The sequence below is a fragment of the Thermobia domestica genome, chromosome 4 (genome assembly GCF_964235325.1).
Source record: "Thermobia domestica chromosome 4, izTheDome1.hap1.1, whole genome shotgun sequence".
Lineage (NCBI taxonomy): Eukaryota > Metazoa > Arthropoda > Insecta > Zygentoma > Lepismatidae > Thermobia > Thermobia domestica.
Window position 1 is genome coordinate 57,411,922 of NC_137457.1, and position 72,089 is coordinate 57,484,010.

Sequence of the window (72,089 nt, forward strand, 5' to 3'; positions counted from 1 at the left end):
CAAGGAGTATCTGCTTCTACTCGGGGTTCGAATTCTGACGCTCTATTTTCGGTACTTTCTACTCTCTGGGTGAGCTCTACTATATCACGCCTAATTTCTTTTTTGTTCTTATCTATTGCCCGTATTTCGGCGCGACATTCTGCGTTAGATTCATTTTTTACTTTCATATTGTAATCTATCAATTTCGCTTCTTCATATACCATTTTAATGTCTTTACCTTGCCTTTTTACGCGTTCAGAAATTTAATCAATACGGTCATGCATCTCATCTAATTTATCGATTATATCTATATGTAAGCTAACGCAGCGTTCCTTATTAGCCTGACACACATCTCGGGCTGATTCCAACTGGGATTGGAGGATTGTGTGTGTTTGTGCAATCCTCCTAAATGATTCTGAATTTTAGGGACTTTTGTTTCTATTTGTTTTACACGATGACATGTTTCTTCACTCTGTTGCCTTACTTCGACGCTGGTCTGTGTGCCTGTTTAGTACTATGACTGACTTCGTGAAGCTGGTCATGAATCTTAAGTGTCATGGCATCGTATTTTTGTTCGAGGATTTCGTTCCTTCGTTTACTTTCGGCTTCTACAGTTATAATACTCTCCTCTAATCTTTCGTTATTTTTGCGACATTCTTTTTGAACGGCGTCTAACTTCTGACCTAATTCGACAAAATTTTCTTTATTCTTATCTACTTTTCGTTCTAATCTAGCTAGGTTTTCTTTATTTTCATTCCTTAATCTGTCAAAATTCTCTTGATTCTTTTTTTCTTCAACCTCCAATTTTTGAAAAAATGAGTCTAATCTAGTAGCCAAATCTATTTCCTGACAAGAATAAAGTTAAAACGTATGATTAGAGTAAAATGAACTATCAGAGAAATATATGATTAAAATCACCTGAAAGATAATTTTTTTCGGATTACTGGTTCTAAGCTGAAAAATAAGAGATATGTTAAAATATTTATCTTATAAGTGTTCGAGCACCAACGGTCTCGATTCGGGTCGGTAGTTCGGGCGTCATTTATTTGTAACCATCCTTGATTTCGAGTCCCCGTTCGGGCGCCATTTATTTCTAATCGCCCAGTGTTCGAGTCGCTGTTCGGGCGGCCATTTATTTGTAATCGCCCTGAGTTCTGGTCGCTATTCGATCTTCCATTTATTTGTAACCAGTCCGTGTAATCTGGTCGCAGTCCGTGGCTCGTGGTACTACCAATAAGTATCTTCCTGATACTTTAACTTACCTGGACAGGATAATGAAGGACCTCTCCAAAAAAGGTTACAAACTGTTTCCAAATCGCTCGTCGGTCTCAATAATGAGATGAGCATTAGGCGCCGAGAGGTTCGGGTGTCTCGTCTCGGAAACCTCACGGACGATCAGACGGTCATCCAGACCATAACGCACACAAACATCACTCATACAAACAACGAAAACACACTGGATTAAATAACACTATACTTATTTATTAGAACACTATTTTAAAAAAAATAGCGAAGAGGAATGGACACAACACTGAACACTAGATAAATATAATAATTTTCGTCGCTGAAATCACGCTTTGCCCTTTTCGGGCAATAGAGCCCTTTATATATATATGATTATGATTCAAATATCACTACAAATGCTCCTCTCACATCATTGACACACTTGGGGGATTAGCACGGGGGAAAAGCTGTCTGGATCGTCCCACGATGAATCCAGTTGTTACGCTGAACAGTCCTGCAGCGTAAAGGTGAATCTTCAGCAAATAAACAAAAAGAAGTTCTCCACAGTGGAATACTGATATTGGAGGGCGCGTGTATAACTTTTTAGCGCACTAGGTTTGTGAACCTGGGACTTAACTCGTTGGGGCTAGCCGTAAGAAAACGTCCTTCACCGGCTAATAACTTGTGCCCCTTAACAAAACTTAATGATTCATTCCCAACGCATCGTGCGTGGTTGCTGCTTACCACACCGGAGTCGAACTCCTCGAGCACCCAAGCTCAAGGTACGGGTTGTGATGATCAACTAAAAAAGGTTGGCAGTTCATTTTTAAAATCACTCAGTTAACTCACCTGTACGCACATACAAAAATTATACGGAAAATAATTTATGATAATTTTAGCCAACTGCCTATAATGCACTAGACACGGCGATAACACTGGCGTGATAAAGTACAGATAAGGAACTGTCAGGCTGGTGCCACTTTGGCTACTGGGACATCTGGTCAGCCCGTATTTCTCTGATCTATTGTAATGTTTCCATAAGTAATTAAAGAAAGCACTTAATTCAGTTCCCAATAATTATAGAATATATACTGTGCATAAAATGAGTCAAGGAGAAACACTGAAATGGTTCGTCACTAACTGAAATGTTCTCACCAAAAGAAACGTTTTAAATATATATATGAAAAAACGATGAAAGACTCCTTTGTCCAATTGTGTGTGAAAGAAGCAATTCCCACTAAATAAGGAATTTATGTGTGTTGCAAAATAAAGTAAAAATCGAAAATAATAATCACTGTCTTCACGAAATATACAGAGTGTTCACATAAAATCCTTCTATAACCTGGTAGCGGTTATAACATTTTCACGATTTCCCGTAAATGAAAGGAACGCGGAAACACTTTTGTCACTCACTCGCTCTAACTACCCTTCTCAGAGGCCATATAATTTAAATATGACATATATGCCGCATCATACAGTCGATCTTCATGGAAAAATCCGTGGTCAAGGAGCTCTATAATGTCCGGTTCTGAGCGATCATTATTCAGTATGATATATTGATTATTTTTAAAATATAGATAGAAAAGCGATAGTAGATCACTTACAATTTCAGACGATCCAATATACCCTGCTGCTTGCAGGTCCACTACTTGATGCCACGTATGTAAAACACGATCAGCACTATCCAAGCCTCGCAGTCTTCCCTGGAAAATGGTTTCATCAATGACGTTAAATTCTTCGAAGTATAACTTCATTTTTTTCTGTAATATACAAGACAAAAAAGCGTAATCAATATATGTATGCAATGAGTAAAAAACCTGAAAACAAACAAAATTTAGAAAATAATAATAATAATAATAATAATAATAATAATAATAATAATAATAATAATAATAATACTTACCGAATACTAGTTTATCTCTTTTTAAGTAATGATCCAATTAAAATCCACGTCTTTCGTCGCTGTCTGTTTTCCCTCGCCTCTATCACTTATTATTTGCTTCAGCACCTAAAACAGAAAAGAAAAAATGCAATTAGTTACCGTATTACAACTTTTCAAATTACAAAAATATGATATTCAACGTAGCCCTAACGTTATCAACCATATTGGCTTTGCATGTAAGAGAGCCATGGTTCGATTCACGGTGCAGATTTTGTTAACTACCTATCCAATATAAGTTTGTTTATACACAGTAAAAATACACCATTTATAACTTAGAAAAGTCTACAATGCAAGCAAGCGTGCGGTTCTCCACGTGGGACAACCCTGGTTCGAGTTCCGGCAGTGTCATGGCTCCCTACTCAATAAAAACTTAGTTCTTACAATATACTTTCTAAACACCAGTTATACGTCTTACACAATTCATAGCTACATACAAGTAACAATACCTGCTAAGCAAAAGGTTTATAGTAGGGTTTTTCACGTGGAAAAGCCTTGGTTCGATTCCCGATGCCGATTCTGTTGACTTCCTGTTATGTCATACACAATTCATAGCTACATATAAGTAATAAATTCACACTGCAAGCATAAAATTTAGCGTAGCATAAAATTCAGGTTCTCCACCTGAAAGAATAGCCATTCGATTCCCGGTGCAATCATTAATGTGGATTCCCTCTACCCTCCATATTACATTATACTATATTTTAGTCAAGTTATAATTCCATAAAAGTACACCGAGTCATATCATTTTCAATGCCGGAAAATCCGCAATCAATTTCCGATAAAACCAAACAGTTCCATCCCCTTATACTCCCAACAATTACAAAATTTATCTTTCCCATATAAAAGTAAACAAGTATAATACAAGAAAACTACAACGTTAGTACTTACCAATCTTCCAGTCTATCCTAGTAGTAAAATATATTCTTCGCAATCTTAACACTTGATGTTCCTGCTGTCTTCTTTGTAAATGTACACATCATGCAAATGCATCAGTATTTATATGCCCTTCAATCTTTCCAGAAGTTTCGAGTTTGTTCTTTCCCCTATTCCAACAACAATAAATTTTAAAAAGATCTCGAAGTTTCCACTGCTTTCTTTCACTCATTCCAACGATCACAATTCCAGAATATTCTCCAACAGCTGCCGTGTTACATGTGCTGAATATTAATGAATCCAACAATCTGTTAAATTGTTCTACGTGTGTGATCTGCATATTTTATTTCCCAAAGGTCTTTCTGTATTCTGCTTGTCCAATTAACATTTCTTTTCACCGGAAAACATTTATTATGTGTCACGTTCTCTATACAACCTCCGGCCGCACTTGCATACATTATGTGTTATTAATATGCGGGAAAAAGGTGTATCCATTCTTCAAACTGTCAACCGCCCGTGTATTACGAAGTGCTACCGTGTCAAAAATATCGTCACTCGTGAATATTCATGAGTGTTTACTTTTGTATTACTTGCTACTGAGAGACACACGTAATACATCATTACCGATAGCAACAAGATTAGCTATAGATGCGTGAATAAAGGCGAAGTGGGTGTTTGTTACATTTGTCCTTTTGGGGTCTTTTAATTATTCATCATTTTTTTTACAAAAGATTGCTTAATGTAAGTACTGTAGTGTTAATTATTTCGGAACTATTTTGACTCCACAATATGAACAAAAGTACCCGAAACAATCTGAAATGATCCCTGAATTAAGGATTGGTTGCACTCTGTTTACAAAGATGTGAGTAGAACCAGCATCGCAAATCTGTCTTCAACATTGGGAGGGGAAGGGTAAGACCGATACCGCACTTTTTTTGCGATGTCCAAAATACTTATGAAGTGAAAAACAATGTTGTGGAGGATCAGAGTTGTCTTCAGCGTTGGAAGGCTGCAGATTTGAGTCTTATTCTGGGAGACGTCTGTTTAATCTCACGTTCCTTTGTAGCAATCGGACAAAAATCATTAAATTTCTCCCAAAAAACACATTTCAAATTGGATTATTGGTGAGAAGTCCCCCTCAGTTCCAAGATTGGAGGGGGCATGTATCCGTCATCCCCCCAGTGATTTGCGCCAGTGAGTATAACATATTGTTTTGTTTACATCTACAACTTTAAAACAATGCTTATAGGCAATGAATTTCTCGATTATTTTTATAGCGACTTTTCACCCAAAATTGGAGTCGTCACCTCTCGTTTCGCAAACTTATTGTCAACATTTTGGCAACACTTGTTGCGGGGAGAGCTACAATGGATGATTCAACTTAGTTGGTCGCTTCCGCTGTGAACCTGAGTACAAGATTAAAAAAAATTAACATTTTTTGTGTTTCAAACAATATGTCTGCTGGGTGAAAGCATAGACTGGAATGTGTTTCACTTCATTTGCATCCAGATGTGTTGCCTTTCCTACCTTATCTTTAATCCCATAGTAGCTTCTTTCCGAAAGTTAAAAAAATGCAATTCTTCCTTTCTTAATAGTATTTATAACTCAGAGTATTACGTAAGCATTGTATGTTACTTATGTAGCTCACAGAGCCGCAGCTATAGGCGAGCGAGCAAAGCACGTGCCAAGGGCGCGTGGTTAGAGGGGCGCCTAAAAGAAAGGTTATATATTAATACTTTTCCTGTCGGTATTTAATGCTTTTCATCAGAGCGTGAAATCATGAAATCAAAGTGAGAGGATACTGGAGGAGTGGAGAAAGCTCGCACTTTTACACTTAAAGTAAATTAAGTCTTATTTATTTTTTTCTGTCACCCTCCTCCCACTCCCCTAAGTTCTACTGTCAAAGTATATAGCTAAAAACACTCCCAGACCAGAACCACATCTACCTTGGAAATTTGATCGAGATTAGTCGGGCGGTTCAAGAGATTAAGAAAGAATGAAATGAAACCTTTGAGTTTTACGTCCCACGCATATGCCGGTTAGGCTAAAGGAGACGGTGATGATGAGCAATGAATGAAATGGTGGAACAAAGAAAGTGGGAGTAAACGGGAGAAGCCCGAGAAAACCCAGGCACATGGTGTTTGTCCACCACAAAGTTTTTAGGTTGGGGCTGGGATCGAATCCGGGACCCCAAGCACAAGAGGTGAACGCTCTACCACTGACCCACCGCGGCCCCAAGAGCTACGATGGATCAGTCAAGTTATTTGGTCGCTTCCGCTGTGGAGCTAAGTACAAGATTCCAAAAGTCACATTTTTTTTTGGTTCCAAACAATATATCTGCTGGGTGAAAGCATAGACAGGAATGTGTTTCATTTCATTTGCATACAAATGTGTTGCCTTTCCTATTTTATCTTTAATCCCATAGTAGCTTCTTTCCGAAAGTTAAAAAAAAAATGCAATTCTTCCTTTCTTAATGGTATTTATAACTCACAGTATTACGTAAGCATTCTATGTTACTTATGCAGCCCACAGAGCAGCAGCTATAGGCGAACAAGCAAAGCACGTGTCCCGGGCGCGTGGTTGGAGGGGCACCTAAAACAGAGGTTATATATTAATACTTTTCCTGGCGGTATTTAATGCTTTTCATCAGAGTGTGAAATCATGAAATCAAAGTGAGAGGAGACTGGAGGAGTGGAGAAAGAGAGAAGAAAACGCTCGCACTTTTAAACTTTAAAGTAAATTAAGTTTTATTTATTTTTTCTGTCACCCTTCTCCTCCTCCCCTAAGTTCTACTGTCAAAGTATATAGCTAAAAACACTCCCAGACCAGAACCACATCTACCTTGGAAATTTGATCGAGATCGGTCTGGCGGTTCAAGAGATTAAGAAGAAATGAAATGAAACCTTCGAGTTTTACGTCCCACGGTTATGCCGGTTAGGCTAAAGGAGAGGGTGATGATGAGCAATGAATGAAATGGTGGAATGAAGAAAGTGGTAGGAAACGGGAGAAGCCAGAGGAAACACACGCACACGGTGTTTATCCAATACAAAGTTCATTTGGCGGGGGCTGGGATCGAACCCGGGACCCTAAGCACCACCACCCGCTCTACCACTGAGCCACCGCGGCCCTAAATGATTATGAATCACAAACATAGTCACTTTCAATTTTCAATATATATAGCATCACTGATTGATAACTAAAATGCTTGGATTGTATATTTAAAAGTAGCCCCCTGCCCGGATTTGGAATCGAACAATTGCATCTGTAAAGCAGTGCGGAGTTGATTTTGACGTTTTTTTCCAGCAGCAAGGCTGTATGAGACGTGGACCTACAGATTAACGTGGAATCCGAACGACATAAGCTCCGGCTGGGAATCAAACCCGGGTGTCCCACGTCAAAGGCATGTACACTAATCACTTAGCCACGAGAGAACTCATCTGTAAGGCATTGTAAACAACAACAACAACAACAAAAACACTGGATGTTTGCGCAACTGAGGATGAAAACATTCTCAATGGAGTATGAGAAATAGTAAACGTCAATCAAAGTGTACTTTTGCTTATTCATTACTTCGTTAATACTTAATTCCTTCTAGAAATAGTGAAACAATACTATGAAGAAACACTAATTAAACTAATAACTATTACGTTGTATTTCTTACCACACCGCGAAAGTAATATACCGTTTTTACCAGCCATAGAATTTGAACCTAGTACTATACTGCATTAGTCACGCCGTAACGTAAGGAGAATTTCAAACCCCTGGCACTCGTAGCTGTTGAAGCTGTTCTAGCTATATCACGCGGCCTGCGTTGGTACTCCTCAACATAAATACGTCACAGCCCAAAGCCAGGAAACATCACAGACAGAAGACAGGGGTACAAGCAGTGCCTGACAGTTCACGAACTCAAAGCCGCCAAGATTCAACTCAACATGACCTTCAATTACGTTCTAGAAACCAAACCAATGCTAAGGCAGAAATTCACCAACTTCCTATATGAAAACACAAGAAAAAAAATTCCAACTCTTTGGTTCCAAAGTGATGACATAACAATAATACTAATAAAAAAGGTTTTAATTCTCAGTAACCTAAATATTGATTAACTAGGGGACATAACAAGCAAAAATAAATAAATAAATAAAAATAAAATCAAATTAAATTAAAAAATAAAAAGCAAGTAAGCTCTCCCTGACTACTTTATTTTTAAAAATTTCCGTGAGGCTGTAAAATATGTCAATATCTTCGTAAAATATATATATTTCAATGTAAACAAGTTCTTTAAACAAAAGAAAGCTCTGTAGTAGAGCGCTTACCTCTGACCCGTTAGGTCCCTGGTTCGATTCCTGCTCCCGACAAGTAGGCTTTTGGTGAACACTGTAGGTATGGTTATTCTTAAGACTTTCCAATTTCCTTACATTTTCTTGATTCCACCATTATCATGTATCTCATCGTCACCTTCTCACTTACATTTATGTACACTCATAGGGCGTTAAACAAAAAGCAAAAAAAAAATCTTGCAAATATCCTAATAAAAATGAGTTTTCTAGAATACACAAGTAGCCCCGCGTAGAGTAGTGGCTAACGATCTCGCCTTCGGTGCGAACGGTCCCGGGTTCCATCCCGGTGGGGGGAACTCGGTCGAAAAAGTATCAAAAGATTTGAAGTCCAGCAATCCTGAATGAGGTTTCCTTGGGTTTTCCTCATTCACAGCAGGCAAATGCTGGAGTGGTACCTAACATATAGGTCCCAGACCGTTTGATTCCTTTCCAATCCTTTCTTCCCTTCCTTTCCCTGGATAGTGTGTTCACCGAGGGAAGTCATCCCTCATGTGTGACGAGCTAACAAGGCCATTGATGCCGAAAGCGCTGAAATCTAAATCCTAAATCTTTCTACAGTAGGAAATTTTCGCGCTGGAAACGGTTTCTTAGCAATTATGATAAGCAGTCCTGTAGTAACTCTGCACCAAGTACTAAATTGTCACATATAAAACGGAATGAATAAACAAATAACATTCATTTTCCTACCTTGAAACGCAAAATGTTTCAAAGCATTAATATTCAAAGATTTCTCAAAATTCAGATTCACCCATTCCATTTTCCTCAATCATTAACGAGTTACAATAGTAACAATTGTAGTCATAAACTATATTACTTACTTAGTACTATATTAAAGCAAGTTACACTAAAATAATATATAATTAATGGAATATTTAACTAAAGTAATAGTTAACTATTGTACTTACCCAGGCTTTTGTTTCGTTCCTCTTTTCTTTTCCGTTTGTAAACAACCCCGTTTTGCAAGCAAAAGACGGTAGTTCAATGACATCAGCCATTTCGAAAGAAAGAGTGTCGATAGGCGGTCTGGATCTCACACACAGATGAACGTATATAACATATACCTGAAGTATTTAACATACGTCTACGTATGTAATATACAGAAGATTGTTAGATGTCAGACATCCTGCAGCGACATGATGTAACATCTAAGCGGGTAAAAGGCAGTACCTGTGTAGTAAATGGATAAAGTATGCTCCGTATATATTTCCTTAGTAAACATGTATTATCTAAGCGGGTAAAAGGCAGTACCTATGTAGTATATGGATAAAGTATGCTCCGTACATATTTAATTAGAAAACATGTAATATCTAAGCTTTTAAAAGGCAGTACCTATGTAGTATTTGGATAATATATGCTCCGTACATATTTAATTAGAAAACATGTAATATCTAAGGTGGTGAAACGCAGTACATATGTAGTATATGCATAAAGCACGCTCCGTACATATTTAATTAGAATACATGTAATAAATAAGCAGGTAAAAGGCAGTACTTATGTAGTATATTTATAAAGTATGCTCCTCTGATAGTGCTCTCAAACCGGTCGGGTTAGGGGTCGGCTCGGGTCGGGTTGTCGGTCGGGTCAGTCGGGTCAGCTCGGGTCGGGTTGTTGGGTCGGGTCAGTCGGGTCGGGTTGTCACATTCTTCACTTATTTTGGAATACAATAAGGAGGTGTGTTGCAGAATTCAATTCGAAGTTGGTGAATGAATGATAATTGTGACTAATTATAGGTGAAATAGTAATAAAATTTTAATTTAAGCCTATAATAATTAACTGGCATGGTAATTGTTATTAATATTACTACTAACTTTTTTTTCTTTCTGCGTTTTTATGTCAAGTTAAATGTCACATTAAGTGAAATTGAAAGGAAATGTCTAGTTAACGTCCCACGTTATGCACCAAGCTAAGAGAGACATTGATCATGAGAAAAAAATGAAGTGGTTGAATGAAGAAAGTGAGAGGAAATTGGAGAACACCGATAAAACCCATGCACATGGTTTTTGTCCACCAGAAAACTTACTTGGTAAGAGCTGGAATCAATACCCGTGGACCTTCGGGTCAAACATCTTCCTTTGGGCAGGACACATTATTATTATTATTATTATTATTATTATTATTATTATTATTATTATTATTATTATTATTATTATTATTATTATTATTATTATTATTATTACTTTAAGAGTGACCAAGAAAGTTCCGCCGCCTTTTCACTAACACCCTCGAACATTGATATGTAACCTAAGATGCACCTGGAATATCAAAAATAGTCTCCATCAAGCTCGACGACCAACTGCCAACGTTCTGGAAAGCTATGGATTCCATCGCAGTCGAACTTGGTTGGGCGTGAAGTGAAGAAGGTATCTAGTGCATGTTGAACCTCTACTAGCCATTTGAACTGGCGTTCTCTAAGGTGATTGTCCAAGGAATGGAACAGGTGATAATCAAACGGTACAATGTAAGTGAAGTATGGCGGATCCAATAGAGTTTTGCATCCAGGGAGTAGAATGGTATCCTGGGTCATGTTAGCCACGTGGGGCTTAGCGTTGGCTTGTAACGGGAGGACCCTTTTGCGATTCAGGACTCCTGGACCAAGGGAGTGACAGTACACAGTTGCATTGATGATCTGACCAGCTGGTAGCAGTTCCCAATAGACGATGCCGCGAGCAGTCCACAAAATGCACAGGAGAATCCTATTCTTGTGTAGTGCTGACTTGGGCTGTTTTTGAACCGGTTCATGGGATGCTAACCAACGATTATGGCGCCGTGGAGCTTCGTACAGGACCCACCTCCCATCACATGTGAACACCCTCTGCAGAAATTGCTTCTTCCTCAGACGAGATACCAAAGAAAAACAGGTGTCTGCTCGCGTTGCTTTCTGGCCCCAAGTCAAATCATGTAGGACCCATCAACTCAACTTGCTGTGCATCCCAAGTTGATGGCGGTGGTGCCGAATGGTTTCTGCACTCACACTGAATTGTATTACCAGTTCCTCACATGTCTGTCTTCGCCTCAATTGCTGCTTGAAAATATTTATTTTGAACATCTGTTTGTCTTCCGGCAAGTGGTGCGTCTTCGAGTGTTTCGTCACCGTCCTTAAACAGTACTACCGCTGCACTCTCCGCGTAGTCACGATACCCTCACCAAAGACCTGTCATATCTTCCGCCCCGCGGAGGAGCAATTTGAACTCGTACAGCTACCAAGCCGAAATGAATTTCTGTGAAGGTACCATGTTCACTCTCTCCTTACGCACATTCACGGTGTATTTGAACAGGTAGTGTGTTGGATATACTTACTAGTGTTGCTCACGAGACCAGGTTTGGGGCATTCTCGTCTCGAAAATGTGTCGTGAAGGTAGTCTCGTCTCGAAAAGTGCATATGTTTATATTGAAAGAGCTCTGTCTCATCTCGTACAACTTCATGAAAATTCTAGCTCGTCTCGTCTCGTCCAACATCTGACCTTCGCCTTATCTCCATTCGCATTCAACTCACGGTGTATCAATTGAACACAGACCTCCACAAGAAGAGACAGAACTTTCTTGGTCATCTTCAGATTATTATTATTATTATTATTATTATTATTATTATTATTATTATTATTATTATTATTATTATTATTATTATTATTATTATTATTATTATTATCATCATTTCTGCGGTAGTGATTTGGCTTTCGAAGTTGATTGCCTAAATTTTAACCTTAGAAATTTGGATGTGGAGGAAAATAAAGAAGGTTAGCAGGGTAAAGAGGAAAACAAATTAGGAAATGCTGAAACAATGCAAGAGACGAGAGCAATATTGGACGATATATGGAAGCGAAAAAATGGACGGATCACAATTTCGATCTTGCTAAAGGGTTGCATTCTGAGAGACGTAGTAAAGGGGGTGATATCAGGAGAGCGAGAGTGTGTAAGAAGGTTGCAATTGATAGATTGTAATAAGGAGGGTGGAACATTACGTTGGGTGGCGAGGAAGATATTAGCGGGAAATCGCAAAAATGGAAGCTTATTAACTTGTTCACGGAAACTGGCCTGTCATTAATGGTAGAACACTGAGGAGAAGCAGGAGGAGGAGGATAATTATAATACAAATAAAAAAGCCAAAATAATGGTTTATGCATACGAATTTGCCAGCATTTTCTTTCTGACGGCAGCTTTGTAAGGTTCTAGTTCTCTCAAACTGGTTAAATTGTAAGGTCAGGGTCGGTTGTCGGGTTAGGTCACCTGGGGTCGGGTCACTTCGGGTCGGGTCACTTGGGTCATCTCGGGTCGAGTTGTCGGGTCGGGTCAGCTCGGGTCAGCCAATCGGGCCAGCTCAGGTCGGGTCGGTCTTCAACACATATAATTTCCAGGAAAATTACAATATATCACGGTTTATACCTCATTGGACTTCCAACAAAACATTTTCGATGATGCGTACATCATGTCGCCATTTTTGTATGGGGGAATTTCTAGAGGGATTTTGTGAGAATTTTGATGGAGTGTAGATTCCTGTGTGTATATGTGTGTGATACTTTACAGGATACAAGACGCCGGGGAAGTTTGTAAATAAATCGGACAATTTCTGTTATGTATGTGGGGAGCTGACATTTAAATCGCAACGTCGATGTTTTACTCCACTTGTGAGGAAGTGTTATCAGTTATATTTTGTTTGCTGTGAGGGAGACCAAGACAAGAATTGGGCTCCTTACTACATTTGATGTACTTAATTGAAACGTCTGACTGGGTAGGCAAATAGTGAACGAAACATGAACTTCGCAGTACCGATGATCTGGAGGGAAACAAAAGATGATTCTTTAGACTGCTACTTTTGTATAACACAGATAAAGAAATAAGCAGTAAATCTAACCACACAGTACAGTACCATAATTTGCCATCAGCAATTAGGCCAGTTCCACACAGTGCAGAATTACCTGTACAAGTACCTCCTCCTCATCTTAGAGTAAATGAGGATTACGTACTTGAGACAACTACTGAAGTTCCAAATGAAGAAGATGATCCTACATATGCAGGAAGCACATCTACATTGGATCCCGATCTGATAACTCAGGGTGAACTAATTGACCTCGTACGAGATTTAAAACTCTCCAAGATACAGACAGAACTACTTGCTTCTAGATTAAAAGACTGGAATCTGCTCCATCGTGACACTGAAGTGTGTATTTTTCGAAACTTTCATACATAGCTTCAAAACTATTATTCTCAAGAAAAGTATTTAGTGTATTGTAATAATGTCTTTGCTGTGATGGATGCACTTGGACATGCACATATAAGTACAGAGTCGAGAGTGTTTATTAACTCTTCCAAAACTAGATTTAAGGCTGTCCTTTTCCACAATGGCTTCAAATTTCCTTCAGTGCCTTTGGCTTATGCAACTAATATGAAGGAAACCTATGAAAACATCGAAATAGTGTTAGAAAGAATTCAGTATGAGAAATACCAGTGGACCGTTTGCTGTGATTTAAAAGTAATTTCTTTGTTAATGGGTTTGCAGCTTGGTTATAAGAAATATTGTTTCCTCTGCGAACGGGACAGCAGGAACAAAGCGGAACATTACATCAAGAAGGGTTGGCCAACTCATGTATTAACTCCTGGACAGAAGACTGCTGTTTATTACTCACTGGTGAGCCCTGATATGATAATTTTATCTCCTCTTCACATAAAGTTGGGGCTCTTCAAAAGCTTTGTTAAGGCAATGGACAAAAGTAATGCAGGATTTTGATACCTCAATTAAAAATTTCCTCGGATTAGTGACGCTAGGGATTTTTGTGGACCCCCAAATAAGATGTTTGATTCCTGACCAAAAAATTGAGGATCTCTTAACTCTGGTTGAGAAAGCAGCTTGGTGTTCATGTAAATGTTTAACAGAGAATATTTTAGGAAACAAGAAAGCTCCAAATTATCGTGAAATTGTGAGTGATTTCCTGCAATCATTCAAAGAAATGTGTTGCAACATGTCATTTAAAGTTCAATTTCTAGACTCCCACCTGCATTTCTTTCCTGAAAACCTTGGTGCCGTTACTGATGAGTATGGGGGACGATTTCCTCAGAACATTTCCTCCATGGACAGGAGATACCAGTGACAGTGGAGTTGAAAAATGCTAGTTGATTACTGTTGGACACATAAAAAAGATGTCCCAGAAGCCAAACGCAGAAGAAAGTCGACAACTAAAACATATTAGTTGAGGTAAGTAAGTGTCCAATTATTAAGAGAATACCACTCAATTCTTTTGTATTATTTATTAAGTTGATATAAAATGGTGACACGGTGTATACATCATTGAAAATGTTTTATTTCAAATTCAATAATATATAAACCGTGCTTAAATTGTAATTTTCGTGGAAGTTACATGTGATATTATCAGCACTAATGAATGTTATAAAATGAACAGTACACATAGCATATTTTTTATATAAAGATGTTTATTTATCTAGAAAGAAAATGCTATCCTTCTGTAACTTAGAGAGCTTACTAAGTATAAATCAAGCATACAATACAATTTGTGCGTTTATATACCTAAGGTACCCGAGCTACAGGTATGAAAATTGTAAAAAAAAGAAAGAAAAAAAGAAAAATTTCCCAAAAACCTCTCTGTCACGGGAAAACAGAGGGTGATGAAGAAACTCTGATTGCAGATTCGAATTCTACGTAAAAAGTTCTATTAGAATCAGGTATTGTCCTCCGTGTGCCAGACAAAATGATTTTTATGTCGATAAGTGTAATAGGGTGATGAAGAAACACTGATTGCAGATTCGAATTCTACGTGAAAAGTTCTATTAGAATCAAGTATTTTCTTCCGTGTGCCAGACAAAAAGATTTTTATGTCGATTAGTGTAATAGGTACAGTAAGAGACACTTCTGGATGGTACAGCCATATGGAGGTTTACGGCTAAAGTGCTCTACCAGTTAAGTCCGAAGCATTTGCCGGGAAGTATTGCAACCGAATTAACTTTAAAAGAAGGAGGGTGGCATAAACGCCAGGCACTGAAAATTCCCGTACACTTGGGCGAAATTCCCACTATCGTCTACAGCATCATTTCTCCAAATGAAATGAATCTACTTCTTATGGCAAACATATTACTTGATATTTGTTCTATTTGTGGAGATAAGTTGAAACAAAAAATTGAAGTCCAATCCTGTTGCTGTTGGAATGAACACTCTTTCTGTCGTTTGATCTGAAATGACTTTTCAGAGTCTGAATAAATATCCGGTCACTTCAGGAGGGTAGGAAGAGCGGATACCCCCCCCCTTCATCAGTGTGAAAACACATACATTTAATCAAATGCTTAGTGAGAGTGAGCCCATTCGTATAGCACTTTTATGGTATAGCACTTTTCAATCTTTGCTCCCAAGCCATCTTATGTCATACCTGATGACCTTGGAAAACGAGAGATACAAATATAATGAAAGAGAGATACAGTCACATGTGCAAATTTAGAATTTGAGACAAAATGATCGGATAGCATCCATATTTTGTCGAAAATTTTGATTTTGTAAGTAGACATGTAAAAGCTCACCCGAACCTGAGAGCATCCCACTACCAATTGTTGAATTCAAGTGGAGAATTCAGTTGAGAGTATCAGGTGATTACAGAGGGGGAGAAACATCTTCAGATATGGGAAACAAACAATGAAAAAAATAGACTGACCTGAGCAGGACTTGAACCACCAAACTCATCATTACGAAGCAACGACTCTACTCACTCATCCACGGAGCCACACAGAAAGGTAGGCAGTCATAAGTCAGACATAGAACGTTTGTTACTTACGAAACGTTTATTTCTAAGGGGGAAAGCTAAGCAAATTCCCCGTGTTTAAAGCGTTTTTCACAGTCCTTTGCACCCTTTAAATACAAACCGCGTAACTTGACGTTGTATAACTGCGGACAAGACTGCTGATTGGTGAAGCGGAAATTGTTTACTCTGTTTCCCGCAATATTTCTGCTGCAGCACGTGCATGCATATATTTCTGCCACAGCGATGTGCATTACTCGTCTCACTCTCACATAATTGCAGCGATATGGGGCAAAATACCCAATACTATATAATCCTGCCTCCGTTAAGAACAACTGAACATTGTTATTTTTGTCCAAATTGTGATTACAGATAAAACTACAATGAATTGTGTCAAATTATCAACGATAAAGAGATGGCTCTGGTATGTAACAGCAAGCATATTTATCATCATGGGAGATTATTTCTTTTTCATCTATTACCTAAATCATTACGCCGCATATCCATGAAAACAGATGGTACTTTTCCTACTTAAGTTCAATTTCTTGATGTGCTTTCTTACATTGTATAGCATGCGAACATACAAATAGTAACTTCAGTACTACAAAGTAAATAAATAATGTATATATACTATTTTATGAGAACATGAAAATTAGCTACTTAATTTTCTTCAAGTGAATTGAACAACGTTGATATCGTTTGATAAACTATTTGCTTTTCTTCTGCACTTACGGGTTTGCCTTGTTTATGTTTAACAAAATAATTCGATCCCATATAGATTTCGATCCCATATAGATACACACTTTGAGTCGGATCCTAAATGTTCTTACTATGTCTTAACAATACATTAATTACCATAATATATTGCATTTGTTGATTACTATTTGCCAGAGAGGGAGTGGGTCAGTGGGTCAAGTGGGTCAAGTTTTCTGAGTGGGTCAGTGGGTCGTCGGTCAACAGCGTGTGACCCACTATGGCCCACCACCCACTGTGACCCACTGCGACCCACCACCCGCTGGACCCACTGTGACCCACTACCCAACGTGACCCACTGCGACCCACCGACTCAGTATGATCTACCGACCCTCTCTGCTCACTGCATTGTAAACAGTATCTTCTGAAGACTGGTAAATTTGTCTTCGTTTTACTTTCAAGACCTTCATTTCCCTTCCCTTTCCACTTGTTTCTGTCTACTTACCTGTGGTGAGTATATCTAAGTGAAAAAAAAACTTCAAACACTTTTGGATATTGATATTTTTAATTGTAATAATAGCAATAGGACTTATACTACTACTTGGCTTTCGAGATCTCTGAGTTTTTAGAGGAGCTAACTGCTGGAAAAAATATTTTTTGAATCACTGTAATATATAAATTATTATATAAAAAAATTGAATGTAACTATGTTGCCTGATCATCACGGTCAAATTGCAAAGTCAAATGAAATGACTTTTGGTATATAGTTACGCCTTAATCCAAACTGGGCTGCTATATTGCTTTCATTATAATGCATGATATCCTAAGGAGGTAGTGAGGATTCGAATTTTTGCAAAAAAAATGAGTATCTCGCACGCCGTTAAGTTACGGAGCTGAGATTCAGTGCATTAATTGTTTACTGAAAATAAACAGAATGTGTAATAGAATTTTTAAAAATTCTCCTTTATGTGAGGGGAGGGGGCACTTTCTACATATGGAAAATTGTTAGTGAGTTAGTTTGTAAAAATGATCGAAAACGATCGATGTTATTTAAGTAAAAAAAACAGAAATAAAAAATACAGTGCTTGGCTTCATATATCCATTGCTTTCTACTATAATAATTGCTGAAGTTTATGTTTATTATATGGAGCGCTTACAGCACAGGGCAATCAACCCAAAAACTTGTGACTAAAATAGGCATAAAATTTGTACTGTAAGCTTAATTACACGGAAATTTTAAGTTTGGATTGTACGCATAATTATATGGAAAATTTTACACTTTTTTCCCTTTACGTTGGTCTACTTACCTTGATTTCGAACTTTCAAATTTCATCCTTTTTTCCACTGAAAAGTATTGATAATTCAACAAGGAAATAATTATACTATGATAATTTAATTTAAATTAATCGTTATTTGGCACATGGTAAACAACAGGGTAGTAATTGAAGAGGAAGAAGGAGGGAAATTCCCATTCACCTCTGAACACTCCAGGAACCTCGTTTCCTTTCGCTTTCTAAACGGGGGAGGGAACTTGGTAATGGCATCAAACCTTCATGTGTAATTGCAAAAATTAAATTTATAAACAAGTAAGAAATCATCAATTTATCAGGCTTTAATTGATAATTTATTCACAAGATTCCCTAACGAAGGCGTGGTAGATGAAATTTCTGTTCTCCATGAGTCAACATAGCCAACTGACATGGTCGATATGGAAAAGATGTTGTATGGTGATAGAGAGATTACACTTCTTGCTGAATATTTAAAAACTGACCAAGAAAAATCGTTATCGTACTTAAGTCTAAGAAGCAGATTGTCGATGAGGAGTTGCAGAAATCGGGTAGAAGTATTATCAATTTCCACGACAGATTGCGAACGGGGATTTCCCCTTATGAATTTACAGATGACTGATGTGCTCAAACGTTGTCTAACTTGTTGTTCATCAATGTTAATGACCCACCGCTAGACAAGCTCAAAGTACACGAGTTAGTTATTTCTTGGCTGAAGGATGGACATCGTTCCGCTGCGGATGATTTACTACGAAAAAGTTACCAACAAGAAATAAACCCGATTTCAGGTTTGTTTTAAGATGGAAAATTACGAGTTATGAAAAATGTATGTTACTAATGGCTTATTTGTGTTATTCAACTTTGTACCTATTTTTTAGGAAGTCTCTTCTATGCTTTAGGTAAACTACTTTGAATAAATATTCATACTAATTGCAATTACGCATATTTGTAACTTAAATTTAACGTGGTGATTCTATTATCAATATTATAACACAATCTCATTTAAGTTGTGTCTGTGGTCAAGCGGGTTTAGTACTGCTCAGTGGCGTATTTAGGGGGTGGCTTCCGGGCTTAAACCCCCTGAAATCTTACTTACTACAGTAAAGTAAATGAAATATCTTGCAGAATTTTCACATTTCCAGGCAAAGCCCCTCCCGAAACAAAATCGTAAATACGCCACTGGTACTGCTACTAACATTTCTGAAACGAAGGGCGACGGTTCGAGCCTCCGCGAGGAAAGTTGAAGTTTCTCTTCCTATTTTTTAAATATATGAGAACTTTTAATAAATATAAATTTCTACTATGAAGTGATTGGAAACACATTATCCGAAAAACTCTCACTTTGCAAATCCCTGTCCCATTTACTAGCCCGCCATGTCCATAATTAATATACGAAAACGCTAAAAGTGAGAATATGAACACAGTTGAATACCTAATACCACAGGTCCAAAATGAAAATTATTAATATATATATTTCGGGGGCCTTTGCTAACTTCATTCTTGGAAATGTGAACATTCTACAAGATACTTCATTAACTTTACAATATTTTATTTGAATAAACATAAAAATTCGGTGGGGGGGATCAAGCCCGGAAGTCCCCTTAGATACACCTATATATATATATATGTTTGTATTTTTTTGCATTACAAAAACTTAGGGTACCTCATAATCTGGATTCTTATAAAGCAATTTGAACAATTATTTAGAAAATATGTACTGCTTAAAATCGTATTAAATCGCAATGCCAGTAATCTGTAATATCTTACATTTTTATTTATTTACATTAAATGTGTACTTGTTTTATACTGTATAGCATGAATATTAGCTGCTACATAAGAAAATTATCTATAATTGAATTTAAGTAGGAAATCGATATAGTTATTATAAGAAGAAGCTTGTGAAAATGAAGTGTATAATAATTGTTGTATCTGAAATAGATGTTGCGTAATGGTGTAATTGGTTACCCCGCCAGCTTTGGAATACTGGGCTCTTCAAACTGTCCATCCTTAGGGATGCACAGAGTCGGGTCGAGACAGAATTTTCCTGACAAAATTCGAGTCGAGACACAGCTCTTCCAATAGAAAAATATACATTTTTCGAGTCGAGATTACAGCATATTGTCGAGACGAGACGGCCTCAAATTTTGTCTCGTGAGCATCCCTATCCATCATACCTAGATAAAATCAATTTTGGATACGAATATTCAATTTCTTTTAACGATGATTGTAATCTACGATAGAGATTGAAGTAAGATAATGGCTTAAACTGATTTATTACCCACTTAACCTTCGTATACTGCAATTATATCTAAGTTTGGCATAAATATTTATTATTACTAGAATGTAAACACTGAAGAATATATATTAACACACAATGAGGAAGAACTCAATGCTCGTAGTAATTAACAAATTGGTTGCATATTTATTTAAAATTAACTTTCTTGCAATCTAAATCATCATTATTAGAAAGAAAGTAAGAGAACCCTTTTGTTAATTTGAACCTATTATAAGGGATTGAGGAATGTGTATGTAATCGAACAGAATATATGAAACTAAATGGAATGGCATATAGAACTGAACTTGAAAGAGGATAGGATGTGTAAATGAAAAATTAAAGAAAGCAACTGTTAACAGCAGTAGTTACTATTTACAGCAGATGAGTGAAATCTACCCCTCCCCCCCAAAAAAACGTACAACAATTCTAAAAAATAAAGGCCTCACATTTTCTTTGTTTCCTGACAAAATTGAAAAATGGATTTTGCATATTTTTCGTCTATACCCCTTCAATATAGTTAGCTAACAAACCAAGTACGATCAACTGACTAGACGTCACGTGAGTGAAATTTATATAGGAAGTTTCGATACAGCGTTCACCGAAGTGACGCAGACGTGGTGTTGAAGCTTCTGGTAGGTCCTATTTCGTAAGGATTTTAGGTCAGTGAGTTTTCTTTATACGTATCAGAAAGCTCTTTAACTCCATACTAAAGGCGTGTCGTATGATTTATTCAAATAGTCATTTATTCGGACAACCGTGAGCCCAATTCGTTTTGCTTCACTGCTCACAAGTTTAACTTGAAGTAAATTCTTACTTTTCCACGGAAAAATAAACTGTTTGAATGCTCATTGTATTATGGGTGAAATGTATAATTGTGCAAGTAATAAAATTTTCATGGCCTTCTCCGAGATTCGATACCTCGTCCTTTGGCCCAGCAGTTCAACACGTAGAGAGCACTAGACTAATTGTCGTTGTGTAACAGACCGCAGGAAAATCGGATTCAACTGCACGAAGGAAATTGAGGGCATTGGTTATAAAGTTCGTAGTGCCACTTGCTGTATTTGGAAGATGAGGACAGCCTAAGGGAAATCACGTGTACTGATTGCAAGCACCTGGAAGATTTTGTCGTAGATTTTGACAGCTCCAAATCAATACATTCAGTGAGTGAATTAGGAGTGCAATGATACTGGAAGTCTATTTTACTTTGATTGGTGTTTTTATAAAGATGGAGAACGAAAATATTTTACCGTTCGAACATTTGAAAGAATACTTTTTTCTTAAGAGCTGAGGATGATATTGGACAGAATTTAAAAGTAAACAGTCTGAACTGCCCCGGCGGAAAATATTTATCAAGAACTAGGGTGCCATAATTAACTATTTATAGTAAGGGGTTAATATGAAAAAATCGTGTTCTGATGAGCAGGCCTACTTTATTACTAGAAAATAGTTTGCTGATGGTATGTAATATTGGAGTTCTTTCAGATCAGTTTGCTTATCCTAGAGTCCCGTTGATTATAGAGTTTGAAATTAGCTTTAAAAAGCATGCATCGATTTTAGAGTTACTGGCAAGTTTTGATTCCTTCCCAGTTCATGTGTTCTCATTTTATTAGTTGTAGTGTAATGTTTCTCTATATTCTGTATTTTTAATTTTGCATAACAACATTGTTATTATTACATAATTAGTTTAGCAGAATAATAATAAGCAATCATTTTTTCTAACGCATAGAGATGAACACGAGTCAAGTTAAAACTCTACTCGACTCGAATTCAAATTGAGTTTCGAGTCAAGTCAAAGGTAATAACCTCGAGTCGAGTTCCGAGCCGATTCAGTTTTTCGGGACGAGTTTCGGGTTCAGTCAAGTTTGATAAATGGTTCGTTCGTTTTAACTCGTCTTGAAATCATGGCCTGATTACACTGGAAAACGAAAGCCATGAGAAATGAAAGCTAAACAGTAATATGGAATACTTTTAGTGTAGCTCACGAGAGGGAACACTGCTCGCATCTCGTCTCGTCTCGATAGCGAAACCACAAGAGATTTTTCATAACAAGCTCAGCTCGGCTCGGCTCAACTGAGAAGATGGCTCGAGCCGGCTCACTTGGGGTGAACCATCAGCTCGAGCTGGCTTGGTAGGGATGACCCATCTGCTCGGTTCGGCTCAACTGAGCCGAGGGCTCTTGCCGAGTCGTGGGGTGAGCTGTTGGCTCGGCTCACTTCTCGGTTCGGGTCGATAGTGAATGAGCTGTGAGCCGAGCTGGTCGAATCGTTGTCAATTCTAAACCCGGACCGAGCAGTTTTGAAGACATTTGGCCAGTGCCCTATAACAGGGTTGAATTCAGGGGGTAGCCCGGGGGAATCTCCCCCCGAAGAAAATCCATTCCCCCCCGGAGAAACTCAAAGAATTTCAGTCACAAAATGTAGAAATTACTTCACATAATTATTTGCTTTCTTTCCGTGCGCGTGCAGATGAAATCCAATCTCTCAATATACACATAAATGACGCAGACCCATTCTATATAAATATTAAACATGTAACATCTAAGATAGAATACCAAATAGCCAATAAGACTTGTATTTCTTAACGCTATGACCGAGTTTGGCAGAACATGAAATTGTCAACTGTTGAAGAAAGGTTTGTATTTTAGTAGGTACCATACTCTCGCCCTATATTGTATATTTGTAGGTAGCACTAGCACAGGTTGAGATAGGAAAGGAAAGATAGGGAAGATCTTTCGATCATTCCATATGATCTCTGATGTCAACAGACTTCAGTTCTTGAAAATGTACAGTTCTTGCATTATTTGAAATAGGGCACCTAAATCCCATTTCTCGCATCGGAAGTAACAGACGTAAATGTGTTTTACGATTGTTAAAGTAAACACACCTTTCTTTAATTAAAAATAATTAAGTTAAAGAGAGAGATTCAGAGGACGTCATTTAGAGAGATCAGGGAGGAACAGTTATCCCTCCTGGATTAGAGACTTATATAGAATTTATCAATATGATACTAGTATATAAGTGAAAGATCGGTATTGAAGGTGACGAAAATCCTGCTCAGAGCCGTGCCATGGGGGGGGGGGGGGGGCAAGCGGGGCGACGGCCCCGGGCGCCGAGGTAAGGGGTGGAAAAATCGGGAGGGAAAAAGAAAAGAAAAGAGGGAAAGAAAAACAGAGGAATAAAACACATGTGCACATATTATATAAAATAAAAGAAAAAAATTAATGAAAAGTGCTCAAAATCAAGGAAAAGCATGGTTTACTTTTTAAAATTTTTTCACCTTTGCGGCTGGTCTGTCAACCTCACTCATATATACGGGGGTGCCGTCGTATACTCTCCCGCCAAGCGCTGATTTTCCACGACACGGCACTAATCCTACTGAACATTTCGTAAACTAAACTATTGATGCATATGCAGCGAAGAAACCAAGGCTAATATGCTTGATTTAGAATCATAAGTGTGAGAAAGAATGATGACTTTCTGTTAAGATATTTTTGTGTGTGTTTGTTTTAGGACAAAAAATATTTGAGTTAATTTAAATCTTTTTAAAAAAACTTCTACATTAGTAACAAACAAGAACTACTGAATATAGGGATAAAATAACTAAAATAGCTACTGTAAATAGCAGTTAAAGTTTAGTCTAAAATATTTTTGCCAGTCTTTATTTAATGCCTTAGATGGAATCAAACGATTGTTTTTCTTTTTTAATTATAATTTCACATTCAATATTTATCAGCAATTAGTCTCAATATTAGGTAAGATGTGTATGTGAATGGAATTGTTAAATATGCTGCTGCGTTCTTGCAAAAATATAGAAAAACACCCCCCCGGAGGAGTTGACATTTCCGCCCCGGGTGAAAATGTCTGAATTCAACACTGCCCTATAACTTTTAACAGTGTTTGGCTCGAGGCCGAATACTAAACTTAGACCCTCAACCCAAATTCAGAAGCTAGTGAACAATGTCCTTGACTCCTAGACTTCACGACTACCGAGGTTCTCATTTAACTAGTTTCTTAGTTTTCAAATACAAACCGCCTTTCATGTTTACATACAGAGTTGTTATAATTAATAATAATAATAATAAATAATAATAATAATAATAATAATAATAATAATAAAGTTGTAGTAGTAGTAGTGTCATTGATAATAATTATACTGTGTATGTAATATACTTGAAGAATGTACTCGAATATACACACCGGATTTGGCTCGACTCGACTCGAAACTCGACTCCAATTCGAATCGAATTGGAGGAAATTTTTCGAGCCTAGTTCTCGGTTCGAGCTCAAAGATGTCTGTTTCTAGTCAAATCGAGTTTCAAAGAAAATTCGCTCGAACTCACTTGTATCCATCCCTACGAGTAACAACACAGTATGGCATTTAAACATTGTTACATTATATGAAAATGTTCATATATCGGTAAAATGTTACCGAAGAGACCTCGTGATCGATGTCGAGGTATAGGTCGCGGTCGCACCCTCAGTAGTGGCACAAACACAGTGCCTAGATACTGCCACTGTTCACTGGAACAAACACACATGTGAATTTGAAACACATAGATTCTAATGGGTACGCTCATGCCGAAGATGTACGCTACATCGCAATCTAGAGGTCGACCGCGAAGGTGAATTAGTGGTCACGATGATAAACAACCGAGTATGTTTTCACATCGATGTTCAGGGGAAGCATCGCTGTGCATCATGTTCTCTTTGGTTCTCCCTGAAGCGCTGCACGGAATAAAATCTTCATTTGTTGAAAATTTCGTCTGCAGAGGATTCGGTATGCCTATACTCGAGAGGTCTTGCTGCACTGTTAAATTTGATTATGAAAGACATATGAATAGAACATGTGAGGAATCCAGCAATATTGTATAAGAAACACAAACATCATAATAGACACGTTTTAAATAGAGAATGAAAGAAAATAGCAACTGAAATGTGACTGTCAGATAAGTTATTCATATTTATTTGAGAATTATACTGTAGGTTATTATTATATATAGCAGTGGCGGTTACAGGAAGGGAGTTTCTGGGCTGAAGTCCGTAAAGTGTGGAATTTCTACCGAAAAAAAAAATACTGTTAATTATATCTATGTTTGAAAACTCCACTCCTCTCCCCCAATTCCGAGATTATTAAAAAAGGGTTTCTTCTAAATTCGTTACTGATATAAGGTAAAGAAATACCAGTAAAGACAGGCACATATCCATAGGGAGAAAATGTCGGATAATGGAATTGCAGTGACGAAACTTCATTCGCTGCAGTTAATACCGCCTTCAAACCGAAACCTGAAATATACGGTACCTGTTTTTTTCTTTTATTTTACTGGGAAATGAATTCCCGCCTGAGTGCTGAATGAGGGCATTTCTTCACAGAAAATTGAGAAATGTAAAAGTCTTTGATTTATTGATGGAGATGGAGAAGAGATGAGACTCAAATATTTTTGCGAAACAAGAGATGAGACTTTAGCATTTCACATGTCTCGTCTCGCGTCCATCCCTATCTATAAACTGCTTCGTCCTTTCAATTTCAAAATGTTGTTTTGAAGTGATTTTTATGCAATAATTTCAGACGTGTTACAGTAGTGTTTCTGCTCAAACTTACAGCGGGGATGCGACCTCCTCGTTATGTCCGCCTTACATCCATCTAGACCACTGGTGTCCAATTATAATGAGCCTTAGGGCCATAACCGTCTTTACTAGTAAAGTGGAGAGCCGCAGCTAATAATAATAATACTAATAATAATAATAATAATAATAATAATAATAATAATAATAATAATAATAATAATAATTATTATTATTATTATTATTATTATTATTATGGATATTAATAACGGTATTAAAAGTTTTAAACTGTAATTATAAAAACTTTGCTATAACAATATATACACAGACCGTAATTCGGTTAGCTCGGAAATACAAAGTAACACTAATGTATAAGATTCAGTCTACAGAGCAATTGTTACTGAAAGAGTGGCATACACTATTTCGAGAATCGAGATAAGACGAGAAATATTTACGATACTTTTCGCCTCGTCTCGATTCTCATCTCCAAAGCGAGACGATAATTTGAGTTAGCCTTGTCCCGTCTCGAATGTAAAATGTTAAGTCTTATCCAGATTTTGTTTGGTTTGTTTTAGAATCTAGATGAGAAATTCCTCATGCAGATTTCACATGCTTATTTCGCTAGGCCCTTTACTACAATGACGGACTGATCAAATTATTTCAAACTATGTGGGAAATATTGTTTACAGCCAACTATCCAATAACTTTTCTACAAAGAAAACATGGACAAATAAATGACGTGAAAGTACTGTTTGCCTTCGCTCATTTTATGTCATTTTCACTTTATTGGTGAGGTAACTGGACAGAAGGCCATTAATAGCTCACACACAAGGAAAAGGCACATTTTGGTAAGTGAACTTCAGAACTATTTTTTTGAAGGCGGTAGTGCACATTTAAAGAGTTAATATTACAAACTGGCAGAGCGCAATGAGCAAAAATGACGTAGAAAAACCGTCTTAAGGTTTTCTACTCGACGCACCGTACTACAGGACTAGCTCAGGAGAGTAATGCTCCCGGAAGTAGGAACGAAAAACGCAGTTCTGATTGGTTGGCGTTATCCATTTCTTGCCACATTGCATTCAAATAGCAGAAATCAAACGATGGTTGCTGTTGGTCTTCGTGGCCGAGTGCGCTAGCGCTATAAGGTAGTAATGAAAATATCTTTTGGCGTGAGTTCAAACCCGGCCGGAGTAATTTTTTTACATTTTTATAACACTTTTTAAATTAAAATAATATGAAAATAATAGTCAAAAAAGTGATTTACTTACTTTTGTGCAGATAAATAATAGTATTAAATAGTAATAGGAAAGGGTTAGAAGCCCCGCAGGGCTAGTTTTGTTCCCCTTGTACTCCATGATATAAAGCTCGTTTTGTTTCCCTTGCACTCCCTGATATAAATATTGTGACCAGCTTAAAACAATTGGCTAGTATAGCGCGTAAAACAGCTGGGTATAGTAACGCGCGAAAAACCGTACACCTTGTCTCAAAAAGGTTGAGCGCATTCCTTATTGGTGTTTTGAGGCAAAAATTTTCTAAGTCCAACTTCGGGTATCTTCGGAAAAAAGCAAACCAGGTTCGAACCTCCAAGCCAGACTTTGCAATCGGGAAAAAGTTTGCAGATGTGTTTTTCTTCTTTTAAATATAATAAGACTTGTTACCAAGTGTAGAAAAAAAGCAACATTGATTGAAATACTTAATGATACAATATTTCGAAACTTTGTATTAATGTCAGCACTGCTTGTTTGTCATTTAGCTCTCCATACGTAATTGAACATTTAGATACCTTAAAGAATCTTTCCATATGTAAAAGAATGCTCAAAGTTAAGACATAGAACATAATTATCGCCTGAGTACTAAAATAATAGCCAAAGTAGAACAAAAACAGCGTTTGCAGTGGATATGAATGGCATAATTATCTTTAGAACCGTTATACATGTTCTTCTATAAGCATATTTACGAAAGTCTTTGGGTTAGCTCACTAGTAAGCTGTGGGATTTTAAATCATAAGGTTGCGAGTTCGATTCCTATTTCGATCAATGCTTTTTAAAAATTATATTTTCCGCAATGAATGAAAAATTATATAAAATAATTACATTAAAATACACCAGTTATATATATATATATATATATATATATATATATATATATATATATATATATAACATAATCATTGCAGAACATAGTAATTATTATGTTTAAAATATAACATCTGAGATAGGTAGGTATTCACAGTAGGTCGGTATTATATATGAGAATGTTAAATACAAGTTAGGAAAATCGTTCAATAGCAATAAATAAATTATGTAGTGTATTTATTTGCAGCTATTTGTCATATAGTGGGTACTTCTCAATATTCATATTATGTTCAATGAATATCATTTATGCTCAATGAATATCATTTATGTTCTTGAAAAATTATTCGATGCATAAAGAGAGGGTACAAACAGAGAATCCAAAGTCGCAACGCCCGCAAGAAATTCATGAACCCCAAAGGTCACGTGAGCAGACTGGGAATGTCCCTATGAAGCATGCCACAGCAGAAAGCCTTTACATAGATTTTCAATTTAATTCCCATTGGCGTAACTAGGATATTTTCCTAGGGGGTCATGGTCCATTTGTTCTGAAAAATTAGAAGAATATTTTAGAAGACCTTGTTATGATGTTATATATGGTCTTTCTTACCCCGCACTCATTATGAACACCAAGTTATTTAGTTCTAACACAACATTGTCGTGTAACATTTCAGTGAAAACTTATTTTTCTGAAATTTGCTATAAAATATTCCCTATATTCTGATGCTACTATATAACTACCTAAAATCTAATTATGGAAACTCATAATGTTCTATTACTGTTTTACTCGAGCAATTCTGAGCGAAAATACATTATTCGCAAACGTTAACTGTCATGCTCTCAGTTTACTCTTACACAGGGGTAAAAGTGGGTCTGAAAAGATAGGGGGACGAATGACGTCACGCCGTCTCCCGTGCCTATTTTTGCGCATTGCATTTTTTAGGAATTGGAGGGGCAATATATATAGTTTTGGCAGTGGGAGAACGGTGTCCTCCCGCGTTCCCCTTTACTTTTACCCCTGCTCTTACATCTTATAGAAACACAAATAAATATAGAAGCAGTGACATAATTTAAAGTTCTCAGTCATGGGCTAATGTTTATTCATTTATGAATTTAAAGTAAAGTGTAAAATTGTTTCATTGTCGTTTACTAATGTTGCAGTTTAATTACATAAATCTTTGCGAACAAAAAATACAATCAACTTTTATACACAAAACATTTTTAACTAAAAAACAGAAACAATGGTATACAAAACAGTGGTAGAAATATAGTTGGCAAACTTCCCGAACGACTTAAATATTTTTTAAAAAAAATACAATTAGAGTAAAGCAGATTAACAATACGGGAGGAGAAGACATGTAGACGGACTTGGGGGACTCGTTTTCCTATAAAAGATGTTTCCCATTATCTTTTCAATTAAATATTAAATTACACACCTTACAATTTTCGGGAGGACGTATGATAAGTGGCCCTGATGGACAAGCAGATGTGATCGTAAAAATTAAAACAAAAAACATTTAATGAAACAAAGATTCAACCAGCAGAATTGATTGATAATAATATTGATCACAATATCTTGACAGAGAGAGAAAACATACCAACACTTGTAATATTCCTGAATTACATTATGAGCTTTTAAGCAATTTGTTGTAGTTACATCGTTAGCGTCAACCGTTGGGAAATATCATTACAGCCAGGGGACACCCACAAAGAGGTCCACCGGACCCGAACCCTCAAATATATATATATATACATATATATATATATATATATATATATATATATATATATATATATATATATATATATATATATATATATATAATGAAAGTGTTTTGTCTGTACCAGGGAGCACTCATGGAATGTCCACCCAATTTGGACCGCATGAAATCTTAGTGACTTGACATACATATGTGCACTTCCTCAATAAACCTATACTTGACAACAGTGAAATTATTATTGGTTTATTTCCGAAGAACAAAAATTTAAATATTTATATTGGGTAATCAGTAAGCGCAAGAATTTCTCTAGATTAGGGAAATTTCCTCAAACTACGAACCCTGCTTGTTATTGCTGCGATACCCATGTAACTTTTACAGCATGAAACTAAAATATCGTGTTATCAGGAACATATTTTTTTTCTTTAGCATAGCACAAATACACTCCCTTTTCGAAAGCAAAATCTAAAAATTGTTCATGTGGTGCACAACTTACGCTGCTTGGAAATTATTTATGGTTCACTCGGACGCAGAATAACGCCGTGTCTGTGTCTTGCAATATTGTACCCCTCCCAACTTTCGACACTCTGAACAAAAATTTCTGGGTGCGCACCTGATTACAGTTTATACCTTAAGAATGTAACTACAAACTTCAGTTCATAAACAATACTAATACTAAGAAGGAGGAGGAAAAGCAACAAACGATATTGAATAGTGACTTTTGAATGGGTATTATATGCGTAATTGCTTCAGTTTAGCAGTTCAAGAGTTCGGCTTCTTTTTTCTTTCCCTTCTGTTTTTTTAGTGTACCTTAATAATTTGCTCTGAGAATCGTAACTATTCAAACATTACTACAGTATGCTATAAATAAAATAATAACAATAAGACTGATTTATCACACATATATAAACAAAAAAAATACTACGTCACTAAGTGAATTACTTGAAAGAATACAAAAATAATATACATTAATGAAGCTATCAAATAAAAAAAATCGCATACAGCGCAAGTCGAGAGGTCGCTATACTGCAAAATATCACATTGGTCCAGGTATTTTATTACACTCAGGCACAAGACCATAGATCCATATTTTAAAAAAAGTCGATAGGCGGACGAATATAGGCACTATTAAACATGTCGAATGGAAGCATCATTAAAGTTGTTATGCGAAAATTGAGGTAAATTAATAACATTATTTTCATCCAGTATAAAAATTGTGGGGAGGGCCAGCTTTGCTTCTAGGGGGAGCCGGCACCCCCTGGACCCTCTCTAGTTCCGCCTATGTCAATTCCTGATATATGCTTTTGCAATGTGGAAGTTGTGATGCCTTGAGTCGCTCTCTCTCGCTCGCTCTCTAACTCTTTATTTATACAGAATATAAAAGTGGCTGTATGTATGTGTTTCAACATAATTCTGATATATCTAGAGCAATTTTAACTATATTTCTTACAGTCTGGAAAAGAGTGCTGTCGGGCTACATATCAAAAATGCTAGAAACGGGTCGATATTAGTATCGAATCCATAGTTTCGTGGTCGCTTAGGGTAATATTTCTACTTTCAACTCAAGTCCAATTAAGCTCCCATTAGCACCCAGGGTGGTTACGTAGCGACATAAAAATATTGACATCAACCGATATTAGAATAGAATCATAAGTTTTCAGCGCCGCTAACAGTGCCGCATTTCCCATTAGTCCACATTAGTCCACATTTCACATTAGTCCCATTGCCTAGAGGGCAACATATTTGTAGCGTGCGAAGTTTAAAACTTGAATAATGTCTTAATTTTTTCGTTATGAAAAAGTTAAAAATCAAGAGCAAATATACTATTTCATGAACAATCCTCTTTTACTATTGTAATATGTTTAATAATAGCGTTAGAAATCCAAAAAAATAATTCAGAACATGTTTCACATTTGTTATTTTTTGTTACATAGTTGTAGCTGTGGCATCTAGTGAGTGGTATTTAACTGTAATAAATTCACTAATTAAGCACATTCGAATTAAGTTTTATTTTTAAGTTAGGGATGAAGGGGTGGAGAAATATGTAGTTATTGGGAACGACAAGAGCAAAAGTGTGTATGTTTACCGAGCTTATGTGCAGAGATCGGAAGATGCAGAAGATGAGGGGCAAGATTAATGTACTTGAACAGGGATGAAAAAGAAAAGAAAGAAATCAAATGATGAAATGATGGACTGTAGCCCTGAATTAGAGATCATCTTTTGTTGTAGTTATGTAGACCTTGAATTCTTTTGCTGTTTTATTTCGGTAATCCCCGGGAGAATATTGGAATGAGACTGTGCTTTTGACAATTTGTTTTTGGCAATACACGGGAGAGTACTGGGTTATATTAGTTAGCCGGACATGGTGTTGATTTTGAATAATCGGACAAAGTGTTGGAAAATAAAAACAACAAATGAAGGATGTTACTATGTAGAAATAAATAATGTGTAATCGTGTTGATGTAGAAATGGAGCCATATAAGTGGCTGAAGTCTCTTTTAAGGAAAGTTAAGAGCCAGTGTGGCAATTGATATTTTAGGGTTTAAGAGCCAAGCGTGGCTGTTGATAATAAGGTCGAAGAGCCGAGAGTGGACACTGTTATGGTAGGTTGATGAGCCAAGAGTGGCTTTTGATATTTTAGTGGCTTATGGTAACGCCAAGTGGGATCATAGTTATTGTTATAGTTTTTGGGATTCAGAAAGGCTCCTGTTTAATTGAGTGTATTGGTGTAAGTCAATTAAAGGTTAACAGTGAAAAGAAAGTGGTATAATTCATTTGTAAACTCTAGTAGATTTGAGCAGTTAATTAAAGTAATACTTTGCTTCACTGAAGGTAGCAAAAATAAACAAACCTAACAATTATAATACATATCCTTAGGGGGGAGTAGAAGTCCGAATTTTTGCGAAAAATTGAGTATCTCACAAGCCATTGAACTAATAGCTGAAATTCAGCATATAACTATTTATTAAAAATAAACAGAATGTGTCCTGACATTTTTATTTTTTTTATGAGCGGGGGCTGCATTTTCTATATATCGGAAATTGGTACTGGATTGATTTATATAAATAATCGAAAACGATTGATATGAGTTAGGATACAAATTGAGTAATGAAAACTACAGTTCTTCGAATTTTATACCCACTGTTTTCTATTTATAATTGCAGAAACTAGTGTTTAATATATGGAGCGTTCAGAACATCAGGCAATCAAGCCATAAAGTTGAGAGAAAATGGCCATAAAATTTGTATTCTAAACTTAATTACATAGGCATTTTCAATTAGTACAGCATGCTTAATTATATAGAAAATTAGTTTTTCTTTCTGTTTTACGTTCGTCTACTTTTACTTGATTTGAGACTTTTAAATTTCATCCTATTTTCTACTGAAATGTGTATGTAAGGCAACTTAATTCGGAAGATGAGAAACACTTTACCCTTGTATATCTTAAAGGTCAGGTCCACCAGTATGTAACAGGGAGGTGCTTGAGCCATTGACGGTAGAAATTCAAACTCCGATAAGTGATAATTTCACAGTCTTCTTTAGTAACCTCTTTAGTCAATGGAGAGGAGGACGTGGATCATGGGACAGAGTTGATGACGGTGGGTTTTGGTGGGTCGGAGTTGGTCGCAATGGTTCAGAGTGGTTTATAGTTGGTTGTGGGTCAGAGTGGATCACGATGGATGATGGGTTAGAGTGGGCCAATGGGTCATTTGTGTGTTGGGTGATAGTGGGTCATGGTGGGTCGTGGATTAAATTTTCATTGACCCATACCATCTCTGGTTATAATTGTACTAAAGAGAAGAGGCACCGAAGATACATGTCGGATATTATGCTCAAATTTTGCACATAGACAGTATCCCACCAGAAAGCAATAAATCTGAAATGGTTCACGGTACTACTTCCTAGAACTCGAGATGTAGGGGTTTGTCTGATTTGCTAAATTTAGACCTCAATGATTTGTCCTTCAACAAGCAAGTTTTTATGATCATTTCCGTGGGAAAGTCAGAAAAACACGTGCCTAGCAATCGTAATATGGATAGTTCGCATCCACCACGGGGTATTTCTTTAGTGTTTTTTTGACTCACCTAAATATAAACAAATCACACATATAGGCAATTTAACATATTTTGGGAGAGTAATTTTGTGGTTCGTTGGCGCTTCATCGCGTCTCTACCTATGGTAGTAAAATTTTCAAAATGGAACTGGGGACACCGCGGATCGTCGCTGCGGGACCACCAATTTTTGGCGAGAGGTCAATAGTTGACCATCTGTAGTCCACCGACGCTTACAGGTTGGAGTAATGAACGATGTCTTTGCCCTGTAGACTTCATGACTACCAACTTATTATTATTATTATTATTATTATTATTATTATTATTATTATTATTATTATTATTTGTAGTAATAGTAGTATAATTGATATTAGAATAATTATATTGTATATGCATTGTCTCGGTAGGACTACGCACAGGATTTGGCTCGTTTTGGTTCGACTCGACTCTAATCCGAGTCGAGTTGCAGGAAATTTTTCGCACCGAGTCTTAGAGTAGACCTTAAAGATGTCTGTTTCTAGTCGAGTCGCGTTTCAAAGAAAAGTCGCTCGTGCCCATCCCTATTAATGAGAGCTTAATCGGAGTTAAGCGAAATCGCAAGTCACACTATTTCTCTAAGCGACCCCGAAAACTATGAATTCGACACTAATATCGATCATTTTCTAGCAATATTTTATATGTATCCCCCTCCAATTCGCCATAGGTAACCCAACAGCACTCTTTTTCAGACTATAAGAAATGTGGTTAAAATTACTCTAGGCCAGTGATTCTCAATCTAATTCCTATCACGATCCCCTTTTATCACATCCTCTTGCCTTCGACCCTTTTATAATTTGTTTTATAATAAGCTTGTGTGGAATTTTTAACATTCCTATTTCTAATAATAGTAGAATCAATTTCTTGCTTATAGTGAACAGTACCGTGGCATGGAAAATTAGCGCCCGGGATGAGAGTATACGACGTTTCCGTACATATGAGTGAGGTCGACAGACTAACTGCGAATCGCCACCATGGTTGGCACGAAGCTCAATAAAATTTTCAAAAGTAAACCTTGCCTTTCCTTGATTTTGAGCACATTTTATTACTTTTTCCTTCTATTTTATACATGTGCACATGCACCTTCCAAACTTGAGTAACACACTTCCTCCAAAATTTGTGCTCCTTTTTTTCGGCGCCCGGCCCTGACAGTGGATTCAGTAACTGTGATATCTATATTCCCAACGACGAAGGTGCTGGTTCAAGATGGATGTTAAACTCCTTCATTGAAGACGTCATTAACGTATCTGATTCCACAACTTCTTGACCAAATAATAGAATAATCATGCGACAAGTCTTTGCAACTGGTTTTCTGTAACGAAGACTTCGACAAATTCTGCCTGATGAGGAGAGAAGAATATCCTGATCTGGTATCTGCTGCTGGTATCTGCATACAGGCTGCATCATGCTGGGTTACGTGGCCGTGTTGCTGCCGTGAAGGAAAACTCTCAGACGACCACAAAATTTACCGTCTCGCGTTTGCACAGGCGAATGTGGGTCGCAATTGGGAAAACGTAGTTTTCTCAGATGAATCCATATTCACAACATCAAATGAGGGACGCCGTCTTGTGTATCGTCCGAGAGGCACCCGATATGACCCTGGATATGAGGCTGCTTGCAATCGCAGTGGCCATGTATCTATTTCATGTTGGGAATGGATTTCCAGTCGCGGAGCGGGACAGCTTCACAGAATTGAAGGACATCTGGACAGTGCTCAGTACTTAGACATTATGAGTAATATCATGGTGCCATGTGATGGTGTAATTCAGTTCCAGCACGACTAGTCGCCAATACATACTTCCCGTGTGGTTCAGGAATGGTTCGCAGGGCAGCCTGAGATTGATTTAATTGACTGGTTGCCTCGTGGAGCGGACCTCAATCCCATGGAAAATATGTGGGTAGAAGTGAAGCGCACTCTAAGGGACAGTTGGCCTGAGGCAGATCCACCAAGAACTCAGGATGACCTGTGGCATCTTGTTTCCGGAGCATGGCTGGAGGTAGGGGAAGGAGATAGATTTGTCACCAATTTAATAGATTTCATGCCCAGAAGAATGAAGCGTGTAATAAATTCAGAAGGGTCTTGGACGCAATATTAATGTCACCGCCTTAACTCCCGAAAACAGCTCTTTTCAAAAACGCTTCTGAAAATATTTCTAGAAGTAAACCACTCCTTGTATACGAATTCAGTGCAATTCTACTAACAAAAACAAGATAAATCGCTGCAGGCTTTGAACTCAAGACCTCTTCATTGCCAAGCCCGTACTCTACCAGTGAGCTAACATGAACACGCAACCCAAACACAACTTTCAATTTCTGGTATTCGATGACAATGATGCTCATATACTTTGCAAATGTTGTATTCAACTTGGGATATTCCGCAACACACACACACATAAACAAAGCGCGCGCGCGCGCGAGAGAGAGAGAGAGAGATGAATATACAAAAGCATATTCAACGTATTCGAATGAGACTCTAAGTAACGACATTCCGTTCTAAAGATAATTTGTGTTTCTTCCCGTGACGTTAAGGGGATCGGAAAAAATTAGTGTGTCTTGAAGCAGGATCCGATTTTGGATACTCTGTTTATAGGAATATACTGTATTTCACGAATATAAATTACATGCTGTAATGAGAATATTGAGAAGTTACATCTGTATGACAAATAGCTGCATATAAATACACTACATAATTTATTTATTGCTATTGAACGATTTTCCTAACTTGTATTTAACATTCTCATATATAATACCGACCTACTGTGAATACCTACCTATCTCAGATGTTATATTTTAAACATAATAATTACTATGTTCTGCAATGATTATGTTATATATATATATATATATATACAACTGATGTATTTTAATGTAATTATTTTATATAATTTTTCATTCATTGCGGAAAATATAATTTAAAAAAAAGCATTGACCGAGATAGGAATCGAACTCGCAACCTTATGATTTAAAATCCGACAGCTTACCAGTGAACTAACAAAAGGACTTCCGTAAACATGCCTCTAGAAAAATATGTATAACGGTTCTAAAGATAATTATGCCATTCATATCCACTACAAACGCTGTTTTTGTTCTACTTTGACTTTTATTTTAATACTCAGGCGATAATTATGTTCTTTGTCTTAACTTTGAGCATTCTTTTACATATGGAAAGATTCTTTAAGGTATCTAAATGTTCAATTACGTATGGAGAGCTAAATGACAAACAAGCAGTGCTGACATTAATACAAAGTTTCGAAATATTGTATCATTAAGTATTTCAATCAATGTTGCTTTTTTTCTACACTTGGTAACAAGTCTTATTATATTTAAAAGAAGAAAAACATATCTTCAAACTTTTTCCCGATTGCAAAGTCTGGCTTGGAGGTTCGAACCTGGTTTACTTTTATCCGAAGATACCCGAAGTTGAACTTAGAAAATTTTTGCCTCAAAACACCAATAAGGAATGCGATCAACCTTTTTGAGACAAGGTGAACTTCCGGGAATATTACTCTCCCGAGCGAGTAATATTACTTTCTCGCATGGTCTCGCAATCTCGCATATATTCTGGGTCAAAATTTTGCAATCTGTTAATGAATGATGATGTGATATTCTGTCCGAAGGCAGGTATTTGACCTAAAAGTCCCTTGGCAACTTGAGTCCATGGTGGTTTGCCATTGCTTTCCATGGGATGAATGTTCATAACATCCTAAGGAGACGGAACGTAGAGTTCAACATGGTATCCGAACTTGTGTCACCTCCGCTCCAAATTAAAAGAAAAGTTGTGCTGGAATTTGATTGCTGTACCAGTAATTTTCTTCAAATTAATAGCATAATTTACAGCAAAACCAGCATAAATTGTTGCTGGATCCAACATTGTTTTCCAGCTTAGAGGTCTCCAGCAATATTTTAAAGTATGCCATGCGGGCGCATTTTTGCCCCGAAAAAAAGTCACCAATGTAATTAGGATAGAAAGAATATAACATTTCCGTATATGTTTTTCTGAACTCATTGAACCAAACCCGGGTCCTTTTACTATATATATATGTAAATTTCTTCGTCTTTATTTAACCGTATTTCAACCTTGTCTTTGCCTGCTTCTAGTCCGAGGAATGCTTTAATGTCACAATATCCAAAATTGACATGGATTGTTTCCTTAGAATATGTCTGAACTTTCTTTTCGGAAAGTTTAAACTCTCTAGCATTAAATTTGTGAAAGTAGCAGAGAAAATATAAAAATACGTTACTTGTGTCCAGTGGCATAGGGAAGGGGGGCAAAGAGGCCGCCCCGCAAACAGGTTCGACAATGTTCTTTGGTACTTAGATGTTTGTATTTTTTTATATATTTTTATGTCTATATTTTTTTGTTTGTAATTTCTCTATATGTACCTATAACAGCACTTGCCCCCCCAAACACACATTCTGGCTACGCTACTGAGGAGAACAGTGCTGCCATCTATTGTCGCCTATCTCCCTTTACACCAACCACCAAGGAATAACATTACTTGTGTCAACGGACTTGTAGATAACGCAATATGTTAACAATTGCGAGAATCAAAATATCCAGCAAACTATACTTGATACGAAAAAGCTTTCTGGATCAATTTACAGATCATACAGTTGAACTAACTGCAGTGTTGCCAGAATATCAAAACCCGAAAAGTTTTGATTAACACGACAGCACTGGTGTCAAGCCACACAGACCCACACCACGTATCCTTTGATCTTGAGCTAAGTAAAATGCTGACCTTAAACGAACGCGGTTTCATCTAACTTCCTACTTCAACACCTCAGTTGTAGACCGCATTCTATCGCTTGCTGAGAGGCATTCTATCCGGAGGCATCTAACTAAAATATGTTATTTCTGCACGCAGGGCCGGGGATAAACTTTGACGAGAAGGGATTTCCCCGTCATCCCCCAACATTAATCGCTAGTAGTAATGTGAAAAAGACAGAAACAACAGAAATATCACATTTCGCAGCAATAGGGAGTCTTGTTCCATTTTCAGACCAAAAACAGAAGTTCATGTATTCGTGCGCGCCCGCGTGTGTGTGTTTGTGTCGCAAAATAAAGTCCTAAATCGATGTTGTAATAAATTTTCAATTTACAAAGCTTTTTATGATGTTTGGAAACTAAAGAAGGCTTTAATTATGAAAATCAACCTTGCATAATAATAAATCTCATAAAATGTCTATTGCCCCAATGTAAAATCACTAAATATACAATAAAAAGTAATTCATAAATGTTGCGAGACTTCTCGTGCGAGACTTAAGCGAGTCTCGTCTCGCATGGTTTAGTCTCGTCTCGCATGAAATTTTCACTCTCGTCTAGTGTCTCGTCTCGGAAATGCGAGACGAGACGGGACTTCTCGCGTCTCGCGTGCATCTATAACAGTGTGAAAATTACAAGGGGTATGAGGGGAAATCTGCGTTGGTTATAGCAACACCCAGTATTCGCAAAGGGGATTTCCCCCCTCAACTTCTTTGTAAATCGCACACTGTCAACAGATGTAGACACGAAGCGTCAAGAACATTTATTACACAACGACTGTCGTCACGGGCGCAGATCATGGGGGGCGTCCCCCAAGCTTATGTGGGCCCCATGTATTTTTATGAATATGTATCTTTATATGTATTTTTTATTGTTACATGTATTGTTGTATGTATTTTTTATAAATGCCCCCTCCCAAATTTACAGAGAAATCGGCGCCGTTGACTGTCGCAACCATAATACAATCGTGATATCGGTATATTTACGGAATAGATTAAATTTTCTTGCTAGTTTACATGGAACATCGAAATATTTTACAAGTGATTTTAAAATTTCTATTGTTTTATTCATTATAAACATATGGTGGCTTAATATTTTATTTATAGTTACAAACGGTTACTTTATTAGTTGAAGTAAAAAGCAAAGAAGGATTGACTCCAACGGGAATGGAACGCGGGTCACTTTGCATATAAGTTGCACACTTTACTCACTCTGCCACGCCGTCCGTTGATATACTTGCACGTCGAACAGTATATATGGCGAGTAGAAAACTTTTGAAGACATTTTTTTTCCTTATTTTTGCCCATTGCGCTCTCCCAGTTTGTAATATTAACTCTTTAAATGTGCATTACCTTCTCGTCCTGTTCCAAATAGAAAGATTGAATTTGGATATTTTCTGCAAGACTATTGTCGAGATATAGAATTTCATATCCAGTATTTCTGTTTACTTGGTAATGGAATTAATAGAATTGGAAGTAATTGCTTTGTGTAAGTATAATTGTGCAGAACAGACATAGATAAATGTTTTGCGCTGCTATATATAAATGTATGAAAATTGTTAGGAAAATTTATGGAGGGGTTGAAAATATTCTTCCCAGGCTGGAACAACAGTAATTAAGTTAGTGTCAGGGAAAGAAATTTGCTTAGCTTTCCATCTTAGAAATAAACGTTTCGTAAGTAATAAACGTTCTATGTCTGACTTATGACTGCCTACCTTTCTGTGTGGCTCCGTGGACGAGTGAGTAGAGTCGTTGCTTCGTAATAATGAGTTTGGTGGTTCAAGTCCTGCTTAGGCCAGTCCATTTTCTTTTCATTGTTTGTTTCCCATATCTGATTATGTTTCTCCCCTCTGTAATCATCTGATACTCTCAACTGAGTTCTCCACTTGAATTCAACAATTGGTAATGGGATGCTCTCAGGTTCGGGTGAGCTTTTACATGTCTACTTACAAAATCAAAATTTTCGACAAAATGTGGATGCTACCCGATCATTTTGTCTCAAATTCTAAATTTGCACATGTGACTGTATCTCTCTTTATCATATTTGTATCTCTCGTTTTCCAAGATCATCAGGTATGACATAAGATGGCTTGGGAGCAAAGATTGAAAAGTGCTATACCATAAAAGTGCTATACGAATGGGCTCACTCTCACTAAGCATTTGATTAAATGTATGTGTTTTCACACTGATGGAGGGGGGTATCCGCTCTTCCTACCCTCCTGAAGTGACAGGATATTTATTCAGACTCTGCAAAGTCATTTCAGATCAAACGACAGAAAAAGTGTTCATTCCAACAGCAACAGGATTGGACTTCAATTTTTTGTTTCAACTTATCTCCCCAAATAGAACAAATATCAAGTAATATGCTTGCCATAAGAAGTAGATTCATTTCATTTGGAGAAATTATGCTGTGGACGATAGTGGGAATTTCGCTCAAGTGTACGGGAATTTTCAGTGCCTGGCGTTTATTCCACCTGCCTTTCTTTACAGGTAATTTGGTTGCATACTCTTTGGCAAATGCTTCGGACTCAACTGGTGGAGCACTCTTGCCGTAAATCTCCATATGGCTGTACCATCAAGAACTGTCTCTTACTGTACCATTTTCAATCTCAGCAACCGTTACTCAAACCTTTTAACGTTGATCGCAGATATTAAAAATACTCACATCCTTATATTATTTAATACAAACGAAAATTTTACCTGTACATTTTTGTACAACGATGTATAAACGATCGCGACAATTTGTGGTTCAATCGAACATGGTGGGCCTAGCACTTAGACAGCTTCTCTTTCTTTTTGTTCTGTCGACGCACCTGATAGCGTAGAAACAAAACTTTCGCCTGCGCATTACTGCACAAACGATGCACAAACGATTGAGATAATTTTCTTTTGATTCGGACGTGGAGAGGTTCTACCAATTAGGCAGCCTATACCTTGTTATCGTTTTGGCGCGCCCCTAATTGTGTACAAACGAAAATTTCGCCTGCAAATTTCTGTACAAAAACGTACAAACAAGTGCGACAGTTTGTGGTTGAATTCGACATGGTGGGAGGGCTATGAACTAGAGAGCTCATAGTTTGTTATCGTTTTGGCGGCGCCCCATTTATGTACAAACGAAAATTTCAGCTGCACATTTATGTACAAAGACGTACAAACAAGTGCGACAGTTTGTGGTTGAATTCGACATGGTGGGATTGCTACCATTTATAGGGATGGGCACGAGTCAAGCCAAAGCTAATTTTCTCGAGTCGAGTTCCCAGTCGAGTCGCTGTTTTGAGGTCGAGTTTCCAGTCGAGTCGAGTTTGATAAATGACTCGCTCGTTCACCTCGCTTTAGCTCGTTTTGAAATCATGGCCTGATTGAGTGATTAGACTGGAAAGCGGGAGCTATGAGAAATGTAAGCACCTTTGTTGAATACTTTTGGTTTTGCTCACGAGAGGGGACATTGCTCGCGTCTCGTCTCGTCTCGATAACGAGACGGCAATAGATTTTGTAACGAGACAGTTTCAAATATGATGAGCTTCAACACAAGTATATACTGTTGTTCTTACCATCAGGCTCAGACCTACGAACATTTCAGCCCAAGCAGAAGCCCGCCCCAAGAAGTGATGTTAACCGGCTCGACTCGGTTAAACTGAGTGAACTGCTCAATCCAACTCGGTTGGGATAAAACATCGGCTCAGCTCAATTTAGCCGACGGCTTCAGCTGGTTCGGTTTTCGATGAGCCATCAACTTGACTTAAGTAACCAGATAGCTCGAGCCGGCTCGGTTGAGAGGAACCACCGACTCAGTTTGACTCTGCTCAGGTAAGCCTTCGGCTCGAGTGGGCTCGGTTGAAACGAGTCCATCGGCTCTGCTCGACTCGGCTCAACTGAGCGGATGGCTCCAGTGGGTTCCGTTAGGGTAAGCCATCAACTCGATTCGGTTCTGCTCAGATAAACCACCGGCTCAAGCCGACTCGTTTGTGTTGAGCCATCGGCTCGAGTTGGCTTGGTTGGGGTGAGCTGTTGTCTCGGCTCACTTCTCGGTAGGGATGCGCACGAGACGAGTCGAGATTTAAGACTGTTTCGATTTGTCTCGATAAAACGCTGTTCGAGGTTATATACAGTACATATATAACCTTTACATATGATATACATAAGCGTCTTTTAATCATTTGCATATTACGTAGCAAGTTGCAATACAAGTTTCAATTTTTATCGCAATTTGTAAATTTTGTAGATCATTTTATGCACTACAATGAGTAATTACATATTCATAAAAAAAGATCCAATAAATACGAAAGTACATGAGAATTGCATTTATTATGAAGGAAATTGTGATTTATTTTCGTATTTATTGGATTTCTTCTCCGAATTTATTCTTATTCTTATTCTTATTCTTATTCTTATTCTTCTTCTTCTTCTTCTTCTTCTTCTTCTTATTATTATTATTATTTTCTCGACTACAAAGATACAAAGAATTCTGTGACTAGTAACATAGAAGTGAAAATGACTTCTAATTGAAAATAATAGATCAATGCATTGAATTTTGGGGAGAGTCTATAGCGGCACATTAGAGTTTACGGCTTTTCTCTGCAATCCGTGCTCATTGTTGGAAAAGCATTATGTTTTATTATATTATTTGTCAAGTTTATCGAAATAAGAATTTTACGACAGCGACAATTAGGGTCAAAAAACAACGCTTTGGCTGTTCTTTGTTCAAACATACACGCAGAAAGAGAGAGCAGATTTGATCAGGATGATTTTTTAGTTAGCTTTATGGCGTCTCTCATGGAGAAATCTTACAAGTATAGAAATCTTACAAGTATATTTTTACAAGAGATGGAAATGGGCATCAGCATTTCAAATGAAAAGCGAAAAGAAAAGAGCAGGATTGCCACACTTGAGACTTGCGAAGATGGCAAAAATGGGATTGAATTATGCCAGATTTTCAAATTATATTCCTGAACTAATTTTAAAGACCGGCCCTATCTTCATTATTTTAATGAAGTGTTTTAACTGTATTCATGTACAAAGGTAAAATAACGTTGTGTCACAAAGATAATAAAATAAATTCATAAATAGCAATGTTTTGGCAGAGCCCATATTTTATGGTTAATTTTCATGTATATTTTATAAAATTCATTTAATTAAATATCTTATTTTTGTTTTGGTTAGGGATTGAGGAGGAATAAAAATACGGAAATAATTAATATCAGTATAAGAATTCACATGAATGTAATTGTTAGTAAATTCATAAGCTTGTATAACCAGCTATTTAGAATAACATCTTAGCGAATTGTTCTTCGTCTGAGAATTCAGGAACCGAATTCTACAAATGTGTAAATGAGAACAATTAACAGAATTTTATTGTCATGAATTTGTGAAATTATTGTCAACACCAGACACATTCACGGGTATGCAGAAATTGTCAAGAATCATGAGACAAAGCATTCCAAGGGTTGCCAGTTGTTGATTGCAATGAGGAAACATCCTCGTTTCTCAAGAAAGGAGGATACTAGCTTCTGACGTCGTGCGACTGTGGCGAATTCCGTGGTATGGAAGTTGGAACCAAAAACTGAGGGAAGAAAGGTCTCAAGGAGACGTTCACGAGGGAGAAGTGACGAGTGACGAATCGATGTGACTGATCATAAGTCACAGAACTACTTCGTTAAGTGAACAAACATTAGAGTTATACACATAACGTATATTAGATGTGGAGTTTAATCACATCTTAACCACCGATGACCACAGCGTAGACTTTTCCAATCGAGATACAAACCACGAGTCTACAGTACGGAGATATCATCCCAGGCGATATCTCTCAACCTGCGACCAGACAAGGAGAGACCACCAAGGACCACTACAGTAGTACCAGCTGAATTGAATTCCAGAGGTATGTGTTACTTTAAAGTAAGAAATCAACAGCTCAATGCTTGGTTTGCGATGCTCAATCTGGCAAAACTTCTAAATACCCGTAACTAGTGACACAACATTTTATACTTGCACATTTCCAGTAAGAAATACAAACATCTTTTATAAATTTACTTCTGAGTTGTAATTTATACAATAAAATCCCATAATATGGGTACGGCATTTCGGAGATGTTCTGTGTTTTTCGATTTCAGCACGAGTTAGATCGTAGTTCATATTAGTACAACAATGTCATGGTGGAGACTGCTGTGGGTTCAATTCCCAGTTGGTATAGTTAGCGTATTGTCATATCGTTTGTATTACAAACATTCTTTATCAAGTTAAAAAAACAATTAATTTTGTAGTGGTGTTATGATTAATATTTGTAATTCCTATCCCACCCACCCTTGCTGCTGAAATTAGATAATAGATACCTACATAAGTAGCATAAAATAACAATTTATGAATACATTATATGAATGCAAGGAAGTTATTTGCTTGAAGCATAGACAGCTGTGGGAAGCGAGTTGTGTTTTGATATCACTGGCAACTCCGAGCGCTGCCGAACGTTACCGGGAGTATACGAAGTCAAAGTTAGAGCGGCTCTGGTTGTTCCATCCTCAGCGACAGCCCAAGGTCAAGTGCAGAGCAGTGGGGAATAATAAGAAAGTGCATTAGTTAAATTGTAATGATATTTTACGAGAACTAGAATATAGAGTTAAACCCACCCTCTCACCCTCAATTCTAAGTTTCATTGGTAGTGTTTTAATTACTTTAGATAAAATGCTTTCTTTGAAAAATAACCACAGAATTCACTATCCTGTTATGAAGCATAAAGAAAAGCCAGCCACAATGTTCTCCAAGTCGAGATTTTATTATCTAGACTTGCAGGTTTTGAAGCATTTTGTGGAATTTACCCGACCTATAATGAAGACAAGGAATTACTTTTTAGAAATAATGTTTTAGGATTAAAGTACAAACGGTACTATATGATCCAATTTAACGATAAGAAAATCAGTTTAGAAGACTTGGTTGAACTTGGGTTCAGAAGGCATTTGTTGTCAGTTGTTACTGGCATTGCAGAAACCAATACGCTACTGCGGAAATCGATGTTTTTTGCATTAAAATCCGACCAATTTAATTATAAAATATGTGCATTGTTTACCTCTGGAGCGAACCAAGAAACAGTTAATCAGTAGTTGGAAAGATGAGGGTACAAGTGCGATTGTACGCAGGCTATAAGAATAGCAGATTTCGTTTCGACTGTCTCTCAATTCGAGAAACAAGCTAAGCTTGTAATAGTTATCTCTAGCGGTAATAAATTATCTCTAGATTTAGTAGCTTTTGCTACGCTATTTAAACAAAGGACACCTTGGTTGTCTCAGTAAATGTGTCATTAAAGGAAAATAATGTTGTATATAATTTAGCGAATACTATGTTTAGGTGTAAATTATTGTTGTTAATAATTCACTTTTATAGATTATAGATAGATAAGGAAATGTTAGTGATAGTTTAGAATTATTAATATTAGGTTTGTTGTGAATATCTACATTATTATATTTAGTATTAGTAATTTAGAATTAAAGTATATAGGACAGATAGAGATATAAGTTGTTGTGGCGATTAGAAGTATTGTTAGTGTTATTAATTAACTATAGAAAGTCTGAGATAAATTTTGATTATGTCTTGAAGGCATATACATATAGATTTTAGAGAATTGGAATATAGTATAAGTATAGAATCGATATCGATTATTTTGTTTTAAAGATAAACAGAAAGAATTTATTAGATTTATTATAAAGAATAAATTTGATTATGGAGAAGAAAACAGAAAAGAAATTAAATGATTTTGCTATCTGAGAATAATATCAATGAAAATAAGTAATAAGTAAGGCAAGAAAGAACAAATCAGCTAGAAGGGAATGAATGGTACAATGAATTTGTACATGGAATGAAGGAAGTTAAGATATAGAAAATGATTTGGAAGGAATGTGATTAGCAAGAAGGAAAATAGAAATAAAAATAGATCAATTAGAATGAGTAAAGGTAGCATATAAATAGACAAACAGAATGTTGACTAGAGAAATATTAGATTACGATTATGATTAATATAGATACCTGACATAGACTTAAAGAGAATAAAGTAAATATAGATATTGTAAAGAACGAAGAAAATAACGTTATTAATAATAGATAGAAATAGAAGAAATATAGAGATATAGAAGAAATATAGAATTATAGAAGAAATAAGTGATATATAGAGAAGCAATTTAGCATGCTAAGAAGTGAATTATGAAGAATATAAGTTAATATATATATATATAAGTGAATATAAGTGAAGATATATATAGTAAGTAAGAGGAAAACGATTTAGATTTGGGGATAAAAACAGACTATAAGTTTCTGACAACTCAATCCCTAAACAAGCAAGAATATTCCAAGACGGATAGAAAATATCGTGTTTCAATGAGAGATTATAGTGGTCCGTTTCACAAGTTAGGCCTTGTTGGCAGTTCTAATAATAATAATTTTAATAATAATACTAATAATAGTAATAGTAACAATATTAATAATGATAATAATAAGAGTAATATAGAATACATAAAGTCATTTTAAGAACGCGCGATTATTTAATTTATAGTATTTAATACACGATTCTGACTTTAGCCGAAGTGATTTTGCTGCTGGTTGGCCACCAATGCGAATAACTGAGGTAGAATACCGATTTTGACTATGATTGAAAGGATCAGACATTAAGTTTAGTTGAATATATTGATTAAATAAAATATGATTATAATTTTGACATTAAGTGATCATTTAAAAAAAGAAGAAGAAAGGAAAATATGAGTATGGAAAAGAATCGAATTTTTTTCAAAAATTATCAACACAAATCAAACTTTTTATTGTTGTGTATATATACTAGTAGTTATAAATAAAAGTTATAGATAGTGAATTATGATAACTGGAAATAATTCACGGTTAGGATGGACGGCTAGTCGAGCAGCCGTTGAACAACCAACGCTCTTTCGAATCTTGAGGAAATGCAAGGTTCCATCGATTCATCACCCCTGAATCTTAAACGGGTTTTGGTTTCAGTTATCTAGTGATAGGTGTAAATAAATATTTGACTTTTATAGTAAGATAGGATAATTAATTAAGTAGTTGTAAATACATATACACATTTAAAATATTGATATATTATAGTTCTTGAACTTACCTATAATTGTAGATTATTGTTTGTTTACACATTGTTTATAGTAAGAATGTCACTGTCCACAAATCACTACACATGATGCCAGATTTTAGCAGAGCTTACTTAAGCACTAGCGTTATTTATGAAATTAAGGTAACATAATTTAATTAACACCAAAAAATAACGTATTGAATCTTGAGCACCAAGAGACTAAAACGGGACACGTCACCGATTTTCAATCAAATATTTTAGTGATTACGCCCGATCAACTTGTGAAAAGTGGAAACACGGAAGGCGACGACAAGGAAACATTCTTTCCCTGTGCTATTATACTGATTTGGGCGCAAAAACTTCCAAAAATACACTAAAATTTTTGTTGTGTGGGACCACCGAGTTAACTTTTACGCAGCGAATGCCCGAATGAGAAAACAAAAGAGGATGTTTGAATTAACCTTGATTGAAAAACGCTGATTTCGCGCTTCTCATCAAAGTCAAGATCATCGTTGCAAACTGGCTAAAAGACAACTTTTGTTCTCAGAAAGTGAAAACTTGGTGCAAGTTTTTTTAAATAAAGTAATTTGTGAATTTATGATATTAATTTGTGTAGTGTACAGTATCACATGTATATATATAGTTCTTTTATTAGTGTGGAAGTTTTGAAAATAAAAAACACTGAATAAAAGTGTCATAAATATGTGAATAAATTTTGGTTCTACAGTCAACTTGTGCTCAAGTTGGCAAGTTTGAACACAGTGCGAATGGAAATTTGACTTCTGTCTTAGCAACAGATAACTTAATTGCATATGATGAGAAGAACTCTAGCTGCAATTAATACAGAGAACAGCTAACTTTTCATAATTTTCGCCTCATCCACTAGATGGTGTGAGCATTCATATATAAATCCTTATTTATGCATGATGATTTACAAGTATTTAATGATTAAAAGATTAATAGTTTTAGTTAAAATTAGGGTTTTTTGGAGATGGAATCATCAAATATGAATATTTATTTATGCTATGCTAATATATATTTTATTATTTTGTTTTTTACTATATTTTGCAGTTTCATATATATTATCATACGTTCAAGTTTATATATATGTACAGGGTGTTTTAAATAGCAACGATCTCCTGTGAGATCTAGTTTGTTAGCAGGGCTAACAAGGTTTCAAAGAGGGGCACGTGGCAGAGCCCACATTTTATGGTTAATTTTCATGTACATTTTATAAAATTCATTTAATTAAATATTTTATTTTTGTTTTGGTTTGGGATTGAGGAAGAATAAAAACACGAAAATAATGAATACCAGTATAAGAATTCACATGAATGCAATTGTTAGTAAATCCCTAAGCTTGTATAGACAGCTATTTAGAATAACATCTTAGCGAATTGTTCTTCGTCTGAGAATTCAGGAACCGAATTCTACAAATGTGTAAATGAGAACAATTAACAGAATTTTATTGTCATGCATTTGTAAAATTATTGTCGACACCAGACACATTCATGGGTATGTAGAAATTGTCAAGAATCATGCGACAACGCATTCCAAGGGTTACCAGTTTTTGATTGCAATGAGGAAACATCCTCGTTTCTCAAGAAAGGAGGACACTCGCTTCTGACGTCGTGCGACTGTGGCGAATTCCGTGGTACGGAAGTTGGAACCAAAAACTGAGGGAAGAAATGTCTCAGGGAGACGTTCACGAGAGAACTCGAGACAGAAGCCGAGAGGACAGAAGTGACGAGTGACGAATAGATGTGACTGATCATAAGTCACAGAACTACTTCGTTAAGTGAACAAACATTAGAGTTATACACATAACGTATATTAGATGTGGAGTTTAATCACATCTTAACCACCGATGACAACAGCGTAGACTTTTCTAATCGCGATACAAACCACGAGTCTACAGTACGGAGATATCATCCCAGGCGATATCTCTCAACCTCCGACCAGACAAGGAGAGACCACCAAGGACCACTACAGGAGTACCAGCTGAATTGAATCCCAGAGGTATGTGTTACTTTAAAGTGAGTAATCAACAGCTCAATGCTTGGTTTGCGATGCTCAATCTGGCGAAACTTCTAAATACCCGAAAGTAATGACACAACATTTTACACTTGCAAATTTGCAATAAGAGATACAAACGTCTTTTATCAAGTTATTTCTGAGTTGTGATTTAATGATAAAATCCAGATAAGATTATGTACGTTAAGTTAACCTCTCGCATAAAAATAGAAATCTTTCCCACTCATTTCAGATGGTGAGTGGAAGGTGACTTCTTCAGTTCACTGAATCATCCCCGAATTTTTAGGGACGAACTGAAGTAGTTTACAATATATATATATAAATGAACAATTGTTTTTTTGAAAAAATATCATGTTTAGTATTCACATACAATATGTTTTCAAAATTTAAATTTGATGGGTGAATCAGTAGACTTTTAAAACATTGTATCCATTGACTTGCGAAATAGTTTACCTCCAGACGCAATTAATTCTTAACCGTCCCCAGATTAATCAAACAGTTTGATACATTTGAATTTGACTTAAATTTCTATTCATATCTATTCTTATCAAACAGGGAGATTATGAAGAAATGGATGTACTGTACAAAATAGAATAAAAGTATGTCATTCGGATTTCTATAAGCCCACAGTACAACCCAGGGCTTTCTGATTTTAAACAAAATAATGTGCCTAGCTTAGACTTTACATTGTGAAGATTATATTAGTGAAAATTATGCAAATGCTTTTACAATTTAATAGATATTACTAAATATTGAGCCTCCCAGTGGCTGTGTGGTTAGCATACGCATATATTGCGGCGCGAGAGTCCACGGTTTGATTGACAATAGGAGCTCATGTGGTTCAAATCTCATGTTCACGTCTTATACAGCTTCGCATCTGAAAGAGACACTAAACTATAATCTAATTTAATATTACTATTTTGTTTAATGGCTTACCAAGACAACGTAAATTTGACTGCCATCAAATCTGTTTTAAGAGTGTATATAAATATTCAGAAATAAGCGTATATATACACACACACACACGCATACCAAAAATCAAAACTTCAAGACTATTTTACAAGTGGTAGACTGCGCTGCGTGTTATCTTCAAACAAAACTTCTTCATTTACGCATTAACGTCTCATATAGTCTCACATCTGAACGGGAGGTTAAACTCAAAATCAACTCAACTTATTTTCCCGTTTGCTGAGCTGAGCTGATTTTGAGTTTAACATCCCGTTCAGCAGCGAGGCTATATGACACATGGACCTACTGATTAACCTGAAATCCGAACCACATTAGCTTCAGCCAGGAATCGAACTAGGGTCTCCTACACCAAAGGCACTTACGCTAACCGCTTAACCACGAAGGAGCTCAATCATCTTTCCATTTGTCTGCATTATTTGATTCACCCACAGATTTGTCATATATATTTGTACTTGCCATTTTCGGGGAGGGTTTGAACTAGTCACAACCTTTAAGGTGAACACATTCAGAAAATAACGAATTACGTTCATTGTGTCTGATAAAGATCTTCGTGCTTGACACAAGCGTTTCATTTTTCTCTGAATATCTTTCTTCGGAAAACGATTTGGTTTTCTGTATTGAAAAGAGGGAAGGGCGAATTTATATTTTATGAATGAATAACATTTTAAGAAATATATACAAAACATGCCACTTCCGACATTGGAATAGTTTACGATTTACAAACACTATGTTACGAAGGGAATAAAGCAGGATTGCCTTGTTACCCGTTCAAAACGGGATTTTCCCTAATTATCCTCTGCATAACACTCGTTTTCATACTGTACTGTACATACCTCCATAATTGAAATTATTATCCTCCATAATTGAAATAACAGAACAGAAGCGAGATTTTACTCATTTTCACTTCAAATTAATTTATTTCGGAATTTGATTTTAATATCACTTGATTATTTTTAAAAATCAAGTGTTTTAAATCTGGCCTTAAATCAGAATGATTTATTAGAATTAATCCAATGCAACGGATTAAATCAGAATTATTCCAATGCTTCAGATATAGCACTTGACTAACTTCTTACTAAGTCCAATAAATTATTATAGACTACCAATTGCTCACTTAGATAATTTATGAAGTTCGCAACAGTTTTATACAAATTAGATATCTGGAGATATACTTAAGTATTGTTAGCATATTTATAGTACTATTAAATATCATGACATATTTGGTCTAGGAGTTAATTCGTTCGGTTGCTACGCACACATTGAAGCTGTAGTACAAACACAAAATACATAAATACCTTACGAAAAATATTGTCCATCGCTAGCCACCACTTTCGCCCATCTGTTAGGCAATGTACGGATTCCGTGACGAAAGAAGTCCTCATCCTTGGAAGCGATCCAGTCAGAGACCCATGTTTTGATATCTTCTGAAGAAGTAAACCGCTCTCTAATCAAATCGTTGTTCATGCAATCGAACAAGTAGTAGTCCGAAGGAGCAACGTCTGGTGAATACGGCGGGTGGGGTAAAACTTCCCATCCGACATTTTCTAAATAGGTTTTGACCGGTTTTGCGACATGTGGGCGAGCGTTATCATGTTGAACAATAAGTTTATCATGTCTGTTCTCCCATTCTGGTCGTGTTCTGGCCAGAGCTTGTTTCAAACGCATTAATTGTCGTCGATAACGTTCTCCATTCATAGTTTCACCCGGTTGCAGCAGCTCATAGTACACCACACCTTTCATATCCCACCATATGCACAGCATAACCTTTGCACGGTGAATATCTCGTTTTGGTTGTGATGGTCCTGGTTCACCTGGTTTCACCCAGGCCTTTTTTCATTTAGGGTTCTCGTAATGAATCCACTTCTCATCACCCGTAATAATTCGATGCAGAAACCCCTCTCTGCTCTGTCGTTGAAGCAGCAATTCGCAAATGGTTTTTCGTCTTTCAACGTCTCTGTTTTACAATTCATGTGGAACCCAATGTGACATCTTTTGAATCATTCCCATGGGTTTCAAGCGTTTGGAGACTGTTGTTTGATCAACGCCTAATGCTGCTGCAAGTTGTTCCTGCGTTTGACACGAATCCTGCTCGAGCAATGGTATCAATTCTTCGTCTTGAAATTTTTTTGGCTGTCCAGCTCGCTCTTGGTCTGCCAAGCCGAAATCACCACTTCTACACCGTGCAAACCACTTCTGACACGTTCGCTCAGCTAGAGCATGGTCACCATACACTTCCACCAAAATACGATGACTTTCAGTCGCACTTTTCTGCATGTTAAAGTAATGCAGCAAGACACCCCGCAAATACAATTTATCAGGCACAAATTGCGCCATGTTCACTTAACTACAAACTGGTGTTGTTGACGCTTTAATCCACTGCCCTATACTACGAACGATACGCGATGACAGGGGTTTGCAACACATGTGTGGATACACGGAACTGTGGGACGCTCCGTTCGTTGCGCCATCTCTTGTCCACCCGCACGAATTAATTCCTAGACCAAATATAATTATTAGTTTTAATTAACTGAAATGATAAAAAAGCAAAGCCCGCTGGCGGAAGGTTAACCATTAACTTTAAAAATACTTGTACCTTTTCAAAGTAACAAATGTTTGTATCGTACGATTTTGGTTTCAAGGCAAATAGCTGTTTCTGTATGATTAGTTACTTCGAAATAATTTTTAAAATTAAGCAAAGATTTTCGAGACATACAAGTCGAATCAAGATTTTTTTCGAGCAGTCTCGACTCGAATTCGAGTCAAAATTCGAGACATGTCTCGACTTGTGCGCATCCTTACTTCTCGGTTCGGGTCCATAGTGAATGAGCTGTAAGTCGAGCCGCTCGAGGCATTGACAACCCTAAACCCGGGCCGTGTAATTTTGAACATGTTTGGCCAGCGCCATCTAACTTTTAACAATTTTTGGGTCGAGGCCGAGTACTCGATACTTCGAAATTCAAATTTCAACCTCATAAACAACGTTCTTTACTTCTAGACTTCACGACTACTTAGGCCGCAGTCAACTAGTTCTTAGTATTCAGATACAAACCGCCTATCTTCACGTTTGTATATGGTGCTCTAATAATAATAATAATAATAATAATAATAATAATAATAATAATAATAATAATAATAATAATAATAATAATAATAATAATAATAATAATAATAATTTGTAGTAGAAAAAGCCCCATTGACAATAATTATATTGTCCATGTGGAATAATTCAAGAGTGTACTTTAAACTACATACGGGACTTAGCTCGATTTGCCTCGTTTATGCTCTACTCGACTCGAAACTCCAGCAAAAATTCGAGTCGAGTTGAAGGACATTTTTCGAGCCGAGTTCTCAATCGAGCTAAAATGTGTCTGTTTCAAGTCGAGTCAAGTTTCAAAGAAAACTCGCTCGTGCCCATCCTTAAACATTTAGACAGCCCCCCGCTTTATTTTTGTTCATACGGCGCCCACACTTGTGTAAAAGCAAAAATCTCGCCTGCACATTTCTGTACAAACGATGTACAAACGATTACGACAATTCGTGATTGAATTGGACATGATGGAAGGGCTAACATTTAAACAGCCACCATTACCAGGCTGTGGCTGGTACAATTTTCTTGTTCTGGCGGCGCCCCTAATTGTGTACAAACGAAAATTTCGCTTTCAGATTTCTGTACGAACGATTTAGAATCAATTGCGGCGATATGGTTCAATTGGACATGGTGGGGAGCTCACTTAGACAGCCCCCACTTTGTTTTCGTTCTGGCGGTTCCTCTAATTCTGTACAAACGAAAATTTCGCCTGCACATTTCTGTACAAACAATGTACAAACGATTGTGATAGTTTGTAATTGAATTGGACATGGTGGGGGCTACCATTTAGTCAGCCCCGACGTTGTTTTCGTTCTTTCGACGCCCATAATTATGTCTAAAGGAAAATGTTGCCTGCACATTTCTGTACAAATGGTGTAGAAACGATTGGGACAATTTGTGATTGAATTGGACATGGTGGAGGGGCTACTGTTTAGACAGACCCTCGGTTTTTTTCGTTCTGGCGGCGCCTCTGATTGTGTACAAACGAAAATTTAACCTGCATATTTCTTTACAAACGATTGAGACAATTTCCGATTGACTTTGAAAAGAGGGGGGCTGTCTAAATTGGCGTCTGCTTTTCACCTCTTGTGTAATGAAATTCTTCCACCAGAAAATCTGTAATCAGGACTGTCAGTAGCTACGTCCTCGACTAATATACATTTTCAAGTACAGCCTTATTTTCGTATTTTTTAACAGTCAACAGTATTATAATTCAAAGAACTTATTATATTTCTATCGTAAACAAGAATATGTAGACAACTTATAAATACTTCGCTCCGCAGGAACCCGTTCATCGCGTGCAACAAGAAAAAACGTGTTTGGCGTCTCACAAATAACAAAGGAGAAAAAAGAAATGCAAAAGGAGCACAGCAGTGCCTTATCGCAGTCAGAGCCGACAACATAGTTTCGGTCGTCACTTACGCCAATCGACCTACAAGCGGTGGACAAGAGTTATACAGTTACAATATATGTTGTGCCACACGTTGAGTAACGCTACAGGCGGAATGAGAACGAACTACAAATGAATATGTTTCTTACAAGTATCACTCACTGTTGCACCATATTTACATTCTACACATTATTTTTTTTCTGCCAATTTTGACCTTGACAAGCAGAAGTACCAGGATTTAGGAGTTCACAACCATAAACTGTTTGTGTAAAGAGTACGTTTTCAGTTCTTCCAATGACTGTGCGCGCGAAGAACAAGGGTGATGATCGGGCTACCGTATATGGAAGTCAGAATCACCCGGTTGCAATAATAAATGTAAAATATAAATATAGAGCCTTGACAATGCCGTATATATACTGATTATATGTATTTGGAATATGATTATAAGTAACGAGATGCATTTCGTGTTTATTTTAGGTTGAATACAAATAAAGATACGTGTATAATTCTTTCCTTATCCTTACCGATATTATTATTCCCTTATTTGCTCAAACATAGTCCTTTTTTATTTATTCGTATATTCTTTTAAAGCACTTTTATTTATATTCTATTTAAAAAAATACTTATATGTCCTCTATTTACTATTTACATATAGATATTGGAAAATATACCTTTTTATATTACGTATATACATCTGGGGCGGTGAAAATGAAAACGAGTGTATACAAGATTAGCTAAAAGAGATTAATGCATTTATTAATGACATAGAAGGAGAAGACGACGAGGAGATGGTAATAAATAAAGAGACGCAAGTTCTTCTAAGAGAAACAGATGCCGTAATTGGAATAGAAGAAGATCATCATGAGAGGAAAGAAGAAGATGAAAGAAAAAAAAGAACAGAAAAGCAGAAAGAAGACGTAGAAGAAGAAGAAATAGAAATAGAAGGAGAAGAGATGATCCTCACTACCGAAGAAAAGGATGAGATGCAGCTACTGAAATTCACATTTCAGAAGAAAAAGAATATGACGAAGAAGAACTATTAGTAATATTGGTAAGTGCAGGGAATGATAACAGACGAAGAAGAGGAAGTATCCGACCGAATTGTCCAAATTAGAAAATGGTTACAAGAAGTAGCAAAAGAAGAAGAAGACATCGAGAAAAGGACAAATGAAGAAGAAGAAGAGTTGCTAAATCTAACGTTCTCCTTTAGAACTAGAAAAATTTATTAACTACTTATTTCCTAATCCTGAAAAACAACAAGAAGTAATATATACATCAATTATGGAAATATTTGCAGAGGGTAATACAGAACATACTGAAATAGAAATCGATTTAGACGAAATAGAAAAAAGTGGACGAGTTGCTATACGTATTTGAAGCAGAATGAAACTCAAATGTACAAGTAGAATTTGGAAATAACAGGCCTAACCGTGGAAACAATAGACTTCCTATAATGGAAGAACGCAGAAGACAATACAAAAGATACAATATGGAAGGAACAATGTTAATATTCCATCTAGCCCCCGTGCGTGCAGATGAAAATCCTTTTACTGAAACAAGTCTGACTCTAATATATTATTTGCTACGTAATGTGGACCACCATGATAGGAATTACAATCGCAAATGAAAGAGAAGCACAACGCGCTTTTTGGTTATCGTTGAGAGAAGCAAGAAATCTCTCAGCAGAAGTTGTATGGACAAGTTATAGAAAAGTACTCCAAAGTAATGCAGCTTTTCTTATAAATGAAGATTACATTGTGAATTTTCATCATTTACGTATGACAAGAGGACAAGTACGTTTGAAACAACATGTTATGAATATTGATGAATATGTAAAAGCAAACGTGGTATTATCACAATTAAGAACACAGACACAAAATGTTTAGCGCATGCATTCGTTGCTGTCGTAGGATTAAAAAAAATCCAAGGGGAGAAATCAAATGAATATAATAAATATGTAAAAATTCAAAGTAATTATATAATAGAAAAAGAAGCAGAAGACCTGTGTGAAGCTGCCGGTATAGATATCAGCATTGGTGTTGGAATTTCTGAAATTCGTAAATTTCAGGAATATTTAAAGGATTATAAAATTACAGTGTACATGGGCTTTTCAGGAAGTGATGTTATGTTTGAAGCTCCAACAAGTGATAACGAGAGAACTGCTTTAAATTTACTGTTCATAGATAATCACAACAACGCCATGAAAAGCTTGACAGCATGTTTTAGCTGTAGTTGTTATTGCGAAAGCTGTCATAAGAAATATGAAAACAAACATGAACATTTGAAACATTGTACAGCTCTATGTTTTCGATGTCATCAGAAGCCATCATGTGACTTTAAAGAAGCTCATGTTACTTGCTATCATTGCAAACGAGAATTTTACGTACAGTCATGCTTTGACTATCACAAGGCAGCGAAGTATCAAAACGGAAAGCCTTTATGTTCCATTGTGAAATGTTGTGCCCACTGTTTGAAATTATATGTAGTAAAAGAAAAAGGATCTCACGTATGTATAGAAACATATTGCAATATTTGCTGTGCCACAGTACCACATAATCATGAATGTTACATACAAGTGAATGAAAGAAAGCCAATGAAAAATTATCATGGAGAAGAAAGCTATGATTTTATTTTATAATATTGAATGTACACAAGACACGAAAATAGAAGATGAGTACGCAAATATATATGAACATATACCTAATTTCTTGGCTAGTCAACATGCATGATACCATTGTTATGAAAATAACAATATCAGAAATAATTTTATCGTTTGTGGAAAACGAGAAAATGTATTTGATGGACAAAATGTAATAGAGGACTTTCTGAAACACCTTCAACATTAAATCAGTAACATATGTGGCTCATAATTCTAAGGTATATGATGCATATTTCATCATTAAGACCATGGTTGAGAAGATGAATTGGACTCAAGAAGTAATCATGAATGGGACGAACATTCTATCTCTTAAAATAAGGAACGTAACATTCATTGATTCACTAAGCTTTCTTCCTATGTTTTTAAGTAAATTATGTGGTGCATTTGGTCTTCAATCGTGCAAAGGATATTTCCCACACTTTTTCAATCGACGTGAGAACCAAACATATGAAGGTACACTTCCCGACATTAGATATTATAGATCAGATACCATGAAAGTAATCGAAAGACGCAAGTTTGTCCAATGGTATACTGAACATCGGAACGATACCTTTAAAATGAAAGAAGTAATCAAGTATGGTGTACAGGAGGTTGAAGTATTACGCCAAGCATGTATTTCCTTTATGAATACATTTGAATCTGAAATAATTCTACATTCCTTACTTGAATGCATTACATTCGCCAACGCATGTAATTTGGTGTATCGAAGAAATTTCTTAAAGGAAAATACGATTGGTATCATACCAAAGAAAGGGTATCGATGGAGAGATGTCCAATCAGTTGAAGCTGTACAATGGATAGATTGGGAAGAAGAAACAAGAAACATACAAAATACCAATGCTGCACATAGTAAGAGAAACGAATTGCGTCAATGAAAGTAGACGGTGTATGGACAAATCCCAATACAGGAAGAATATACGTGTGGGAATATGGGGCGATTTTACCCATGGATGTATTTTCTGCTAATCTAACGATAGAGATAAACTCATCTATAACAGTGCTACAGATACCATTGAATTTTGATATGAAGCAACAAAAAAGAAAATTCAAAAAATAAAAGATTTTGGCTGTGAAGTGCATAAAATATTGGGCTCTGAATTTAAAAAACAATTGGCAGGAAATGAAGAGATGAAGAAGTATGTAAAAAATCATTAATATAAAAAGAAATCACTATTAAATCCTCGTGACGCTTTTTATGGAGAACGTGTGAATGCCATACGTTTGTATCATAAAGCAAAAGAATCTGAAAGAGAAACAATCGAAAACAAGGATGTTATATCGTTGTATCCATATATTTCTAAGACTAAGAAATTCCCAATTCGTAATCCTACTATCTATCTGCCTGGAGATTCAAATATTCGAAGCATTGAAGAAGTAGAAAGATTATTTAAACTAAGTATTCTACGTCCAAAAAATATCTTACACGCAGTACTTCCTTATAAATCATATGATAGATCGATGTTTCTACTTTGTCGTACACGTTGTGATGAATCAAACCTGTCATCTTGTAATCACAACGATGAAGACCGAGTTCTACATGGTACATGGGTAGCAGATGAAGTAAGAAAAGCATTAGAAAAAAATACAAAATAATAGATATTCATGAAATTTGGGCGTATGATGTTGTTGAATATGATGAAGAAACAAAAAGTGGCGGCTTATTTGCAGAGTACATAAAATCCTTCCTGCAAGTAAAAACGGAAGCTAGTGGATGGCCATCATGGTGTGAAACAGATGAGTTAAAGGAGAAGTATATTCAGCATTTTTATGAAAAAGAAGGAATATGTCTCGACGAAAATAAAATTCAACATAATGCAGCACTTAAACGTTTAGCTAATACTAAATTCATTTTGGGGAAAATTTGGGCAACGTGAGAACATGGGTCATGTAAGAATTATTAATGACCCCAAGGAATTATATGAGAAATTAACATCTCATGATATAGACGAACATCAAATATTTCCAGTAAATGATGATATGATATATGTATATTGGCAATACACAAATGAAGTTCCTGTTTTACTACCAACAGTAAACGTCGTCACAGCCGCGTACACAATAGCACAGGCAAGATTAGAATTTTACAAGTATTTAGATCAACTGCAAGAAAGAGTATTGTATTTTGCTACTGAATCAGTTATTATACGCAAAAAGTTGGTGAAAGCACAATTCCAACTGGGAACTTTTTATGTGATTTAACAAATGAAGTACTTGAGTATGGTAAACAGGCACTATGAATGTACTATGAATCTTCAAAACACCCAAAATTTTGATATAATGAAGAAAATGATAGTAGATAATGAAGAGGAGGCGGAAGAAGAAGAAGAATCTCGTCCAACGGAAGTCAAAATTACCAATGAAAAAAATGCCAAAGGAACAACCATTCTGTCGTCAGGATGCGTGAAACAAAAATTTATAAGATAAATTATATAAAACGACGTAGAATACCAAATTCATATGATACTCTTCCATATGGCTACACTACTTTCAACAAAAGAAAAAGAGAAATGTAATAAGGTCCTTTATAAATATACGTGTGAAGAAAGAATGACCATACTCTTTAACGTGGATACAACATGGAAACCTCCCTTCTGTTGTGTTGTTGACGGACAAAGTGGATGTGGAAAAAGCTTCCTTTGTAATACAATTCCTGTTCAATTTATCACGTATGGTTAATACATCGTTTCGTATATTTGTTGGTACTATGCAGAATGGCAAAATGCATACAGAGAAATTTCACAAATGTACAATTTATTGAAGGATTACCTCCAATAAACTACATTTTACCTGAAACTGGACCACATCTTATTATAATTGATGATCAAATGTGTGAAGTGAACCGCAATATAGTTGATTTATTTACAAAGGGTTCTCATCATAGAAATCTTAGTCTATTATTTATTACACAAATCATATTTCATCACGGAAAAGGAAGCAGAGATATGAGGAAGAGGTATATTATTTAAAAATCCAAGAGATAAATCACAAATTTTAGTTATCAACTAACTCCTGAGAATCCGATATTTCTCCAAGAAAGTTTCAACGGCACAACGAAGTTAGCATATGGATATTTATTTATTGATTCAAAACATGATACGTCAGATGAACATCGTTTTCAAACAAATATCTTTGCTGATGATATTTGTCATTACGTTTTTGTTCCAACGAATTAGAAGATATGTTCATAATGTTAGTTTTAAACTGTTTGTTCATTCTGGCAATATGTCTCCAAGAGTAAAACTCGGCGATCCTCTTAGTACTCTGAGCGAAACAAAACCTAAATTACGTAAAGCTATAGTGACCAACGCAGACTCTTCAGTGGTCTGTAGTATTTGCGAATATTGTTATAATGTATTGAAAGGGAATGTACCTCTTACAAAGACACAGAAAGCAAGATTAAAGCGATACAAGAGGACGCTTCGATATCTTGTTAAGAAAGGAAACCCCATCCGAAAGAAGAAGAAGCATTTATTACTGAAGCAGCAGGGTAGATTCCTACCGGTATTATTAGCTGCTATTTTAGCTGGAATATTATCAAATTTACTATTCCGTTAATGCAATGTAACACGCAAAGAAGACGATTTTAGTTCCACCTGCAGTTCGTAATAGTATATAAACACCAGCATCATCATCATCAGCCTGAAGAAACGTGAATCTAATTTTAATCAAGAAATGCAAGAGATTTTATAGTCATCATTGCTTAGTGATGAAGAAAAGTGCATTCAATACAATAATAAAGTGTATTCAATACAATAATATTCTTCAAAAATATTTTCATTTAATACGAAAACAAGAAGAACGTGCAACACTTTCGATTACGTGAACTAAATCAGGGAAGCCTGAAGTAAAAGAACAAATATTGTTACCTATACCCAAATATTTCGTAAAAGAGCTGAATTACCACTACATAGAATGAAACATGATGATAATATCACGAGAAATAATAAAGGAACTGTTTACATCAGATGTGATAAACGAGAAGGATCACACACTGGAGATTTAATTTCAGATGTGTCGTGACCCCGGAAACACACAAATCCACCGGGATGGGATAAATTTTATAATTATTTGTCTTCTAATAACACAAGAAGATAGAAGAAGAAAAATTGAAAAAGTAGTATCTGCTATACGGAAAAGGAAACGTGCCTGCAAACAACCAGTATTGTCAAGATGGAAACCATAAACAAACAGTTAAGCAAGATTTACAACCCTTCACGTCCTGCATCGTTATCAACTGTTAAAAAATGTGGATAGCTACAAAGAAGAAAATTCCTATACATTGTATAAGAATATGGTTATTTCAAGAAATAACATATACGTTACACAAACCAGTACGTCTTCGTTTTGAAATAGATTTCTATGTAGTGAATAACATTGATGATGAGTGGGAAAGTGATATTAATGATCTTAAATCTCTTCATAAATTTAATGATGGATATCGTTATATTCTTACAGTGATAGATGTGTTAAGTCGATATGCTTGGGCTGTGCCATTAAAATCTAAAAGTACAAATGATGTCTTAAAAGCAATGAAAATTGTGCTGAAGGTCAGAAAACCAATTACATTCCGAACAGGTAAAGGAAGTGAGTTTACTAATAAAACAATACAGACGTACTTAGAGGACAACAAAATAGAGCATACTACAACTAATAATCCTTATATAAATGCTAGTATTGTACAACGTTTTAACAGAACTCTAAAAGAAAAATGTGGAAGTATTTTACAAAGTATCAAACGTATAATTATTTAAATGTATTACCTATTCTTGTGAAAACATACAATGAAGGATATCATTCAAGTATAAGGATGTCACCTGCAAATGTTTCTCAAAATAACCTTTTAGAAGTATAGCATAATCGGTATAATAATAAAATAAAGAAAAAGAGGAATCTAAATTTCTCAAAATATCTTAAGATTTATGATAAAGTTCGAATTAGTAAAGCTAAACGTGCATTAGGTGAAGGATATATGCAAAACTGGACTTGGCAAATATTTAAAGTAAAGAAGATAATACCAAAGGATCTATCTGTTTAAGTTGAAGATTTAAACAAGGAATAAAGCTAATCTCTTGAAGTTAAGTACACAGTGTTTCGAGGAGCATGAAGTATTCCTTTCTTCTCTAACACCTCTAATTTTTCACTATGTGTTTTCGCACCACTAGTTCGTTTTTTCGGCCAAGATATTTTATAATGTAATTTCCACTTAAGAATTTAAATAGTCAGTAACAATAGGGGTCAAATGTACAACTTTCTCCCACTGACAAATTTAACTCCGCTTCAAACATAAGCTCTTTACCAACATGAATCACTGGCTCAAATAGTCCACTTTCCAGTCCAATACAAATTAATTTGGTTTTCGCTGAATTAAGTCTATATTCCACATTTAACAAGTACTCTTTCGTGGTATCAATAGTTGATGCACAAGCACTCAAAGACATGTTACTTCAGTAACTGTTGAAAGAGAATAACGGCACGATGCATACAGATGACTGCCCATGCATGAAGAGAAGGACGAAGAGGAACATTCATGTTTGATGTTGTTTCTACATGCCACCATACACTTACGAAGAATATACCAACTTAGTAAATCAATTTCCACTTTGTAAATACGTTAAAAATGCACCATTATATGCTTCCAATTTTTCAGTAGAGCGCGCTGCTAATATAATTTTTCGCCTCTTCCTAGTGTTACAATGCCTTCCTACCATATATCGTTGTAATTATCTCACAGTGTACAATAGGAAACGGTACACCAATCTCCAACTCTTGCAATTTGTAAAGGGTGCAATTGGTAGCATATTAAGCTTATCTAATAAATGCATTAACGATTCCAAGTTTAATTTGGCGTTTCTTCCTACGCAACAACTTCTAAAGGTATGATCTACACAATCATATACGTTCCGCTTATGTTCTTGGTAGGAGGAGCGGGGGCGAGTGTTCAAATAACTAGCAAATACAAGACGAAAAGAAGAAGATGAAAAGTCGTATTTTATCTGGATTCGACAGGTGGTAGGCTTCCAAGAGTTCGATTTTTATAGTTTCTTTTGTTTGCCGAACTAATTATATAATGAAAATGAATTTAATGTTAAAATTGAATTATTTTCCAAATCTACATCTCAATATCTATCAAATAAAGTAGAAAAGAAGGTTATATAATAGTTGAGGGGAATCCAGTTCCAGATAAGAGTATTGCCAACTAAACTTAACATTAGAAGGACGAAGCGGTCAATTTGACCGTTTTTCTTCTAACTTTCCCTATTGCTGTTCTCTAACCATTTTACTTAGAAATCTGAAAGTCTCTGACGTTTTATCATTTATAGGGTAGAATATGTGTAAATATTTTGGAGACTGTCACGTCACTGGGGGGGGGTCGCTGTGTTGCAGTACCCCAGGAAGGACGAAGCGGTCATTTTGACCGCTTGCTTATACGGACACTGGAAACATATTTTATTTGCAATTATTGGTCTGTAATTTTGTTGCGATGGTAGTGTGTAAAGTCATTGTTTTCGAATATCTTTTTTGCGTGCGAGGGCATACACTCACACATGATATATTCAGTAGCGGATCCAGAATATGATCAAGGGAGGGGCTGAACCAAAGTTTGCAGTTTTATCCAGTGTAAAGCATGATTGAAGCCTATTTTATCCAGTGTATACCTGAGCGTGAAGGGGGCTATAGCCCCTTTAGCCCAACTTGGATGCGCCCTTATATATATATATATATATATATATATATATATATATATATATATATATATATATATATAATGTATGCTTTGTAGTTAGTACTATCTAAGCTTCCAGATACAATGAAAAGTTCATCACTAGATTTCCCTGTTACTAACATTTATGACATATTATACATTCTAAATATAAGGAATTTCACACCACTGACATTTACAAAGAGAGTAGATGGAATATACTGACACCTTTTAATTGCAAGAGCAACAAGAGTGTAGCTATTTTTAGTACTATGCATAAGGCAGTTCAAGTGTCACAAGATAAGAAGAACTCTGAGTATGTACTCTATTACAACAAAACAAAATTTGACGTCGATGTCGTTGACCAAATGCTTTTAAAATGCTCTGTAAAATCACCCAGTATGAGCAGGCCGGTTCATGTGTTTTATAATGTAATGGATATAACATGTCTTAATTCCTGGATCGTTTATAAGAAAGTAACGGAAAGATTTAAGAAGAAGACAATTTCTGAGACAGCTCGCAGAATGTTCGACTAAAGCTGAGCATGTACAGGACGAGAGTGACAGTTTCTCGGATGATGATGAGCAACAACAGTGCAAGATGAGAAAACAATGCCAAATTCTGCTATGAGATGGCAATAAAAGTGCAGATGTGTGCAACAAAGTAAGAAATACATTTGTGGGAAGTGTGTAGGTAAAATCAGAAAGCAAGAGTTTTGAAGAAGTGTGTTTCTCATTGAGTGTTCTCTCTCTCAATTGGAAAGAGAGACTGAGACAGAAAAGTAATTGAGTTTTGTGTAAACTGCTTCCGTATAAAACCAAAGCTGATTTTCATCACTAAGCAATAGATTCTTTGGTGAATGAAAGTATATGAAAGTTTATTCAAATATAGTTGTACTCTTATATACAAAGAAATAGTTTCTTGCAATGACTGTTATAATTTTGCAGACAATACAGGACATTGCATAAATCTAAAATATTTACCTCCAAATTTCCTTTACAAAGTACCATTTTAAATGATACTTCAAAACTTAATCTAAAATAAATATAGAGCGTTAAGATTTTTTAAATTTATATTAATTATCGTAGAAATATATAAAATATCTGTACATACTAAATACTTATAGCACTGTAGTAAAAGCAAATTCTATTATACTATGTAGACATTTCTTTTTCTAGTTACTTATTATGAAGTACTTACACCATTAAAAATAATTATTTGCAAATTAGAAATGGGATGCCATAAAATAATAACAGAAGATATCCAATAAATCCCCAATAACTTTCTTTCACCTTCAAATATAATGTGGGTGTCAAATTGACCGCTTAGTCCTTAGTGGGGACTTTCCCAGTCCTTCTAGTGTTAACCTACCCGCACAAATTAAAGTACAACCGCACAAGTAAAGTATACATTTATTTAATATGTTTGTTGATATGTGTATCTATAGTGTCAAAGATCTTACGTTCGTAGTTGTTAAATATACGGTGTGTCTCAAAATTCCCCTGATATAGCGTAACTGTTATTATCAACATTAAAACAAAATGTAAGAGGAAAAACAGTTGCCAAATAGGATGTTTTCAACCTAAAGTGAAGGATCAATTTCCTAAAAGTTTGGTGTAAAGGGGTCATGATTTAAATGGGGCTGGCCATCAACACTTTAGAGTAAAAGACAGTAACTTCATTCACTTATGTTGTGGGTCCAAGTAAACGTTGCGTTTTCATTTAACATCGGGTACATAAAGAGTTTACAGCCCAAACGGCTAGTTCGATTAAAAAATCCCTTCTCTTTAGATTGAAAACATCATATTTGACGACGGTTCTCCCTCCTACATTTTGTTGTAACTCTGATATTAACCGAGTTACCATATATCAGGAGACATTTGAGACATCCTGTACAAGGTCACATGTTTGTTTCATCAGCACCGGAATAAAATTCTATCTGAACTTCTAAACTGACTGTTATTTTTAGAGTTATTGTGTAGCTTTCAATATTTGAGACGAAGTGAGATTGGCCGAATTTACAACTGTGGAGGGGAGTAAATTTCATTACTTCACCTCAGAAATTTTAGCTGTGAATGTATACGATGCATAATAAACTATCAAATCAAATCCAGGACTAGTTACAGAACCAGGATTAAATTTTTTTTAGGTAACGCGAACTTGCAAGTTGTGTCTTGAACTATCAAGCTGATGTGAAAAAACTTGTTTGAGCAATGCCAGTAGGAATATGAACAATCTTGCCTGATTCTGCATTGTACCCGTACAGCAACTTGTTCATTCCGGTTTCACATGTGTTTCTGTGAAGACTTTTATGTTGTGTTGAGTGCGTAAGACTTAATACTTATCGGGGTTGCTACAAGATAGTGTTGTTCATCCTGTCAAGTGCTAATTTTTCCTATAAAGATGTCGCAAAGTGAATTAGAACAGTGCAATGTAATAAAGGAAGCTAAAATTAAACGCGACAAAAGCAGCTATACACATGTGGTGAAATTGCATTGTATTATCAATGCATCCGAAAAAGAATGTTATCCCAAAATAGTGCAATCAGTTGTGATTTGTTAACTAGTTTTTGTCGATATCATAAAGCGTATTACTTGAAGAACATTATCAGTTAGTTTTTGCGAAAAGTAAGTATTGATTTTCTAATGAAATTAATAAAAACATTGACTCTGTAAAGGTTTTTCCTGGAGATAAGTTATGCGGTAATTGCAGAAACAGACTTGGGTTTTCCTTTAAATACAAAGACGTGGGCGCATTTAGTGAACACAATGCATCTGTTTTAAAAGAATCTGTCGCAAAAAACGAAACTGTAGAGCATCTTAATGTTACTTACAGCATTAGGGGAGTCACCTCTAAAATTCCATGCCATTCCGCCACACAGCAAATCTGCATATGCTAAAAGAAAGCTTGACTCATCAAGTTCTGCACTGAAAAGATGCGAAACAAAAGGGTCATGATATGGATAACCTTCTTGATTTAATAAATGCCAAACTCCGAGGTAAAACCACCAGAAGAGAAAAAGTATAATTGCTAACTTTATTGCCCTCATCTTGGAGGAGGAAACGGATTGTCGATGAATTTAATGTGAGTGAATATGCCGTCCGGCAAATAAGGAAACTCTGAAGAATAAAGGAAAATTAGCTATTTCTGAATTGAGAAAGGGAAAACAGTTGAGTGAAGATACAATTGAAATAGTGACGAATGTCTACGTTTATGATGAATATTCCAGAAGTCTACATGGAAAAAGAGTGAGTATTTCAAAAAAGGTACACATTTAGAAGCTTTTATTACTTGGGAATTTAAAAGAATTATACTCTTCATTTAAACATTAACTACCCAATATTAAAGTTAGATTTTCTAAATTTTGCACTCTACGTCCTATGTGGTGTTTACTAGCAGGTGCTGCTGGGACACATTCCGTGTGAGTGTGTACAATAGATAAAAAGGTTAATCTCCTACTGCATGCATGCTATATAGAAGAGACATATCAATACTCCATACGTCATCTGGTTTGTTCTGTAAACGGTCGGGATATCATGCTGAGGCATTGTTCAGAGTGTCATTCAGGTGAAAACTTGAGGCAGCTTCTCATTACAAAATTCGAGGATTTTGATCCTGGGGTGGAAGTAACATATTAACAGTGGGTATAGTAGAATACCCGCTGGATAGATGGCTGTCAGCAAAAATTTTCTTGTTTTCCTAGAATTCGAACGCAATTTTCAACAGGCTGTAACCGCCCAGTGTTCTATTCACTGTTCGGGCTTTCATTTATTTGTAACCAATTGAATTCGAGGTCTCTATTTGGGTGAACATTTATTTGTAACCACTCCGTGTAATCTGGTCGCTATTCGTGGTTCGTGGTCATACCAATAAGTATCTTCCTAATACTTGAACTTACCTGGACAGGACGATGAAGGACCTCTCCAAGAAGACATTACAAACTCTTTCCAAATCGCTCGTCGGTCTCAATAATGAGATGAGCATTAGGCGCCGAGAGGTTCGGGTGTCTCGTCTCGAAAACCTCACGGACGATCAGATGGTCATCCAGACCATAACGCACACAAACATCACTCATAGAACAACGAAACACACTGGATTATATGACACTATACTTATTTATTAGAACACTATTACATATTAAAAAATAGCGAAGAGGAATGAACACAACACTGAACACTGAATATGAATAATAATTTTCGTCACTGAAATCACACTTTTCCCTTTTAAGGCAATATTGCCATTTAAATATATATGTATATGGGATTATAATTCAGAGTTAACGACAAATGCTTCTCTCGCACCATTGACGTACTTGGGGGATTAGCACTGGGGTAAAGTTGTCTGGATCGTCCCACGATGAATCCAGTTGCTGTGCTAAGCAATCCTGAAGCGTAAAGATGCGTCTTCAGCAAATTAAAAAAGGTCTCCACAGTGGAATGCTGATGTTGGGGGGCGCGTGTATAACTTTTTAAACGCACAAGGTCTACGGACCTGGGACTTCACTAGTTGGGGCTAGCCGTAAGAAAACGTCCTTCACCGGATAGTAACTTGTGCCCCTTAACACAACTTAATACTTGATTCCCAACGCAACGTGCGTGGTGGCTGCGCACAACACCTTATTCGAACTATCTGAGCACCCAAGATCAAGGAGCGGGTTGCAATGGTTAACTGAAACTGATGGCAGTTCATTTCAAAATCACTCAGTTGACTCAACTGTATGCACATACAAACAAAATACGGAAAATAATTTACGATAATTTTAGTCAACTGCCTATAATGTACTAGCCACGGCGATAACTCTGGCGTGAAAAAGTACAGATAAGGAACTACGAAACAACGCAGTTGGTGCCACTTTGGTCACTGGAACTTTTGGTCAGCCCGTATTTCTCTAATCTATTGCAATGTTTCATAAGGGATTAAAGAAAACACTTAATTCAGTTCCCAATAACTATACAATATATACTGTGCATATAATAAGTCAGGGAGAAACACTGAAATGGTTTGTCACTAACTGAAATGTTATGACCAAAAGAAATGTTTTAAATATATATATGAGAAAACGATGAAAAACTTCTTTGTCCAACTGTGTGGGAAAGAAGCAATTCCCACCATGAAAGAAATTATATGCGTTGCAGAATAAAGTACAAATCGAAAATAATAATCACTGTCTTTACGAAATATACAGAGTGTCCACAAAAAATCCTTCTATAACCTGGTAGCGGTTATAAGGCATTTAGTTTTTATGCTAATAGCCTTTTAGGGCTACCACCAGGAGCCACGTGGAAAAAGTTTGGTTATAGGAACCCGCTGTTGCTATGCTCATAGTAGGAACCCTACCAGATGTAGAAACAAGATGAAACATGTCTTTTAAGTTAAACATGAAGCATGCTAGTTAATTCAAGTCCAAACCCCTACTCCCTCGTGCGAAGAACGTAAGCGGACGTTGTTGCTATGCTCATTCTCTTGGACGGCTACCGGATCTTCATCAGAGTCTTTCAGTTATCACGATAGAAGCTTCCCCACTGAATGGTTTGTATAGAATAGCTATTTTGCATAGCATTGGGTAGTTATTTTAGACCCTTACCCCCAGTAATTTGACATTCAGTGATCGAAGCATCCCAATTGATTGGTCTTCGTCTTTTCGTCTTGTATTGTATTGAGTAGTTACTTTGGGTCCACTTAGCCCTCTGGCAAAGAGTATACTTGTATATATTGATTAACGTTAGGCCCCCTGCAGCGTAGCATATGTTATATATCGTTCGAAGTTCTTCATTTCGAACCACTATAATGCTTTCAAGTGTTCAATGCTCTCTTTCTTTCTCTCTCTTTCTCTCTCTCTCTCTTTCTTCGAGAATCGAATCCGGACCAAAGTTGTATTAAAACGTAAATAAAAATATAAATTAATTTTAAAAATACAACATTACGTTATTACTATTATTATTATTATTATTATTATTATTATTATTATTATTATTATTATTATTATTATTATTATTATTATTACTTTGGGGGAGTGAAAGTGAAACAGACAACTAACCTTGATTGGAGCTTCGCTAGCTTACGATATAAAAACTCTGCACACAAAAATCCACTTTGGTAGGGAGCTGGGATCGAATTTGGTACTTCATGATTTTAGAGTTGAACTGGTCCTGGCGTGAAAAAAAAGAATTTCACGTATATAGCACATCGTTTCACGACGGTAAGGAACGAATTAACTTAATATCTTAAAATATTTAATGCTTTCTCATCGAGAATCGAACCCTACCCCCAAGGATAGTGGTCCCTCGTAAGTGTATGTGACATGTATGAACATTTTCGACTGACTTGCACACCTTCGGAACCGTTCTCCCCAGATCTCCACTCTGATGAAAACCTCAGCTGGCTATCTACAAAGATCATGAAGAAATAGTCATTATTATAAAATAAAATATGACCAAATATATGAAATATATTACCTTAAATTTCTTACTGCACTTTGACAGAAATAGCATTGGTTGCTATTGAAGCTAAAAACGCAAGTTTCCCATTGCTTTGGGTGGCTATTGAAGGTATGAACGCAAGTTTCTCATCTATTTTGAATCCACTGCCCACAGCCCCCTCCTGCTGCTAAGTGTTAGGCAACGTCTGTAGGAAACTTTTCGTCCTGGGAACGTTCCCTTGATTGCTAAGATGAATATCGTGGTTCATGATTGGTTTATATCGTGTTGGATTTCAATGATTGAACATAGTTTAATAACGGATGTTTCTCATAGCATTCCATAATGTTTTGGCAATGTAAGATGAAATTTTTAAGTCGACAGAAGCACTTGTGTTATATTTGAAAGTGATATATGAAGGATCACATAATTGCTCATGCCAACGACCACTTGGGTACATGCTTTCCATAGCAATTCATAATGTTTTGAAGTTATAGCTTGGGAATCTTAAAGATTCCATCTTTTTTGTGATTAGTTGATGAGGATAATATAGTGTTTTATTGAAGCTATTTGCTTTATCTAATTTTGTTTTGGGATTCTCACGAATTCACTTGTTAGTGTTCATGGGAATAGGATTTGTTTGGAGACTGTTCTTTGATCGAATAGACCTTTGTTGCTAAGGTGAATATCGCATTGCATGATTTTTTTCAAACGTATACAGCATTTGAGATTACATGAATGTTTGTTGTCGTCTTCACGTACGAACGTACTCACGTTCGACTGAAGATAGTGTAATCTGAACGAAAACGCTGAGTTACGTGTAATGTAAAATAAGTTTGTTAATAGATAAGATATACTGAAGATGCTATTTTGATACACCTACCGAATAGTTTGTGGTAATAAGGAAATGAAACTTTGTTTCAGATATAGAACTGAATAAGAATATGAAATGTAGCAGGGGAGAGGTGGGGAGGTTGTATTCACTTGGGAGATCTCATTTGTTCCTTGTGAACCTTTATCGTAATAAGCTTGCTTTATTTTTGACTTGAGATATAAGTGATCGTATTGCTTCGCTATTGCGTTTATATGTATATATGGGATTTATAAAGTTTTTGATTGTATGTTTGTGAGATATCGTATTTTAGGCGAGTACATTTTAATCACGTTGGTATGAGTTTATTCTTGTTGATGTAATTGAATATATTTCTTC